This window comes from Megalobrama amblycephala, linkage group LG10 (genome assembly GCF_018812025.1).
Source record: "Megalobrama amblycephala isolate DHTTF-2021 linkage group LG10, ASM1881202v1, whole genome shotgun sequence".
Classification (NCBI taxonomy): Eukaryota; Metazoa; Chordata; class Actinopteri; order Cypriniformes; family Xenocyprididae; genus Megalobrama; species Megalobrama amblycephala.
Window position 1 is genome coordinate 6,774,290 of NC_063053.1, and position 72,089 is coordinate 6,846,378.

At 37.1% G+C, this 72,089-nt stretch overlaps 2 protein-coding genes across 10 annotated transcripts; both read left to right on the forward strand.

Moving 5' to 3' along the window:
- The first annotated feature begins 16,492 nt into the window (after positions 1-16,492).
- noto (notochord homeobox) lies at positions 16,493-18,782 on the forward strand. The gene is made up of 3 exons (XM_048206099.1): positions 16,493-18,069; positions 18,162-18,349; positions 18,438-18,782. Exons 1-3 carry the CDS (start codon positions 17,715-17,717, stop codon positions 18,630-18,632), a joined length of 738 nt encoding a protein of 245 aa, XP_048062056.1. The 5' UTR covers positions 16,493-17,714; the 3' UTR covers positions 18,633-18,782.
- An 803-nt stretch (positions 18,783-19,585) lies between these two features.
- Positions 19,586-39,592, forward strand: LOC125276582. Of its 9 annotated transcripts, XM_048204185.1 has the most exons (7): positions 19,586-19,832; positions 21,097-21,148; positions 25,098-25,186; positions 27,847-28,827; positions 28,920-29,081; positions 34,020-34,112; positions 38,633-39,592. In XM_048204185.1, the coding sequence occupies exons 4-7, from the start codon at positions 27,853-27,855 to the stop codon at positions 38,951-38,953; spliced, it is 1,551 nt and encodes a 516-aa protein (XP_048060142.1). In that variant the 5' UTR covers positions 19,586-19,832; positions 21,097-21,148; positions 25,098-25,186; positions 27,847-27,852; the 3' UTR covers positions 38,954-39,592. The 9 variants fall into 9 exon arrangements, 7 of the variants coding, with proteins under 7 accessions (XP_048060142.1, XP_048060141.1, XP_048060143.1 ...); XR_007186702.1 differs by lacking the exon at positions 27,847-28,827; XR_007186701.1 differs by having other exon boundaries at positions 21,097-21,133; positions 25,098-28,827.
- The last annotated feature ends 32,497 nt before the right edge of the window (positions 39,593-72,089 follow it).

A 72,089-nucleotide genomic window follows, 5' to 3' on the forward strand; every position in this document is an offset into this window, starting at 1 on the left:
AGGAGTGTAAACACAAAACAATTCAGCAAGTGGTAAATGTAAAGTAGCTGAGGGATAGATGGAGAATGATATACTTTCAAGAGCTCAAACCTCAGTCCAGAGTGGAGAAGAGGACCGTATTTTTTTTTTATGATATGAATCATAGGCTAAAGATATGCTTGCAGTGAAGGTTGGGTGTGAAAACATACTGAAGTTGAGGAACTTCATTAGAGATGGTGTGAAATGCAATGTGTGTGTGTGTGTGTGTGTCTGGGTGTGAGTGAGTAAAAGAGGTGAAGTGAAAGAGGCGTTTTCACCTATGCTCATTGGTGCATCTCCTGAATTTTCCATTTTCACACAAAAACATATACTTTCACTGACCGGACAACACAACAAGACACTTCTGGAGGTAACGAAACACTTTGAGGACAGACTTTGGCTAAGGCATTTCAGAATGACCAAAACAACATTTTAGATGCTGTGCAATGAGATCAGTCCACTGGTTAGTCCAGTTATGCGCATCAATGCGATATCCCAATATGTGCATAAAAATAGGTTGATGGAAATATTTTAAATAGCCATATAGATTGAAACTACAGATGATTTTCAGCTCCATTTATTGAATATATTAATAGCTGACAAAAAAACCTTGTAAACTAAAATGTAAACTTTTTTTAAGTTTTCATAATTATCTGGTATAGTGTTGACAAAAGTAGAATCATTTTTTACTATATAAAAATTAATTGAATCCCTTTCTGTAGAACTTTCGATTAAATTAAATATTTGAAATCACCAATGAAATCTGAAACAACTGCCTCATAAATTTTGTTTCTAAATGATCGAATCATGACAAAAAAACTGGCTGGATCAAGCTAATGCGCATGCGCAGTCCTAAATGCGCGTCTCTTGTGTTTAATTTTGGAGGAGTGCGTCTGACTGTAAAATTAAATTTAATCGAAAGCTTGGCAAACAGCTTTGGAGAATTTGATGTTTTCCCATTCAAAGAGATAGGAGCTGCACTTGCATGCCTGAGAGGCATTTTAAAGATGGCCGTCGAGTGAAATAACTTGTCTTAAAGGGACTTTGGTGTCAGAGAGCGAAATTATAGAGATCTCAAACTTGGCACCCCCCACACATTCATTAGGCACTAGGTGGTGCTATAATACACATTTGCTTTTTACTTCATAATTGACCCTTCGCAAAGACCCGCCCCGTTACTGTTGCTTTGTCCGACAACCCATGGTGCTGTCATGCCACACAGAGGGAAAAAAACATCACGGAGCAAAGACGACACTGACAACATGTCGACAGACAAGACAGAGCAGATTACTTATGATATTAAACAAAGTCCCAGCTTTCAAATTGTGTAATTTTTAAAGAAATTCGAACAATAAAAACCATTTTATGACTCTTTAATGTGTCGTGAAAGATCGCTGTAGTGCCTCAGCTCAAGCGGCTGGTGAACCGATCATCTCTTCCTACTAGTTCATTTATAGCGTCAAATAAACATGAATGAACATCAGAAGGAAAGTTATTTCAAATGTGGAAAGACCTCAATACACACCATTTTTCAAGTTCCACCGAGGTTAATTTTCTAACTTCTGACTGCTTTGTCGGACAAAATGGCGGATTCAGCGTTATGATTGGTTAGATCGCTTGTCAATCAAACTCCCTGCGAAAGGTCAATTCTGGAACCACAAGGCTAACTTTTTTCTTCCAACTTCTAGGCCGTTGATTTTATGTGCATGAAAACTATATTTGATGAGAATTGGTCTATAAAAAACTAATTTACAAATTTTCTAATAACTCTGGAATAGAATAAAAATTAATCTTTCCTCTGAATCTTTTAGTGCCCCCAAATCATGTTCATATGCTTATCCATTTGTCCACAAAATTTGGTATATGCACCATCTTGAGACACTCCTGACAAAAAGTTATCAAAAGAATAGATTGAATTAATCATTTAGCAGATATGGGCCAATATATTTTTGGGTGTGGCCTATATAGCTAATTGCTAACATTGTAAACACAACTTTGAGGCTAAGTAGGCTACACATTAAAAACAGGAAGGTTGCAATACTAACTCTGTCCACTAGAGAAAAGGGATAATAAATAATTGTCTCTTTGTTTTCTTGGTCTCATAGTCAGGTTTCAGGTCTGATAGCTTCACATAGGCTCCATTACAAGATGCAAAGAAATTTCCAACAATGGTACACTACCTGTATCACTTGAGTTTAATTAGTTTACAAAGAACATGCTTTAGGATCATTACATAATAGTCAATGAAATTTCAACATCATTTATGAATAATGGCATTATTGCTGAATTTGGCATTCATGACTATTTACATAAACACTAACAATAAAAAAAAAGTCTTTTTAATAAACCATAATATTATTATGCATTACATTTTACACAAATATTTCAGATTTAATGTCAAAGACAATGGTCATTTATTGTTTCAATTTTTTTTTTAGAAATATACATCTTTATAAGACAAAATTCTTGCGCTAATGAACCAGCCAGTGAAAATACATTTTCCAAACATGGGAACAGCGCCATCTACCGGTTGTAAGTTCATATAACACTAGCTAATAGGCCTACTGGAGTTTACAACTACTTGACAAACCATGACAAACACTAATGACCGGTTTCACAGACAATGCTTAAGATAGTCCCAGACTAAATGCATGTTTGAGCTGTTTTAACTGAAAACAACTTGCACTGGCATATCTTAAAATATCTTAATATATGTCAGTGCCATTTTTTTGTCTCAAGACTCACACCGGTAATGTTTTCTTTATTCTAAGGCACATTTATAAAAGCTACTTAAATGTCCCAATTGAACTAAGGTGTAATCCTGGTTTAAACTAAGCCCTGTCTGTGAAACTGGGCCTAAATGTGATTATACTATGTAGGAACACATTAAACACGACTGTAATAGTAGCATCTAATATATAATATATAGAGATTTAAATCTTAAAATATTCAAAAGATTCAGCACCTCTATTTCGTTTCTTAAACTGAAGAGTTTAAGAAGTAAATAAATGTGCATGAGTGCATGTGACATAGGCCTACCCTCTAAATGTGCCAGGTTAACAAGCACTGATGTCAGTACTTATTACAGTGAACCATCACGACACCTGGTGTTTGTAAAAGATATTACAACAGTTTTGCCAATTCTTTTATACAAGCCTGAGACTGGCTGAAAGATGGCTGCGATGAATTCAAATCTGCTTAAAATCTGGTTATGTGCATCAGCCAGTGTTGACCAATATTAGAGTTGTTCAAAATTGCGAATTTAATTCAAACAGAGCAATAACATCTTAAAATGTAGAATTTCTGGGCTACATAGTGGTATCTTCACATAAATATGACCTACATCTCAAATTTACGTGGTTGGAGCTACAGCTTTCTAGCTGTGGTTAGAAGCATTTCTTGTTGATGACATGTGGACTAGAATCATGTAACAATAAGCGGACTAATATATTCTATATCCTTATATATATGCAACCATGTTACTACAGTTTCGGGAAACATTCGTGACTATAGTTAAATAATTGGCTAGACCAAGCTGTCCAGTTTGAGGGTAAGGAAATGCTGTATCAGCCTCATGGGAAAAGGTTAATGAAACTTAGAGGATCTAGAAGATCTACACTCGCCATATTGATTAGTTTGTGGTTAAACATTAAATGAAAATAGCTGTAAATTGAAAAGCGAAGGGGCTAAAAGCTAGAAAGGGTGAAAGAAAAACAACTAAGAAAAAGTTTAATTGCATCCATAGGACCCCAAAATGAACCCTCATTAGTTACTTGCCCTTGAGCCCGTTCTGCCCCCTCTCTGGTCTGATGGAATTTTGGTCTGTAATGTGTGCTGCCAGCAAGTGGGAAAATACATGGCAGAATCAGCAACAAATGGACCTATAGCAGCATCTAAACTTTATTGAAGATATTATTGAATGTAACTCTTTATTACCATGCATTTTCAAATAGTTCAAATAAATGAGGTTTGTGTCAACATTTATGCGTCACATGCATTGATGCAAAATTTTAGATATTAAAATTGACTAGGCTATGCGGGATTTTTCAGTGACTCTTTCTGCAGGTTACATCATTACGCCAGTAGGTGGCGGCAAGTGACTGTCTTTATTAATTATTTTTCGAATTACTCGTTTAACGATTTGTCCTTACAGTTCAGGGATTGTAAGGGTTCTTAAAGTTTTCAGGAGGCATTCATAGAAGCTTCAAAATTCTCATTTTATTTACTGCAATACTCATGTACTGGTCACACAGGTACAAAAGAAAAGGGGAAAAACAAAAGGAAAGAAAGAAAGAAAACTAGATAATAACTTCATAGCACGCTGAGTTCTGTGCCTCAGATGTTTCTCAAGAACTAACAGAAAATTCAAACCTTTTAACAAGACAGACTAATTACAGGGGGTCTCCATTCAGTAAATCAAACCTCGAAACATATAGCCTAGGCCTGCCTAATAGATAAACTCCATAAACATGAAATTACATTCACTATAAAGCAATGATGAAAATAAACACAAAAATAAACTTTACAAAAAGACATTTAAATGAACAAACAGGCCAAACCCATATGGTAACAAAAAAAACTACATTTCCCATAATTCCCAGCAAAGGATATATAAAGGACATAAGGGAATGCCGCTTTCTTTTTAATAATAGGCCTTTGTGCTGCAGTCACGGATCCAGGCGGAACCACGGGTAAGACACAATTATCCAAAACAATTAAATAAATAAAGAAACAATATTAAACCCATATCTTTATCTTGGTTTTATTCGATCACTAGCGGGCACTCTAGCAACAAATTCTCGCTCTTTAATATTATATGCGCGCACAAAGAGCATGCACCTTTAACAAAATGGTTTGGGTAAATAATATTAAAGAAACAAAGTAAATGCATAGAAATTTATAAACAACCAGAAAAACAATGAATCCATCAAACAAAACGAAATCAATTACAAAAAAAAAAAAAAAAAAAATTAAATTATCAAAAAATTATCAAAAAAAAAAAGAGAGAAAGCTAAAACCATTGAAATAAAGTAGCCTATTATTTGGTAAGTGTGGCCTTAGCTCAGATCACAGGGATGAAATCGCTGACTCGCTCTTTTTTTCTTCTTCTTTTTTCTTTTTTAAATGTTTTTATGAGTGAGTAACTGAATCATTCACACAAACGATTTGTTTAAAAAATGTATTCATTCAGGAACAAAACGCTTTGTGTTAACTTTTTGTGGATTGATCTAAAGCATTACTACACTCACAACTCTGTTGTGGCATATAGGTTACAGAAAATGTCCATGACATATTCTGCAAAGAGAAGCAAGACTGCTGTCACTGATTTCCCAAATAATGAATGATCACGTGGATAAAAATGGTCTAAAAGATCAAAATCCAGACATGACCATCAAAAAAAAAAAAAAAAGATCAGAAACTGGATAAGCTGAACTCAATACTGTACCAAATATAGACAAAAAGAAACCAAAGTAGGCCTAAATAATAAAGGATTTTCCACACAAATGTGTGCATTGATGAAGCCACCTTTGCATCACAAAGCTGAGAAAAATGCAAACTTAATGGTTGGAATGTTGGCACAAGTTTGTTCAGTTCAACTTTCTTTTGTCGTTCTATTAAGAATGACATTTTTTGATATAGGTCTAGTGTCCCGGTAGCTTAAAATCTAATAATCTGCTGAGTGTCTTCTTTAAAAAAATAAAAAGACCAGCCTTAGGTCTGTATTCCAAAGCATTCTTGAATTGCAAACATTTAAAGGTAGGGTAGGCAATTTCAGAGAGCTAGTAATAGCAGGCTAGCTTTGAAAGCATGATCCCACCCTCCCTTCAGAGCACATGAACGCACACAGAAGATTCTGCAAAGTGTCACGAGAGTTAAATTACCTCATGTCTCAAAGCACATAACATTACGATAATAATGAATGTAAAAAGCTTACAGAGCTCTGACTTGTACCATCTGACTGCTGCAGATTCATTTTTGGTATTGATAGCGTTGACATAGAAAAGCATAAATCTGAGTCAGAGGACATGAACAGCTCCAGCTAGAACGTCACGGGTTGCCATCTCGTAATTGTGGTTACGATGGCGTAAACACAGAACAAGCTCGCTGTTTTGGTTCAGGAGGAACTGTAAAAGGCGGCTGGTGTTTGTTTGTGGCACTCTGCGACTGTCTGTCTACAACTCTGCATAGACTTACTGGACGCGCTGATGACGTGTGATGTCTGTGCGAGCAGCTGCATAATACATATGCTGACAGGCAGGTAGAACGTCGACTGGACAAAAATTTTTCGTCCTGCACCCTACCCTAACCCTTTGGGTCAAATATGGACAAACCCAACCTTTTGATTTAAAATTTATTTAAAAAATTTAAACCAATGGTTGGGTTTGTCCATTTTTGACCCAAACAACCCGGCATTTTTAGAATGTGAGACTTCCACAGAAGATATGTACATGTTTTAATATTCAGACCACTTCTATTGATTGCTATCAGGGTGTGAAGAGAGTATAACAAAACGTGTTTATTAAAAATATTGATACCCTACCTTTAAGTTCAGAGCTCAAAAAGGAGGATGACTGACAGGTTCAAAAAGAAGACTTCAGAATGAGTTAGATTTAACATTATTATTGTTGTTGTTGTTGTTATTATTAGTAGTATTATTTGTATAAACTAAAGTATTTTTTCATATTTTTATTTGAAAAGGTAAATTGTTCATGCATGATGCTTCATAATGATCGTACAGGTTTAAAATGTGCCCCATGTTTTTACATAATGCAGTAAGTTTGATAAAAAATATTGCTATGTAAAATTATCTTGAAATGTATTCTACTATAATTGTCTGCATTAGTTTGAACACAATCAGGACAACTTAAATAGAAAATGACAAATCCTTCCGCACTCTCCTCTGCTAAAGGAAGGACTCATCAGCACCACTAGAGGTCAGTATAGAGGCGTGGGTTATTTTAGTTTGCCTGAAGACCATCACAATGAGCTCTGAGGAACACAGTCAGCTATTATACAATAAGCTGTAACACAGAAAACTACTCCACTTTCCCAGGACCACATGTGTGTCTTTGTGTGGGTGATCTCCATGGTTACAGTCCTTTGATCTTGTCCTCTTATGAGGGACACTAGTAAAAAACAGCATTCACATATAGTGGCTTTGTTCTCTACAGAAGGTTGCATTGCATCAAGTACAGGTTGGCTGCAAATAGAGGCTAAACAAGACTGATTTAATCTGTGTGTTGAAGTGTGTTTGATAGCAACCAAACAAGACTGTGGATACAGACTGCCAGGGATTTTACAAGGCAAACGTGAGCAATGATGGAAAACATTTTCACCTTAGATGACCTGGTGGAGTTTTTAAAAAAAAATAAAAACATTTACACATTCACTCAAAAAAGATACTTTATTTCAGTATAAAAATAACAATTGGATACATGGGCTATATCATATCTGCAAATCTGAAATAAATATTAAATGTACTATCAATCGTTTTCAAAGATTAAAATAAACCAGAAAAAAATTCCAAATGATTAAAAAATGCAAATTTTTATTCTATTTTAATATAAAACATATATATGTTAATAACATATATAAGTTAACAATTTTAAAGTGAATTCAAAAACCAGGTTACTTTGTTTGCTGTCAGTAGGATTATTTTTATTTAATTTTAATGTTTTTATTTATTTTTATTTTTATTTATTTTTGAAATAAATTAATACTTTTATCAAGGATGCATTAAATTGATCAAAAGTGGCAGTAAAGACATTTATAATGTTACAAAATAATTATTTTTCAAATAAAAACTGTTCTTTTGATCTTTCTATTAATCTTTCTATTTCTATTCAATTAAAAAAAATGCATTACTGTTCACACAAAAATATTAAGCAGCATTTTCAACATTGATAATAATAATAAATATTTCTTGAGCAGCAAATCAGCATATTAGAATGATTTCTGAAGGATCATGTGACACTGAAGACTGGAGTAATGATGCTGAAAATTTTGATGATTTTTTTTTTTTTTTTTTTACAATATATTAAAACAGAAAACAGTTATTTTAAATTGAAGTAACATTTCACAATATTACTGTTTTTATTGTATTTTTAATCAAATAAGCCTTAGTGAGTATATGAGACATATAGCCTGTACTTATTGTGTGTAATAAGAGCACAGTCTGTAGTTTAAGCAGGGTTGTCTGAGTCTTTTTATAGGTTGTTTACAAAATACATCCATGACCTTCCTTAGTCCAGGGTTGATCTCAGATATTCTTACACCATTTACTCTCTTTTCTCTGTCTCCCTCTCACTCTCTGTGACAGGAAGTGTAAACACTGATCAAGTGTCGAAGTCCAACCCACCAATTCTCACCTCCATTAAAGAGTGTCACCTTGCATAACTTTCCCAAATACCCCCCTAAAATGCCCCATATAATTCCACTACCCCCTCTAAACCAGCACCGTAAACCGGCCGCTGCTGCTCAAGACCACCTGCGTGGTTCTTGGAAACAGGCTATCGATAGATCACACATTCCATTATTGATTTATTGAGATTACACCAAACATCACATTCTGTTGCCACAATGTTCACCTCAAGTGAAAATTTCACACCGTCTTACACCGCTGTGTAAAAAGACATGTAGCCAAGTGTGACAGAGGCTGTAACATATGACAACATTAACTCTTGTATTCAAGGCTGTAATGGCAATAAACCAACAAACATTATAAGATCAGACTAGCATAGGAATAAATTATTTCATGTTAAAAAATATATACATATCAGAAAACATGAAATAACGCATAAAAATATACACAGTTTTTCACATTTAGTATAAATAGTTTTTGCCTTTGTAGAGTACAGATAGATTTTGTTGATTATAAATGCTATAAGTGTAATTCATTTTTGTGGTTGATTGTGAATAGAGGATGAGAATGTTTCTATAAACAATCAATCATGGTTTCATATTAATGTAATAAATCTGTTGAGATATAAACTGTCTGCTAAATTAAATATATTTCAAAGTAATCAATTATACAGTAGTGGCCAAAAGTGATGTCCGGCCCAGGAAAATTGACATCTTCACCCTTTAGTAAAGATTTTGTAAGCATATTGTGTAGATGTGAGTTGTTTCGAAATTATGTGGACATAATTTTGCAAAACAAGAGAGAAACAATGAAATATTAATAACTGATATTGTAGTCAATGTATGCTTTTTCCTCTGAGCTTTTTATTTTTCTGTGCTTTTTTTTTTTTTTTTTTTTTTTTTGCTTAGTAAAATAAAACCTGTAGCTGTAGCTTTTCTTTTTGTGAAATAATTTTGTCAGATACCTTAAGTTTAGTGTTTTGTTCTTCCCTCATGTTTAAAATATATAAATATTTTCCTCAGAATTTTGATGGTTTAATTGAACTTGTAGGGTCATTAGAAACAAAAATCCACTCTGGACATCACTTTTGGCCACTACTGTATATTATTATATTTAAAGGGATAGTTCACCCAAAAATGGAAATTATCCCATGATTTACTCATCCTCAAGCCATCAAAAGTGTATCTTCTTTCAGTCGAAAAAATAAACTGGCTCTTCCATGCTTATTAATGTTAGTGAATGGGACCCAGTATTTTGAAGCCCAAAAAAAGCACATCCATCCATCCGTCATAAAAAGTAATCCACACGGCTCCAGGGGGTGAATAAAGGCCTTCTGAAGTAAAGTGATGGATTCTTGTAAGAAAAATGTACATATTTAGAACTTTATGAACTATTTCGGCAACAACCGTACACAAGTTCTCGAGAGAAAGCGTGAGCTCCGGTGAGAAGTGACGAATGTGGAAGCGCAAAGGAGAGAGCAAAACACAATTCTGGTCACGAATTTGAAGTCCAAAACAAGGATTTTTTTTTTTTTTTAGAAAATGTCGGAGGATTCTGATATGAAACAAGAGGACCTTGAGTTTTTTGCCCAGCCTTTTTTATTTGATAAATCTCCATCTCCCGTTGATGACAGCGCACATAATTTTACATTTTTAAGTTGAAGCATCCCGGATAGACGCACAAACACACCCTTTTAAGACAATTACAAATCTACAGTAGAGTTGAAACAACTCACTTCTTTTCACAGTTTTCCATAGCTGTAAACAACACGTGGTTCTCTTGACAGTCCCCTATTCTCACCAGAGCTTACGCTAAGCCGACGTCTTGCGTCACCCCAGAACGCCACTCTCGAGAGAATGTGTGTATGACTATTACCGGAAATCAGTTATTATATTCCATAAAGTTCTAAATAGGTTCATTTTTCTTACAAAAACCCATCACTTTGCTTCAGAAAGCCTTTATTCACCCCCGGAGCTGTATGGATTACTTTTATGATGGATTGATGCATTTTTTGTTGGCTTCAAAATATTGGGTCCCATTCACTACCATTATAAAGCTTGGAAGAGCCAGAATATTTTTAATATAACTCTGATTGTGTTTGACTGAAAGAAGATTTCATATACATGTAGGATGGCTTGAGGGTGAGTAAATCATGGGATAATTTTCATTTTTGTGTGAACTATCCCTTTAAGTCAATACATTAAAGCTGCACTATTAAGTCTGGTTCTACTGATATATAAATCAGACCAATGATCAATTAAAAAAAACAAGGAAAATAGGAAATAAGAAAATTCATATTTTCTCTACATGTATATCAACATCTTTTACCCAAGGATCTGATTTTGGTTTCTAAGCAATCACTCTTCCAAAAAAAAGCAATCAAGTAACCTCATTAGTCTTCATTTCCATCCACATACTATTGTTGCTCCTGATGAGCAGACAAGAATCAGACAAAGAGCTGGAAGGATAATGGGACATTAGTTGCATGGCCAGAACAATTGTGACAACGGCCCGGTGTTTTCTAAACCCTGCAGCACTAGAGAGAGAAATCAAGCTTCTGAAATGGCAATTGGTCCCACTGAAAATGCTGGACCATCAAGTCAAGGTGGGGTCAAACAGTGCCAGACAGCCTGAATACACACACAAAATATCACTCTCTCCAGGGACAAGACCTTCACTCGCTGCCCCATGTCATGCTAACCTTTCTGCAGTTTTTACACTACAAAAATGTTATGGGAAATATAAAAATGTGGTCTCAATCTTGTTGATGCTATATCATCTAAAAGACATTGGAGAGAAATGACAATAAACCATCATGACTTTGGTGTCACTCTCAGTTTAAATTGCATAATAATATGTGTTGTCTAAGGTTATAAATCCTCAAAAAGTGTCTGGTAAAAGACGAAAGGTACGATCAAAGGAGCATCAAGATTAATCACTGTAAAAAAAAAAGTGGCAACCTGTAATTGTTACCTTAAGGAGATATTTCTTTATGTTATGTGTGACCTAAAGTATTTGGATTGATTCAGTGATGTTAAATAATATGCTTGAATACTTGAATTCAAAAACATCATTTGACTGAAAAAAAAAATGACTGGATAAAATTCAAATGAAGCACATTTTAAGATTAACATACATCATGACGGGGTGAAATGTGTATTGAAGCTAGACGTAGGTTACCTGGTCGTCCAGTCAAACTGCTGGAAACAGTAAAGGTGAGATAGATCGTCCAATTTGCCTTGTTTCTCCTTGATGACCCTTGACGACCAGAGTAAAAGAAAAGAAATGGGATGGTCCATTCTGCAGCATTATGCAACTCCTGTGTACAGAAGTTATCTTGATGCCTATTGACTGAGGTGAGATAATCAGGTGAGATAATTGGTCAGTTTTCACCTCTGAGGTAATAATCGTAATGTCACTTGCCTCTGTTACGGAGCTAAATAAAACACTAAGCATTATATCCCAACAATAGGCCTTTTTAGTAATACAGAAACATAATGACAGAAACATAATGGTATGTTGAGCTCATAATGCAGATGCACAACCTGGTGATATTTCAGAAGTCGAAAGAAAAGGAAGAAACTAAAAGCCTAATAGTCTTCTAAAATAGGATGTTTTGTCTTAACTGACATGTATTCAAAATAGATGTACTTTTTGCTAGAATCATTCGCATTTTAGATCAATCCGAATAATAAAACAGAGCTAAGATTCAGAGAAAATAGTCTTATTCTGCTCATCGGTGTTTTGTTTGTCAGATAATGATTTTAATTAAAGGTTTGATGACAGCTTTGGGTGGTGCGTGGAGTTTCAGTTTTACAGAAAAAGGATGTTGTTGAAGGAGGGGCAGACACTGTACTTCACTATGACTATGAAAAGAAGCTCCAACACAAAAAAAAGCCCATCAGTGTATTCTCTGTCTGGCTCCAATACACAAACCAAAACTCGTCCTTGATTTTAGTTGATGTCTGAGCATAGTCATTATATGCCTTTATTATAAATGATGCATTATAAAACCATGTTTATCACAATTAAGAAAGGAACCTTGCTCACAGTTGATACAGTCACATATGCAATGTTTTTTAACCCTAATCAGAGTAAACATTTAAAAATAGGCCCCAAAAGGTGTTTTTCACAGTGATGCCTTAGAAGAACCATTTTTGGGTTCCCAACAAACAGTTAAGAACAATTTTTTTTTTTTTTAATTATAGAACAATTTTTATTAGAAAGAGCCTTTAGTGCAATGGAAATGTTGTCGCTCTCAGTTGAAATTGTGTAATAACGTGACGTCTACGTTTATAAATCTCTCGAAAAGTGTCTAATAAAAGAGGAAAGGTACGATCAGAGGAGCAAAGGGAAGAAATATATAATCTAAAATTACGCATCAAGAAATAAAGTTCAATTCCACTTTAGGCAAACAAAGATTCATCACTGTAAAAAAAAGTGGCAACCTGCAATCATTACCTTAAGGAGCTATTCTGAATCTAAGTTACAACTATTTTTGCTGGTGTAATGTATTTGGGTTGATTCAGTGATGTTAAATAATATGTTTAAATTAGTACTGTCAAATCGATTAATCACATCAAACATAAAAGTTTGTGTTTACATAATATGTATTTGTGTGTGTATATATATTGTATATTTACTCACACACATATTATATGATATACGCACACACAGACATATTTATGACCCTGGACCACAAAACCAGTCATAATGGGTGTATTTGTAGCAATAGCCAACAATACGTTGTATGGGTCAAAATTATTGATTTTTCTTTTATGCCAAAAATCATTAGGATATTAAGTAAAGATCATGGTCCATTTTGTAAATTTCCTACCATAAATATATAAAAAATGTATTTTTGTGAGTGGATATGCATTGCTAAAGGACTTCATTTAGACAACTTTAAAGGCGATTTTCTCAATATTTAGATTTTTTTGCACCCTCAGATTCCAGATTTTCAAATATATATATATTGTCCTATCCTAACAAACAAAGGAAAGCTTATTTATTCAGCTTTCAGATTATCTTAATTTAAAAAAATGACTGGTTTTGTGGTCCAGGGTATATACACATATATTATGTAAACTCAAACTTTTATGTTAGATGTGATTAATGGCGGTTAATCGATTTGACAATACTAGTTTGAATACTTGAATTCGCTGTGAAAACCCCCTTTTGGAGCCTTTATTTTTAAAAGTGTTTGAACATTGTTTTTAATGTTTTTTCTGATTAGGGTTGAAAATACATTGCACATCTGACTGTATCAACTTTGAGCAATGTTCATTTATTAATTGTGAGAAACATGGTTTTCTAATGCATCATTTATAATAAAGGCATATAGGACGGAATGTGTGGCTATGCTCAGACATCAACCAAAATTAAGGATGAGTTTTGCTTTGTTTATTGTTAAAGGTTCTTCAAGGAACCATCGATGCCAATAATAAACCTGTATTAAGAGTGAACAAGAAGTTAAGAAGTGAACTTAAGAAGACTTTTAGAAAACGGTAGACTTAAGAAAACGGTAAATGGAGACCCAAAAAATAAGTAATTCATTCAAGACCCGTAATTGTACATAATGCGCAGGCGCGCAAGCACTGCTGTCCAGATGTGCTTGCTGAGGATTCAGACGCGAGGACTAAACGGTGATATGTAAACACCGCCTCGCACGACGTGATTCCTTTCTTTCAAGCCTGTTCAGAGAAACATGTTAACAAACAAGGGAAATTCGTTCTAGGTGGTCAGACGCTGAGCTTCTACGGAGGCAGAAGCGCGCTGTTTGCGCTGTTCATTAGACGCGTTGGTGTCAGGTGCGCTGCTGTAATTAGAAAACGCGCGGGTCAAAGGAAGAACTGTTTAACTGTGCTTTAGCAGGTCCTCTACACTGGACTTGTCTTTTAGCAATGAGCACATAGAGTTTGCAGAGCTGACCATAATCCTCCCTTGAAAGAGCGCGTCTTTGTTCTAAAGCAGCAAATCACTTCCTTTAGTGAAGCCGCTGCTTTTCATCTGTGGCGTTTCAAGTCCTAATTGAGAGCCAGTAATGGGGACTCCCTCTTTACATAAGTGATTTCCTCCCATCACTGGTCCACAACATCAGTCTTTGTTCAGACATGAATTATGTTCCAGGCACAAAAAATATGACCATGCTTCATTTCCACTCTAAGTGCAAGTGATAATGAATAAAAAAAAAAAAAAAAAAAAATCAGCTTATTTCTAATGGACAATAGTTATGAATGGTTCGTTTCAATGGTTCATTCAGATAATATATATAGCCTATAAAAGTTGCATGCAAGAGTATGGGAACCACTTGCAGAATCTGTGAAAATGTGAGTAATTTTAACAAAATAAGAGAGATCATACAAAATGCATGTTGTTTTTTATTTAGCACTGTCCTGAGTAAGATATTTTACATAAAATATGTTTTTATATAGTCCACACACACACAAAAAAAGCTGAATTTATTAAAATAACCCCGTTCAAAAGTTGTGAACCATTGATTCTTAATACAGTGTGTGGTTACCTGGATGATCTACGACTTTTTTTGTTTTGTGATGGTTGTTCATGAGTCTCTTGTTTGTCCTGAGCAGTTAAACTGAGCTCTGTTCTTCAGAAAAATCCTCCAGCTCCTGCAGATTCATCAGTTTTCAAGGATTTTTTTGCATATTTGAACCCTTTCCAGCAGTGGCTGTATGATTTTGAGATTCATCTTTTCACACTGAGAACAACTGAGGGACTCAAACACAACTATTAAAAAAGGTTCAAACATTCACTGATGCTCCAGAAGGAAACACGATGCATTAAGAGTCGGGGGGGTGAAAACTTTTGGAATTTGAAGATCAAGGTAAATTGTACTTAATTTGTCTTCCGGGAAACATGCAAGTATCTTCTGTTGCTTCCGAAGGGCAGTACTACATTAAAAAAAAAAAGATATTCGAGTGAAATAAGAAAAATTTGGACCTCTTCATCTTATTCAAAAGTTTTCACCCCCCGACTCTTAATGCATCGTGTTTCCTTCTGGAGCATCAGTGAATGTTTGAACCCTTTTTAATAGTTGTGCTTGAGTCCCTCAGTTGTCCTCAGTGTGAAAAGATGGATCTCAAAATCATTCAGTCACTGCTGTAAAGGGTTCAAATATGCAAAAAAATCATTGAAAACTGAAGAATCTGCAGGACTTGAAGAATTTTTCTGAAGAACCATCACAAAACAAAAAAACAGTTGTGGATCATCCAGGCAACCACACACAGTATTAAGAACCAATGGTTCCCAAACTTTTGAACGGGGTTATTTTAATAAATGCAGCTATTTATTTATTTATTTATTTTTTATTTTTTTTGTCTTGTGGACTATATGTAAACATCTGTTATGTAAAATTTCTTAAACAGGACAGTGCTAAATAAAAAATAACATGCATTTTGTATGATCTCTCTTATTTTGTTAAAATTATTCTCATTTTTCAGATTCTGCAAGTGGTTACCATACTTTTGCATGCAACTGTATATATATATATATATATATATATATATATATATATATATATATATATATATATATAAGATTTGTGCAATTTAATTAATAGTAAAATTCCATCAAATTGAATTAAATAATCCTTACATAGCCTATTTTAATTGAACAATTTATTTAGGATTTTTCAATTATTCAATCAAAATACTTAAGGATTATTCAATACAATTTGATGGAATTTTACTAATTAAATTGTATAAATCTTTTCAAAAAAAGTCTTTAAATGTTTTTGAGTGTAGCTGGAATTCAATATTGTTGGAAGTGGAAAAAGGCTAAAATATTAAAAAAAAAAATGTATATATATATATATATATATATATATATATATATATATATATATATAGCCTACCTATCACTGCAAGCAACTGCAGTCTCTTGGTTACAATTTGTGTTTTTTTTTTACATATATAAAATATATAAAAGTTGCATGTCAGTGCATTAGCAATTCAATGCTGTTTTGTTGTTGTTGTTGTTGTTGTTTTTGTGACAGGCTGCCACGCTTCAATTTAAAAACTTCATCTGTCAAAAAGCAACAGTGATATAGGCATTTCCGTCCTAGTAATTATTCCTTGACCGATATCAAAAAGTAAAAAGGGCTGAAGGAGTTAAAATATTAAGAGAAGCTTAGAGGTCACGTATCATCACTATCTTATTAAGTGGACTTCTGTAGCGGAAATTTACAATAGATTATCTGCTCATCGGAGTTACTCACCCGACACTAACTCAAATCAGCGGGCTTCGCACTCGGAGTGACAAAACTGAAGCCCAAGTGCGGCAAATCTCCTCTCCAATTTTCGGCCAACACCAAAACTGACAAAAACACAATTGTCACAAGGTGCAATACACGCCAGAGCCTGATTGAGGGAGGAGAACTGATTAATGTGTTTACATGAACCAGAGTGGAAGAGATTTCACTATTATACCTACTTTCATTTGACACCTCGAGACTGAAACTGGAAGTGAATTCTAACATTATCCACAACACGTAGGTGTGATGCTACCGTAGTCTGCGCTGTAAAACATCTTTTCATCATTATGCCATAACAACATCTTAGTTTCAATCCAATTACCTTATCACAATCATTTCTGATTTAATGAGTTTCAACTAGTCTGGTTTTCTTCATCAGTAAATAACTTCAAAGTGGTCCACGACACCACTTTCAGCCAAAAGTTTTCATTGTTGAAATTTGTTACTAAATTATGAATTAGTTCACTAACCATGAATCAAATATTTGGGTGACAATCTGGAGTCTTAAAGACTGGCAACGGGCTTTCATAGAGATGTATACTAATGTGATTAGTAGTTTTTGCCCCCCTTTTCTTTGACCTCTGAACGTGAGAGTATTTGTTCCGCTGTGTGTCGCATTCGGCGGTACCCTTTGAATACATGAAATAAGATGATTTGGGGAACATCAATGCGCTCTCACACAGGACGTTTCTGTGGCGCACAGCCATGTAGGAATTTGTAGTAAATCTGGACCTCCTGGCTCTCGGCTCTTGACCCCCTCTCTGTGTTTCTGGGCTACCTCCGGGGGCATGTAGTGCAGAGGGCCATTAGGATATTTGACAATCTCAGCTTGTTACAACTCCATCAGTTAATTGGATCCCTTGTAGAGCCGCTCGTTTGACTCATCTGCCACTTAAAAAGACAAAGGCTCGCTGGGGGTCGTTCACACCTCGCGCCCCTGAGCAGGTATAAAAGAGCCGCAGACACTCCAAGCTTCATTCCACTCCGCTCTTCACAAGCTCGAGAACTTCTCTACAGCGGATAACTTTTAAGCAGGACTTTTTACCGACCTAAACAGAAGCCATGCAGATGCCTGGAAGAGCTTACGAAAACTATGGACAATCAATTCGCCCTCACGCGGCTTTCAATCCGGACTATGCCACTTCATCAAAACCGAGCGCAGGGAAATCCTTCACAATCGACGCTCTGCTCGCGAGACCTGACCATACGGAGAGAGACAGGACAAGTGTGTATCGGAACATAGCCAATCAAGCGCCAGTCTCGAGCTCTGCGGTCCCATTAGCTGCACAAATGTACTCGCAAATCCCACACTTTGCGTACAACCAGAGCATTATGCACACGCAAACTGGGTATCCCGTCTTTTGCTACCCGCCTTACAGCTACCAAACAACATGTCGTGGAGCTATGTACTCACAAGGTATGTATGGTTGACAGATGCTACTGTTAAGAATCATTTGTAAAGATTTTTAGGAACAATGTTATAATGCCCCAACTTATCTCCACGCACAGATGCTGTACTGACCAAAGCAGCTGTTCACTCTCACTATAAACACAAAGCCGGGAAATCAAAGCGAATGCGCACAAGTTTCACCAACGAGCAGCTGTCCAGACTGGAGAAAGAATTCGCGCGGCAGCAGTATATGGTGGGATCAGAGCGCTTCCTCCTGGCATCTGCTCTCCAGCTCACTGAAGCACAGGTAAATAAACATCAGTTTTGAAATGAGCTCCAGGTTTTAAACATCTAGTCCACATAGATCAAACTCTAAACGTCCTTTTCTTCTCCAGGTTAAAGTGTGGTTCCAGAACAGACGCATCAAGTGGAGAAAGCAGAGTCTTGAGCAACAACAAGCCAAACTTGCCAAACTTGGTCTCGCCGTGCAACCAAAGAGCCCGGGATCTCAGGGCAGAGAGGATGAGGAGAGAGACTTCACAGAAGAGTCTGATGTGGACATTGACATCGACGATTCACTTCAAGACTGAGAAAATCACTTTTATACAGGATAATTTTGTACATATTCGATTTTCTCTAGATGACACAGTACTCTATTTGTACAAATATTTAATTAATAGATATATATTTAAGGTGTTTCTATTACACACCATTGCTCTTATGAGGGTAGCCTATCTTTGTTTTCGTTAAAACGTTTGTATATGAAAGAAATAAAGGAAATATATTTTTAAAATTGAATTCATGTTCTTTGATGTGTCTCTAATTAGGCTAGTGTCCATCAAGACCAATTCGTACGTATTTTACGAGGTGACTAATTCGTACGATTTGTCTAAACTCCAGTCACGTGTATGTTTAGGGGCAGGGTTAGGTCATTCGTACGAATTCATACGAATTTGGCAACTCGAAAAATCATACAGCCACATCGTAAAATATGTATGCCGTGAGATCGGGTTGGTCCATCACAAAACAAAACTACAGATTGTATCTCAAATGTGAAAAATTGTTTGCATTTTGGTTGCATAAAAGAATGTTATGTAAACTATATAATGCAATACCCAGTATAATGTGATCAATCACAATATAGTAATCAGTAATAAGCTGTCTAACTAACTGTAGAAGGCTACAATGCATACAATTCAGTTCAATTTGATAGAGTGGATTATTTTACATGTTTAGGAATTTATATTGATATACTTGCATACCAAAATATCCAAAATACCTTATCTCAGCAGTAATATTCCAAAATTGTATTGATAATATGAATGATAACATGATAGCATACTGTAAAGATAATATATCCAAATTCATATGCACACACTGTAAAAAAATTTTTTTTTGAAAAATTTTGGAAACTGACAATTAAATATTGACTCAACAAATTGCTTTCAAATAATTATCCCCAAACAAAAAGATGCGTTGGGGTAATGGTAGCTTATGGTCTAAAGGTAAAATAAAAAAAAATAGATTCACTGAACATATTAAATTGTGTTCAGCCAATTCATCAAGTAAAAGTGAAATATCTGTGTTTGCCGAACAAGCCTTGCGGAGGAAAAAACGCATGCGCATGCCAGACAGGCGCATGCACCTGAGAGAAACCGTTGGTATAGTGGATTCAAATGTATCTGCGCGGGAGAGTGAGGAGACTGAGGAGACTGAGGAGTCGATGCTGAAGTACGACGACAGAAGTTCAGACATCATTTGCAAAAAGATTTTTCTTCATTTAAGTTATGGTGAGTACTGAAATATGTATTTATTAAGTCTTGTTTACGTTAAACCGAGTGCAGGTCTCAATGTTTCAGCATAAAACCGTAAAACATGGGCATTAATGTTACACTACCGCGGCCATTACACTAGCATTGGGTAAGGTTAAACGAATTAACGACTCTCCGAATGTTTTACTTGAGGACATAGTATATTGTAATGTCTGAAAAATGACAGACAAGGGAAGCTCTATTTCCGAACTTTTAATCAGAACGAAGACAGTCTATGAGATGAACACTGTTCCGGACCTCCGAACTATGCTCCGAACTTTGTTAAAGGATTAGTTCACTTTTAAATATGCTTTTCCTGATAAATTTACTCACCCCCATGTCATCCAAGATGTTCATGTCTTTCTTTCGTCAGTCGAAAAGAAATGAAGGTTTTTGAGGAAAACATTCCAGGATTTTTCTCCATATAGTGCATTTCAGTGGCTACCAACAGGTTGAAGGTCAAAATTACAGTTTCAGTGCAGCTTCAAGAGCTTTAAACGATACCAGATGAGTAATAAGGGTCTAATCTAGTGAATCGATCGGTCATTTTCGAAAAAAATACAACCGTTTATGCTTTATAAACAAAATATTCCCTTGAACGTACTTTCCGCTTCCGCATTCTTCATAACGCTTACGCTGAATGTCCTACGCCTTCCCTATTCAACTTACGGAAAAAAACTAAACTGGCGCCGCATTCGTTCAGAATGATTAGACCCTTATTACTCATCTGGTATCGTTTAAAGCCCTTGAAGCTGCACTGAAACTGCAGTTTGGACCTTCAATCTCTTGGTAGCCATTGAAATGCACTATATGGAGAAAAATCCTGGAATGTTTTCCTCAAAAACCTTCATTTCTTTTCGACTGACGAAAGAAAGACATGAACATCTTGGATGACATGGGGGTGAGTAAATTTATCAGGAAAAGTGTATTTAAAAGTGGACTTATCCTTTAACCCCATCACTGCCGGTGCAAAACAAACAGCAGTTTCACAACTATGAAGAGTCTGTGCGCTACAATATTTTCCATAGCCTACATAACATTGTATTTTGTAGAATAACAGTGAATTCACGCCTTGGTTTCATGATAGCCTTTTATAAACTAATTTAGCCCGATACTAATATCTCATTTTCTATTTATTGAACTAAATAATTTTGTCAAACTACATTGTGATTATGTTAAATGTATGAGACACTAGGTATTAGTTATATGTTTCTGTTATAACTTTTTTTTTCTCTCAATGTAGCCAAACATCGTAGGTCTGACTCAACGGAACGACTAACGTTACGACTTTCACAGTGAGTATTTAAAAGTTTTTATTGCATATTTGTTCATACCATATTCGTGTCAAATACCCTTAGCTCTTATGATATTTAAATTGTGTTAAACTGCTTTATTGAGAGCCGCCATGAGACGCTTCTAAAATTTGTGACACTGTAATTCAGGCTGCATAATTTACAAAGTGGTTGGCCATTTTGTGTTACACCCGTTTGACACATAGGGCTGTGACGATAACCGCATTACCGCATAACCGCGGTGATAAGATGTCGACCGCGGTGTTTAGGTCATCACCGCACTCTTTTTTTTTTTTCTTTTTATTATTTGCTAGTGAAAGTTACAGGAATGCATATGGTGTGTTATATGAAGTACAAACAATTTGTCATTGTTTGCCAATTTACTGTCTTCTGTCCCGGCAGCATCTGCAGTATTTCCTCTGTGTTTTTTTTTTTTTGCAAGGTGGTGGGGGGTGTCTGCCGAACGAACAGCAATAGCAGAACGAATTTGTCAAACGTTTTAAACTCAACAAAATTCTGAAATGCATATAGCATGCTCACAGATGAAAATAACAGAGAACAAAACAGCGTTGAATGAAGTAGATTAGCGCCCTGCACAGTCCTCAAATATAGGCCCTCTCCAGTCTTTTTTTCCCCTTCTCCCAAAACAGCTTATATACTACTGTTTCAGCTATTAAAATAGTTCAGTTTTGTATGTAATGTAAAAATGGTTATATTTCGTTTCTTTTCTTTATAAAATTAATTTACAAAAACGTTTTGAGCATTTTTTTGTTAGTTAAATGTAAGTTGTTGTTTTTTTTTTTAAGTAGGCTAATGGCCAAGCGGCCAGCGGCAGACAATGAGTTGATCATAGCCTATGTTTTAATAAATTTAGCCTTCTCAAATCATAAGGACTTGTCTAAAATATAATCTATAGATATAAAACAGTTCAAGCATATCACAATGTTAGTTTAAATGTTTAACCTAAATAAATGTGCGCTCTTAGACGCATATCCAGTCGTTTGTACGGAGTGAAGCTGAAGCGGGCTCTGCAGGACATGGAGGCGTTAGCGAGATCTCTTGCATTTTTTTTTAACAGTGGAAACATCTTAAAATAGGCATTCATTTTTGCTCATAAAGGTAAGAGTAATATGTCATTCCAAACTGTAAAGGTCTACTTTTGTTCGTGTACACTCACAATATCAACAAAAAGTTGTGCTTACACAGGCATGACGAATATATATAGAAATCTTTAAATTACTACTTTAAAACGAAAATAGAAACTCTTTCATGTAATCCGTGCATTTCTCTCTAAAGGCACATTCAATGAGGAGATGGCTAGTCATTTTTTTTCATAACCATAATTGATGGATGTCTAAAATATAAAAATAAGGAAAGGCCTAAAACAGGCCCGATTAAAATTTGCGTTTTATTTTATAATTCGATACAATTAAAAAAAAAAAAAACACACAAATTATAATGGCATATATGTAAAACTTTGTCCTATAATCGTATAGCTGCTTATATATTCAGATTTTTATGTTGCTCTGTTCTGAATAGGCCTACCTTAAAATTTAAAGGATTTGCTGCAACGCAATTTTGTCTGATATATGAATATATTTACTAGCCTATTTTTTAATCCATACAGCAAATGCTTTAAAACAGCTTTCATATATAGCCTACATCTCAGGGCCGGATTTCCCGATAATGATTGATCTTAGCGCTTAAGAGCGTTTTCTACGAGGCATTTTGCTCAATGCATAACGGATGAGTTTGTTCATTCGTTGCAACACATTTTTTTTTGTGTTATCTCTTCAATGAATGAGGAATTCGTTGGGTCTTCTATGCAAGGAAACAATGCTAATACTTACAATGTTAGTTGTTAGTTCTTGTATGACATGGCTGTCTTTTCATACAGATTACATAAACAGAGAATGTTTGTTTTTGATTTGACTTGCACGATTTAAAACCTGACATTTCAACGTTTCTTTTTTTTTTTTTTTTTTTTTTTTTTAAGATTTATTTTTGGCGTTTTTGCCTTTATTATGATAGGACAGTGATCAGACAGGAAGCGAAGTGGGAGAGAGAGAGGGGGACGGGATCGGGAAAGGACCACGAGCCGGGACTCGAACTCGGGTCGCCCGAAGCGCATTAGCGCTACATGTCGGCGCACTACCCATGAGGCCACCGGCGCTGACCATTTCAACGTTTCTTTAGACATAAGTGTAATTTTTTTTTTCATTAGTATCCACTAAGTTACAGTTCATTTTCTGAGAACTATCAGATTGGAGTTCGTTCAGAGGGAGACGAGAGATCACGCATCATGTTAGTTTTCTTTATTTTACAAAAAGCACAACATTTTGTTTTTACTCTGAGTGTACACAAATGAAAGAAGATATTCCACAGATTAAAATGGTGTATAACTCTTAATTGTATGTGCAACATTGACGGAGTATTTTGAGTCTCTTTCACACTGGTAAGAAAAAAAAAAAAAACGCGGTGGTATCGCCGGCAATACCTCAGACCTCAGAGTGTTAAATAATAAAGAAGACCGACTGCTTTATTTCCATGTTCATTTACAAGCTGCATGCGTTCTTAAGTCATTATATTTCCACGGAGGTCGGGGGAGGGGGGTTGCGATTAACCGCCAAACCGCGGTGATATGTTGCGTCTTCACCGCGGTAAGAAAAATCCCATACCGTCACAGCCCTATTGACACATACTCCGTCTGCAGTACTTATGTGCGTGTTGCAGTACATGTATGGCAAGCTATAAGGCTCAGAATTACGTAATGTTAATTAAATCACTATTTATTAATAGCAATCTGTTAATTAATAATTAAATACTGTTGGGTTTCTCACACAAACCGATCATTTCATGTCAGACATCAATGTGTCAGTGACAGTATTTATACCTCAAATCAGCCGTCCCCACACCATCACTTCTGGTAAGTGAGGTCAAATTACACGATATGGCATAGAGATACGCACGAGAGATCACTTCTGCCGCTTGCATCCCATTGAGATACGCCATATTGTGTACATGACTTTGGAACAGAGTAGAGTTATAAATTATATTCAAATTAAATGCACATGTGTTAAAATTACTAGATTTACTAGAAATCAGATACATTTTAAATTAAAACTTACAACAGGCTTGACAAAAACAGCCGATTCTCATCTTTTCTTTTGTTTTAAAATCTTTTTTACAAGAAATTCTGCAGGTCATAAAGAAATTCGTTTTTCCACCTCCAAGAAAGGATGAGTGCTAACCATTATGTCACTAATGCCAGGTATAGTGTCATTTTCCTTGCTTTATCCAAGGAAAAAAGCCATGTGTTGACTTTGAAACAGTAGACTTTAAATTATGTGCATCTGTGGTGAAATTACTAGATTTTCACGTCAATACATGTTTATTTTAATGCGAACAATGTGCTGTCACTTTAATTCAGTGGGTCCAGCACAGCAAAAAATAGACTCAATGTGGAAACGCCGCACTGCTGCAGACATACCGCACCTGGAACACACTGCCGGACCGCATCCGCTTGCAGTGTGAAAGCTCTAACCGGTTAACATACGCACTGCAAATGGAGTATGTGTGAAACGGGCATTAGTCTGGGAACCAGTTTTGCCAAACCCCTCCCTCAGAAAATCTCTACAAACTTGAACAAATTTTATTTTATATAATTTTACATCTAATTAATTTTTTCTAAAGATTTCTAACTCTTTTTTTTTTTTTTAGATGTAACAGTAATTGATCAATATTACTCTGGGTCTTTTGCCCTTTCAGCAGTGTGGACTTGACTATCACCAGCATGCTGGTCACACAGTCCACAGTTTGCTATATTTTCCATTAGTTGCTGTACAGACTGCCTGACAACTTTTCCCCATTTAGCTCTATCTTTAGAAAGCCTTTTTTATGCAAAAGTATCAGCTATTAAATATTTCAGCTTTGTCATTTATTTATTTTGCAGGTTTAGAAAAAGTCCATGCAGTGCCGCTTCTGCAAGTTTTCATCACCTCACCAAGACCTAATTTTCAAGCACTACAGAACTTGCCATTGGTCAGTTAATGCAACTTCCTTTCCATGTTTACACCTAGAATGTGTTTGCATTTTCAAGACAATTGGAGCTTTAAAAACACATTTGTGGAGGGTACATCCAAAGACTGGCAACAAGGGGAATACCACATTTTCTTGTGACAACTGCGATTTTAGGGACATCTGCTCTCAATCAACATTTCTTCACCATTTAAGAGGACATCTTAAAAACCACGAGAGGGTTCATTGTCCATTTTTAAATTGTAATTTTATTAGCAACAGTTACCGTACATTCACATCTCATAAGAACAGGAAGCACAAATCCCATGGATTAAATGACTTCCGGACATCAGTTTGTCCTGAGAACAGGTGCAATGATGCGAGTCCATCTTCTTCCTTAGGATGTGCACCAAATTTAGACGAAGAAGTACAAGTGCATTTAGACGAAGAAGTACAAGTGCATACTACTGATACTCCTGATGATAACCCTGCAGAAACTAAGCAAGCACTTGAACATAAACTTGCAGCCTTGTTTTTGTGTATGCAAACACAACTACATGTGTCCAAAAGGGCCTCTCAGCATATCAGCAGTGCTGTAACTGATATTCTAACTATCTCCAAATCAAATACTTTGGCTGCAATCAAAGACATTCTGCAGTCACATAATTGTGATGTTGATCAGTCAGTTTTTACTGATATTGCACATGTTTTACATGAAACTGACCCATTTTTGACTGCTTGCTCTCACAACGGTATTCTTTCAACTGAATATAAACGAACCAACTACTTTAAACAAAAATTCCAAGTAACTGAACCAATTGAATATGTGTTCAGCAGGGCAGACAAACAAACATTTTTTTATGTTCCCCTTCTGAAAGTCCTGCAGACATTGCTTGATCAACCGGAGGTATTTGAGAAGACATTTACCACCAATGAAAGTGCCCACGGTGTTTATCAGTCTTGTTTTGATGGAAAATATTTCAAAGAAAATCGCCTTTTCAGTAGTCAGGATTTTTCACTTGTACTTGGGTTGTACGTTGACGACTTTGAAGTTGTCAACCCCTTGGGCACATCCCGCAAAAAATATAAACTAACTGCAGTTTATTGGGTCATCTTGAACTGGCCATCCCATAATCAATCAAGTCTCAATTCAATTCAGTTGGCACTGCTTGGGAAAAGTTCAGAAGTGAATGCAAATGGATATGAAGCCTTTTTTGACCCTTTGATAAAAGATTTAAAGTGTCTTGAGCAGGATGGCATCTTTGTTCAAAGGCTTGGAAAGAACGTTAGGGGAACAGTGTTCACTGTTTCTGCGGATAATCTTGGAGCACATGGACTTGCAGGGTTTCAAGAGAGTTTCAGGGTGGAGAAGTTCTGTCGCTTTTGTTTGGCATCTTTAAACGACATTCAAAACACAGAGGTGAAAGAAGGTATTTTTCAGCTAAGAAGTCCAGGACAACATGATTGCTGCATAACAGAGTTGAACAGCAGTGAGACTTTATCATCTGTGGATGGTGTGAAATCTGAATGTGTTCTCCAGAAACATCTTAAATTCTTCCACACCATTACTGGCTTCCCTCCAGATCTAATGCACGACCTTTTTGAGGGAATAGTGCCTTTTGAGATAAGTTTATGTCTGAAGAAATGGATTGAGTCTAAATATTTTACTCTTGAAGAGCTAAACAACAAAATCCACTCATTTCAATACTGCTTTTCTGACCAGGTCAACAGACCTCAAAAAATTCCAAAGACTTTTTCTTCAAAGAAAACAATTGGAGGAAACGCTCACGAAAACTGGACCTTACTAAGACTGATATCTCTGATGATTGGTGGTTTGGTGCCTGAGAGTGACAAGACATGGGATCTCATCATGGATTTGAAAGATATTGTCGAGCTTGTGGTAAGCCAAAAACTAACAGTGGAGGCTGTCTGGTATCTGGAAAGCAAGATTTCCTGCCATCGTGAGTTGTTTAAAGAGGTCTTTCCTGATGCATACTTGCGTCCAAAACATCACTTTCTTGAACACTATCCTCACCTGATCTGTTGCTTTGGTCCTCTAGTGGATCTGTGGACAATGCGCTTTGAGGCAAAGCACAGTTTTTTCAAGAAGGTTGTTCATGAAACACAGAATTTCAGAAACCTTCTCAAGACGTTATCCAACAAGCATCAACTCATGATGGCATGCACAATTGACTCGCATAGCTTTTTTAAAGCACCTCTACATGTCGAAAATGTTAAGGTACTTAAAATATCCTCTCTTGATGCAAGGCTGAGATTGGCAGTTGAGAACAAGTATGCAAACCAAACTTCCTTTTCTTTAACCACAAAGGCAACTGTACATGGAACCCAGTACAGTCGAGGAATGATTCTGTGTATTGGAAATGGAAATGGATTTCCAGAGTTTGGTCAGATTGATCATATCCTAATTTGTGGCACAGAGGTTGCATTCATTGTGCACAGACTTACCTCATGGTACATTGAACATTTCCGGGCATATGAGATAAATCAAAGTACGCACTGTGATGTTGCAATTGTGACTCCACAAGAGCTTGTTGATTTTTATCCTCTGGCTGCTTACAATGTTGGCGGAAGACGCATGGTTGTACCAAAGAGATTTTTACTTGGTTGATTACTTGGTTGTTCTAAACTTACCAATTCTGCTTATACTGTCCCCTGTCCTCCAGGTTGCAATGTTGCTGCGAGTCATTCTTTCACCTGACAACGTTAGAAAAATATCTGTGCCTACCCCATCCTCAGTAGAAGAACTTTGCACGTGTCTGTGTGAAAAATTGCAAATAGAGAAAGGCTTTACCATTCAGTATGAAGATCCAGATTTCAATAATCAACTTTGTAATCTGCATGACATCTCCGAGCTTCCACCAGAAAAAGCTACTTTGAGACTTCATTGGGAATTATTTTTAACCCCAATTTCAGTGCATTCTGAATTGACAGATCCCCTTGCAGATGCAGAAAGCACATTATCCGTCCAACCATCTACATCAGCAACTTCCTCAGATTCAACACAGGTCGCTTCTCTATTAAGGTCAGAACATTGGCCAAGCAAGTTTCCAATACCCTGCTTCTCCTATGATGTGGAACTAAAGCTTCAGAAAGCCAATGAGGAATACGAGAAAAATGGAAAGTCCTTAACTGTCTCAAGAGACATCTTGATGGAAGTGTTGGGCAAGTTGGCAGAAGCCATATACATATTTAAGGCATACCCAAAGGACACTGATTTGAAGAAGGTTGTATCTGCATTGATAGAGAAGCATCCCTGCCTTAAACGTCCTGGATCTGAAACTGGATGTGAAGGATGGACATTAAGTTTGAAGAACAAAATGCAGAATTACCGTCAAAAACTTCGTGAGCTTGGTTGTGCAGAATTGATACTGAATAGACGAGATGCATCCAAACAAACACTGAAAAGACCACGAAGATCTGAACTGAACTTTCTTCCTGACATTCCAACTGGTTCTGATGAAGAAGCTTTGGAGAATGAACGCAAATGGATGGAAGAAGAGGTGAAGAAGAAAGATGTGAACATGCGTGCTTTGAACACAAAGATGGATTTCACCTTCTCTCTTAGAAGACGTGAGGTTGTTGAAGATCAGCCTCTTGTATCAACACTCAAACAACGATGGCCAGCACTCTTTAATGAGGAACAGGTATGTTTTCTAAGGTCATATTGTACAGACAGTTGTTTTGTTTATTTGCTTGAACTCTCTCCTTTTTTCTTTCTCTTATGTTTCTCACATAGGTTTATGCAGAATTTAGAAGGATCAACCATTTAGACCTTAAATCCACATTCCTTACATCATTGGATAACAACTCCAGAGGCTTGCTGAAACTCTTCAGGGCAAAAGTAATACAGAGAGGCGATTGTGACTTGGAGACTTTGCTGGACAATCTAGATGAACAGGTAGGTCTTAATTTTTATTTAAAGGGATTGTTCACCCCAAAACGAAGATTATGTTGTCATTTACTCACCTTCATTTTGTTCCAAACTCATAAGAATTTTTTTTATCTTCAGAACACAGATGAAGATTTTTAATCAAATCTGAGAGATATGCCCCTTCATTGAAAGTCTGTTCACCCAAAGCTTTGACACTTCAAAGATACATTGATCAAAAATAAATCATTATGAGCCATTTAATCTGTGTTGTCGAAAGAGATTTGTTGCTTGATGCATGAGAACATTGGTTCTTGCAGAAGCTCAAACCAGAGCCATATTCAAGGGCTCTGGTTCAAATGTGCTGGCCTGGCATGCGAGAACCTTGTTGGTTCTAATATTTCGAGCAAGCATACTTCAGCTTCCTTGATCAAATTCCTTCCTTGTGTCACAGACACGTCAGGCTCCACCGTGCACCAACCACAACGCTCCCAATCACCGGAATACTAATCACCATCACCTGCACATCATTATCCCCTTCATCACCATCAGTATTTAAGAGCACTCACACCCTGCACTCACTGTCCGGTCTCGTTGAGCTATACTTACCTGTATGCTTACCTCAAGGACTCCCACGATCGCTACTTACCTGTCTCCTGTGCTACCTGATCTCCTAGTGTGTTCCTCGTCTGCGTGTGAGTGCTCCTCCATCTCCTGTGGTCTCCTGCTCCATCCAGTTCTGAGTCTCCACCATCTGCAATCACAAAAGGACAGTAACTATCACCAGACTTTACCATTGCTCACCTGCTTCACTCTGCTTACCATATCTGCTCACTGGTTATCAATAAAGACTACTTACCTTTTGTACATCTGTGTCCGACCCCTCTGTATCATAACAGAAGACCGGACCCAAACCGCTAAACCAGTATGAGCCAACAGGATCCCTTCCAAGCACTTGTGGATGCGCTACGCCGCACTCTGACCATCAATCCACCAACGCCATCCACAATCCCCTCTCCTTCACCGGCACCTGCAGTCACCACCGTCAACACAGCCCTATCTCCTTCTCCACCTGTGTACGCCAGTCCCATGGCCAAACCAGCGCCCTACTCAGGATCAGCGGAGGACTGCAGCGGTTTCCTGCTGCAGTGTGAACTGGTCCTGGAGATGCAGCCGCACCTATACCCGAACGACACAGCCAAAATTGCGTTCCTCATCTCTCAACTCAGCGGCAAAGCATTAAAATGGGCTGATTCTATCTGGTCACAACATGGCGCGGTAACTCAGTCATATTCAGCCTTCATTTCCCACTTCCGGGAGGTTTTCGGAAAACCCATCTCAGATTCGACTGCTGGTGAGAAACTTTACAATTTAAAACAAGGTTCCATGTCAATTTATGATTATGCTTTGCAATTCAGAACGCTGGCTGCCGTAAGTGGATGGAATGAACAAGCTTTGATCACGACTTACCGCCAAGGATTGGAGCCTCGGGTGTGACTGCATCTCGCTGCATACGAGGATTCCATCGGCCTAGAAAAGTTCATCCAGTTCTCCATCCGCTGCGCCACTCGTATGCAAGCGTGTCTTCAAGAACACCAGGACCAGTCATTCTCCGACTCTCTCCTCTGCCGGTCCGAACCCGTCAGCTCTCCAGAACCAGCCAATGAACCCATGGATATCGAGAACTCTCGTCTCACCCCCTCAGAACGAAGACGTCGGCTGACCCTGAACCTCTGTTTGTACTGCGGTATGCCGGGGCATGTCATCTCAGCATGCCCCACACGACCTCCTCGCCCAATGGTGAGTGCCATTCTTCCCTCTACTCATAAAATGAAACCACTCACCACTGTTGGCAACTTCATCTCCGGCGCCCTCTGCTGGCACCTCAACCTCAAGACCTCTCCGTCTCCGGTTGTCTACCAGATCAGTTCCATAACGGGAAAACCTCTCAGCCGAAAACATGTGCGCCGTGTGGTGGGACCCCTTCAACTGCAAGTCGGACTTCTTCACGTGGAGACCATTCATCTGCTGGTTCTGGAGGAATCCACCGCTGACGTGGTTCTATGGTTGGAGCAGCACAACCCGACCATCTCCTGGAAGACCGGCGAAATCCTGAAGTGGGGCGAGGCCTGTTTCTCTCACTGCATCTCTACGCTTCCTGTTCCACGAGCTCTTTCCAACGAACTTCCAATCTGTACAACCTCCATCGAAAGTCCAGTCGAGAAACATTCCATCGACATCCCTGAGTGCTACGCCCCCTTCAGCGACGTCTTCTGCCCCAGAGAGCCTCTAAGCTGCCTCCACACCGGCCATGGGACTGTGCCATCAATCTGCTTCCGGGTGAACCAGTGCCAAAGGGTAAGATATACCCACTTTCCATCCCGGAGGAGTACATCAAGGAGGCCCTCGACCAAGGTTACATTCGTCCATCAACGTCCCCTGCTGCATCCAGCTTCTTTTTCGTGGCCAAAAAGGACGGAGGCTTGAGGCCCTGCATAGACTACAGAGCCCTCAATAAGATCACCATCAAGTTCCGTTACCCCCTTCCTCTCGTCCCAGCGGCCCTGGAACATCTCCGTGGTGCCACTGTGTTCACGAAGCTGGACCTCCGCAATGCGTACAACCTCATCCGGATACGTGAGGGGGACGAGTGGAAGACCGCCTTCATCACGCCCACCGGCCACTACGAGTACCATACTACAGTACGAGTCATGCCGTATGGTCTGGTCAACGCCCCCTCCGTATTCCAGGACTTCATTCATGAGGTGCTCCGGGAGTTCCTCAACCGATTCGTTCTGGTGTACATCGACGACATCCGAAAAACCTGAACCGATCATTCCAAGTTCCCTCATCGTAAGCCCCATCACATGGTCGGAGGAGACCATACCCTCCACGAACCCTCCGCCGGGTTGCCCACCAGGCTTGCTCTTCATCACCGGGTCACGACGCACTCAAATCATCCACTCAGCCCACACGTCACTTGGCACTGGTCAATGGAACCCTCTCGTTGCTTAAACAACGCTTCTGGTGGCCCAACATGGCGGCAGACGTCAGAAGGTACGTGCAGGGCTGCAGGGAGTGCGCCACCTCCACCAGGTTCACGTCACCTACCAGCCGGCAAGCTCCTTCCTCTGCCCGTTCCAACCCGGCCCTGGTCACACCTAGGAGTGGACTTCATCACCGACCTTCCAGCCTCCGATGGATTCACCTGCATTCTGGTTATCATCGACTGCTTCTCCAAGTTATGTCGTCTTATCCCTCTGAAAGGACTAACTACTGCTATGGAAACAGCTGAACTGTTATTCAACCATGTGTTCCGGTACTTCGGAATTCCAGAAGACATTGTGTCCGATAGAGGACCACAGTTTATTTACCGTGTCTGGAAGGCCTTCCACTCACTCCTAGGTGTGGCCGTCAGCTTAACATCTGGATACCACCCACAGTCGAACGGGCAGACAGAAAGGAAAATCCAGGAGATCGGCCGCTTCCTCCGTACCTTCTGTCAAGACCACCAGAACTCCTGGAACCAGTACTTGGGTTGGGCCGAGTACGCGCAGAACTCCCTACGTCAACCCACTACAGGACTTACACCATTCCAATGCGTACTCGGGTACCAACCCCCACTGTTCCCCTGGGATGGGGAACCCTCCAACGTGCTAGCAGTGGATTACTGGTTCCGGGAGAGCGAGAGGGTATGGGATTCAGCACACCATCAACTGCAAAGAGCCCTGCGCAGACGCAGAATGACAGCCGACCTTCGCCGTTCCGACACTCCAGTCTACCAGCCGGACAGAAGGTCTGGCTGTCTACAAGGGACATCAGGCTGCGTCTGCCCTGCAGAAAGCTGAGTCCCAGATTCATTGGCCCCTTCAAGATCATCAAGCAGATCAATCCAGTCACTTACCAGCTCCAGCTCCCACCAGGTTACCGCATTCACCCCACATTCCACGTGTCCTTATTCAAACCTCACCATCCTTCTGTTTCCTCCTCCACAGGGCCTGACGTGGCAGCCGCCGAGCCTCCCCCTCCACTCATCCTAGAGGACGGAACAGCCTACGAAGTACACGAGATCTTGGACTTCCAACGCCGTGGTGGTCCAATACCACCACTTCCAATACCTCGTAGACTGGGAAGGTTATGGCCCTGAGGAACGCTCCTGGGTTCTAAGAAATGACATCCTCGATCCCAACCTACTCCAAGACTTCCACAGTAACCACCCTGACAGACCTGCCCCGCGTGGAAGAGGACGGCCACCACGACGTCGGGGCCTCAGGAGCGGGCCGTGGAGGGGGGGGTACTGTCACAGACACGTCAGGCTCCACCGTGCACCAACCACAACGCTCCCAATCACCGGAATATTAATCACCGTCACCTGCACATCATTATCACCTTCATCACCATCAGTATTTAAGAGCACTCACACCCTGCACTCACTGTCTGGTCTCGTTGAGCTATACTTACCTGTATGCTTACCTCAAGGACTCCCACGATCGCTACTTACCTGTCTCCTGTGCTACCTGATCTCCTAGTGTGTTCCTCGTCTGCGTGTGAGTGCTCCTCCGTCTCCTGTGTTCTCCTGCTCTATCCAGTTCCGAGTCTCCACCATCTGCAATCACAAAAGGACAGTAACTATCACCAGACTTTACCATTGCTCACCTGCTTCACTCTGCTTTCCATATCTGCTCACTGGTTATCAATAAAGACTACTTACCTTTTGTACATCTGTGTCCGACCCCTCTGTATCATAACACCTTGTTAGCTGACCAGTAGGGGTGTGACAATACAGGGTTAGTTCACCCCAAAATGAAAATTATGTCATTAATTACACACCCTCATGCCATTCCAGACTTGTTAGATTTTCATTTGTCTTCAGAACACAAATTAAATGAAATCTGAGAGAATGTCTGTTTGTTTATACATTTACAAATGTTATTAATCAGATGTTATTATTTTCATTTCCTTGTACAGATGGCAGACTTAACTGTGCAGAGAAGGGCTACTGCTCTTCGGGGTCTTCCTTTTTATTTCAAGGAACATGGAACCATATGCAAGACTATTCTGGTAATTTTTTTTATATTCTCTACTGTTCTTTGAAAATTAATGGGATCATGTTGTTTTGTCACTGCGTGTCGCTGGCAGTGTGAATGGGACTAACCTCCCTCAAAAGGCATTTTCTCCACCTAGTCACCCATAAATCTTGTACCCTCTAGTCACCTATCTAGTCACCCTAGCAAATCTCCTCCATTAAATCAGGTGCTTATGACTTAAGTATAAATAAATTAATAAATACATAAATGCATAATTTAATAAATAAATAAATGTAGAAATGCATAAATAAATGAATAATTAAATAATAAAATTCTAAAATAGATAAATGCAGCTATGCATAAATGAATGAATACATGAATAATTTTGTCCAAAGAATATTTTTTTAAATTGCGCTATGTTTGTACCATTTGTGTTATACTACATTTATGTATTTCTACATTTATTTATTTTACCAGTCAGAACAACCGTTTCTGTTAGGACCACTGGCTCAGCTGTTGCTGGATGTAGCTGACCAGCTTGAAAACAGTATGTTTCTCCAGTTTATATCTGATAGGTTGGTAAAATAATAAGTAGCTAAATGAATAGCTGATATACAGTACTGTGCAAAAGTCTTAGGCATGTTGGTATTTTCATACAAAAAGTTTTTAAGCCAGTTATTTATATCTTTTACTGTAGTGTGTCATTTCCAAACATTCATTTTGCAATTAATTGTAATAATCCAGTGAGATTTTTGTATGCATAAAGAGTCTGACAATAGTCTCTATGCTCCACATGGAGATCTGATCTCATCTTCATTGAGTCTGTCTGTGATTACATACAAAACTGAGATGGACTAAATCCAGAAGAACTGTGACACTTGAGGAAACCTTCCTGCAAAACTACATGAATAGGTGTAAGAATAGTTGCAGGTGACAAAAGCAGTGTTTCCCACAGGATTTTGTGAGACTGTGGTGGGTGGACACCAGTCCCTCTATGGGGGTCTGGGGGCATGCCCCCCCTGGAGGAAAATTTTGTACATTTTAAATTTAAATGCATAAATCTGGTGCATTCTGAGACCAAAATTTAAGTGATTAGATCAATGAAGAAATTTGTTATCTTGTAAACAATTTTGTGCTCTAATAGTAATTTATTTATTGGTGATGGCAGGGCACATTAGTCACGTACACAACATATAGTAGGCTAAATGATAGGTAATATGTGGTCAAACATGTAGAGTATACATTTAATCCATTAAAAAATATGTAGCAAAAGAGGTTACCTTTGTTGAATTAATTTATTTATAGAATAATTAGTGGAGGGATGTATCTACAGATCTGTATTTGTAAAACTAATGGCCACTCTTTGATTTGTTAAACACAATCCAGAATGCACTAAACACACTACTTCATTATAGAAAAAAATAACAAATGAATAAAAATATATAATCATAAGCTGACCAATAAATAAATAAATAATCTAGGTGACTATATAATTCAGCAGCAAAAAGTATGCTAGCCTAATTCTTGAAAAAAAACTTTGCACAGTAATTTTATAAAATCTGAATGTTAATAAAGTTTAAAATTACTATATGCATTCTTATGAAAGGAAAAAAAAAAAACATTTACATTTGATTTATATATTAATGTAAAGACATATGTATTTATAATAATCTAAGATTAAAATACATTTAAAAATTTATTTTAAATGTATTGAGCAGCTGTTTAATGAGAACAAAATAGGCTATTGATAAGAACGAAAGAACAAAATAGGCTATTAATAATCTTTCAGTGTGCAAAACCATGATAATATGAAACGCTTCAAAACAGCAGCAAAAAAAAACGCTAATGCACATCCCGGGTGCATAATGATGTGCTTGAAGCAATATCGAGTCAGAGCACGCAGTTGCGCAGCGCATTGAAAAGTTCACGGCACAAAGATAACCCCTGTGTATATCTGCAACTAAGACTTTATTGATCGTATGTTTCTTTTCAGTTTTAAATACCAGTTATTGTGCTTGTGACACCAATTCATAGTCCTTGTGTTGTGCGATCTAACTGTAGCCAGTATGACATCGTTCAGAAACAGCAATAAACTCCAGCAAGATTGTCATTTTATGCAAATCCACAGCCCTTTATCTACATATCAAGTATTATAATGGGAATATATCATATTGGAGAGTTTTACCGTGCAGACTGTCGTTACCGAACGCGATGCGCTGTTTGAGTGCTGAACAGAGAATGATTGACAGCTGCAGCGGAGAGAAGACGAGTTTCTTTGAACTTAAATTTAACAATGTACATATTCTTCCGTCCTCACATGAAGCTATGGAATGGCTTCAGATGAGTTTGAATATAGTGCACAAAAACTTAATTGGTGCAAGTCTATTTCTGTTGCCCTATGACTCAATTATCAGTCGATTATTTAAATATCGCGACAGGCGTACTTTGAGACTGTGGCGGGACAAATTAGAATGTGGCGGGCCGCCACAGTCTAGTCAATGTATCGGAAACACTGCAAAAGCCATTTCAAACGCAAAGGGTGCTCACTACAAATATCGTTTTGATTTAGTTAATAAAAGTTAATTCATAAATAAAAGCTATTTATGTTATTATTTTTGACAGCATTCTCACTTTAAAGCATTCTGATAAGTGCCCAAACTTCACAGTACTATAGTTTTGCAGGTAGGTTTCCTCAAGTGTCTGGGAGACGCTGCCTTAGTTTTTCTGGATTTAATCTGTCTCAGTTTTTTTCTGTTTCTTCATGTAATCACAGACAGACTCGATGATGGTGAGATCAGATCATACCGGCTGCTATCAGACTTCTTGTGCATAAAAAAATACACAATTAATTGAAAAATGAATGTTTGGAAATGTAAACTGATATTTCCTACTGACACACTACAGTAAAAGATATAAATAACTGGCTTAAAAACATTTTCCGTGTGAAAATATCAATGTGTCTAAGACTTTTGCACAGTACTGTACATCAGATATACTAATCAGACCGTTTTTGTGTAGAATTATTGGCAAATTTGCCTCCTACGTCACTTGCTTCCAGACATCCAGTGGACAGTAGATTTCTACAGCAAGATTTTAAAATGCTAAATTACTGAGCTACGCTATAACTAGGGATTGATGGTTTTTAGTCGAAAGAAAAATGGAAAATTTTAGTGGCAGAAAAATAAATGCACAAAATATCTTAAGCCCCCCCTTCCATCAGTGCTTGCACAGTTTCACTGTAACTGTTATCAAAGGACAATTGTATCAGCCCATCATAACAACGAATAAACCAATAAATATAATAAGAAAAGCTCAAAAGAAGCAGACAGAAAATGACAAGCGGTTAAATAATAATAGTTGTATAACATCAGTGCTTGCACACACTTTCACCTCAGCCATTATCCAACCCTTATGGTTGACTATAAAACAACATAAAGCGCAGTCCCATGTATCAATCAGGTTTTGTCATTTACTGCTTATGGCACCTAATTCTACACAAAAACGGTCTGAATAATATATCTGCTAGTTATTATTTTATGAACCTATCAGATATAAACTTTGTAATTCTTTGTTAAAATTTGTAATACATGCATGGCCAAATTAAACCAGGGGGAACCACCATGAAATCTTTCAGAACAACAATCCTAATTAGACACTAGTGTTGTCAAAAAAAATATTACTTCGATACATATTGATACTAAAAATATCTGAAATGGTTCCAATACACTTTCTCTGCAGTATTGATACACCTGTTTCAGCTGCACGTTCTCACTCTTTCTTCTCTCCGATGGTGAAGTGACATTCACTCTTCTCATTTGCTCTGAATAGTTGAAATAGTGCTTGTATTGTGAATCCTTTTAGTCATTCCTACAAGTTTCATGCTCACACCAAAAGCATGTGCACCACTGATCTATATAAGTGGCATGCACAAAGCCTTCTGTCAGGTAGCTTTTGAGTTGCAAGTACCAAAATGAGTGGTTTGCTCCGCTTAAACAGTCAAATACACACAAAATTGTAAACGCCTGTATTGGTGAGTGGTCAGTTAAGCCATCAGTTTTGGAATGTAAATGGTTGTGAAAGATAATGCATGTTGTGTAACTGTATATTGGATCCGTGCATAAGCTCTTAAAGAGACAGCAGTCTAATAAGCCTGCTGCTGTCTGTCATGTTAATCAAAGAGAAAAAGACAAATCAAATCACTCTACTCTTGACTGAATAAATTTTGTAAGTGTAAGCATTCATCTGTATTTAATTTTTACAATGAAGACTAACCAGGGTTATTTTACATCTGATTACTTTGATTTATGTAGTATTTCTTAGTTCTCATCTTATTATTGACTTTTTTTATGAAAATGAAATTTTGCAATTTTTTTTTGTACATTCTGTCAATTATATTTCTTAGAAGTCTGTATCAGCCGGTCACACTATATATTTTAAAGTGGGAACTTTTTAATATTTTATTAAATAGCGAGAATATGGGGAATGAAGATGTTTTGTATTGTTCTGGATTTATTCACTATCAGTATTAATATTGCTATTTTATACTTTTTACAGAGTTCAGAGGCATTGGAGCATCACAAAGTTGGAATGAAAATGGGAATTCTTGAAGTGGTGAGCAGCAACAGTTCCACTTCAAGATCCCTCTCCGATGTGGTAAATGTTGCAATTGTCCTTGAAGAGGAAGTTGTCCTGGAAAACATGGGAGACTTTGTGAGTGCGTTCATTGTCCTCTTTGGCATGCTCTACGCACTTAACATGGAGTACAACAAGGACTTAAGATATACTTTTGAATTCATTCAGAAGGTCTTTTTGAACATGGGAACTGAGTGCAGCAAAAAAGTGCAAACTCTGATGAGCAAATTATTGGAAAACTAAGTGAAATTTCACTTAACCCTCACGGGAGAAGTACCCTTAAGCTCAAAGTACCTTTTGTGAGAATGTTTTTTGCTGCTTTCTATATATCTGTAAATGTGTTTACATGCTTAATATTTGATGAGTAAGATGCAGTTTCATGAGCTCATATTAAGATGAAATTAACTATAATAAACTAAACACAACCCTGAAGTAATTTTTTACTTCAGACTTTTGCAGCGTTTCAAATATTTGTAAATGTTTTACAAAAATTCAAGTAAATTTACACTGAATATTTAAAGTAACCCTCTCCTGTTACTTGCATTTTATGTTGTGTTGACGTTTTTGCACTTTAGCAAATATTAACATAATATTTTAAATTATTTAAATGTTTAATATTGTTAGTGCAGTTTCATAAATGTAGTACCTAAATACCAAAATGTCAGTGAAATTTCTCTAAACACTGATAATACATGTTTTTTAAATAATTGTTTTGTTAATGTAAGATCTAAGGTCTAATGAGTTTTGTGTATCTTGGAATCCTGAATTGAAATGCATGATTTTTATCTACTAAGGTCTACTGTGCAGAAATGTTCAATGTATTTACCATTTAAGGTATTTTCACAATACTGTTGTAGATTTAATAAAATGTATTAAATAAAATGTGGCAGTATGGCTTGAGTGTTTAATATATATATATATATATTTTTTTTTTTTTCTTTTGGGGCAACGGGGAATAAACAATACAGTGAAGTTGCTTTACTAATATAAATTTACCAAAATACATTTTTAGTTTAGGTAAAACTAAAAAGGAATGCTACTACAATTTAAAATGTATAATTGGGCCAATAACATGGGTTGGTAAACTAATTTCTTTTCAATTGTTTTAACGAATTATTTCTCATTGAGCCAATGTTAACAGACTATTGCTACAATTGATAAAATTACATTTACAGAATTTCACTTGGGCCAATTGAAAATTTTAGATGTGACCAGTCACTAGAAAATTTTGAGTTGGGAAGATTATAAATTTTTTACAGTGCAGCTAATTTAATTGAAAGCATATGTTTTTATCAGGAGGATAATTAAAGTTGAGATTGCAACAAATTAATTCTATTTCAATTGACAATAAGATAGTGAACTTCACAATCACAATTGCAATAAAAAAAGAGCATTTCAAACACAAAATAAGCTCTATAAAAAAACTATAATGCTATAAGGAGAACTCCAAGGGTTAAAGGAGGAACACAATTCGACTCATTTGGAACTGTTGAATTTGCTGATGTGACAAAGTTGGATGAGAAGACAAAAAAGAGCTTATCTGAGATCCAAGGGCAGCTGCTGGAGCCAGGTAGTGTGTCTCTCCATTGTAGACAGAGCTTTTTAGACATGGTTGTGTCTTCTTGTTGTCTCTGCTCTGCAGCAGACTAAGACATGCTAAAGCCCGTTAGCATGGCGGCTTTGTGCAGTGGCTGGCCTAATAGTCTTGATAAGGATGGATTAGTAATCCTGCTCTAAGAACACACTGATTACTAGTTAACAAACTCGTCACAATGTTTCTGTTCCACTCTCTTAATCCAGTTAAGCCCTAAAGGCAAGAATACAGAAAGGCTAAAGGAATCTGTTCAATGAATAATGTTTCATCATTAAAATAACACTGAATTAAATTATCAAAGATAAGAGTGAAACTGTGATATGACCTTTCTGGCTGTTTCACCCTGTATATGAAAATTCAGTCTGAAACAGGAAGACATGGACTGTTGTTGATTTTTATTTAACACTGCATGCCCTGAAAGTATACACTCTTAGAAAAAAAAGTGTGGTTTTATAGGGTTCTTGACTCAATTTTAAATAACTTTTTATGCCAAAAAGGTTCTAAATATGGAGAAATGATTGTATAATACGTGTTATTTAATATTTTTCTAGCGATATAAGAAGTCGGCTGTGCTAGTAGATTATTAGGGCCCAAGCGAAAATTCGCGCAGGGCCCTCTTGTTCTTCTAAGGATTATTATTAGGGCCCAAGCGAAAATTCGCGCAGGGCCCTCTTGTTCTTCTAAGGATTATTATTAGGGCCCAAGCGAAAATTCGCGCAGGGCCCTCTTGTTCTTCTAAGGATTATTATTATTTTTTTTTTTTTTTTTTTTTTTTTTTTTTTTCCGTCTTCCGGGGCTTTTTGGGGGCCTTAACATGCTCAAAAACTCTTGAAAATTGGCACACACATTGGAATCCGCGGCCATTAGGACGCCGGAGAGGCTGGTACCCGGGCGTGGCAGGGGGGCTCGACAGCGCCCCCTTGAAAAAAGTCTGAAAATTTGGTCCATATATTAAACACGCTTGCACGTATTAGTATGAAACTCAGTACACATATAGACCTCATCGGGCCGAACAACTTTCGTGCTCTAAGTTAAACACCACGCCAACAGGAAGTCAGCTATTAAGGGTTGTTTGAAAAACGCATGCTCTGGAATTTGATATACTCCTCCTAGACGATTAATCCGATCGCCACCAAACTCGGTCAGCATGAAGTCAAGACACTGATGATTAAAAATTGCCAGGGGATTTTTGATATCTCGAACGGTTTGGCCGTGGCGAGGCAACGAATTTATGGCGAGAAAAAGGAAACAGGAAATGTGTTATAACGTCTGCATACATATATTGATCTTTATGAAACTTCACGAGTGTGTTCGTTATAGGAGTCTGATCACATGGATGTGACTATTGTGAGTCAAAGTTATAGCGCCACCAACTGGCAGCAGGAAGTGTATCACTTTTTGAAATGTTTTGAGATCACCCTCTTATTTTTACCTGATTTGCTTCAAACTTCATCAGTGTAATGTCAATACACAGCAGATGTAGACCTATGACAGGATTTTTGATATTTGAAATATTGTTGCCATGGCAACAGGTCAAACTGTAATAATATTCTTGAGTGTTTTTGAGGCTCTTAACATGCTTCAAATTGCATGAAACTCGACACACACATCAATATTGTCAACCAGTAGACATGGACAAAGCCATAGAAATGGGCGTGGTGGAGGGGCTCAGTAGCGCCACCTTTTGACAAAAGTGGGGGGTTAGTTTTTCCTACAATCACCAAACTCGGTACACATATTGTTCTCATCAAGCCGGACAATTTTCTAATTTACATTCATTAGCTCCGACCAACAGGAAGTCAGCTATTTTGGTTTGAATGTTAATTTTTTGAAAAAAACAGGCTATGAATTTTATACTACTGCTCCTACAGGGTTTATCCAATTTACACCAAACTTTTTTTAACTTGTTGCTAACACATTGAAGTTGTTTAATTGCAAACGGATTTTGGATATCTCAAACGGTTTGGCCGTGGCGAGGCAACGAATTTATGGCAAGAAAAGGGAAACAAAGTGTTATAACTTCTGCATACATTAATTGATTTTGATGAAACTTCGGCTTAGTCTTCGTTGTACAAGGCTGATCACATGGATGTGACTATTGTGATTCAAAGTAATAGCGCCACCAACTGGAAGCAGAAAATGTGTCACTTTCAGCATACATTGAGATCACCCTCTTATTTTTACCTGATTTGCTTCAAAATTCATCAGAATAATGTTAAAACTTGGCACATGTAATCCTTTGAAAATGGGCAGGGAGGAGGGGCTCTATAGTGGCACCTTGTAGTGCAGTAAATGTGGAGTGAATTTGACATAGTCCTTTGATGTTTAACCGTTTTAAGTGCCTATTGCCCGCTGTGCACAGTTGCCCTGAAGCCACCGGGGTGGCGGTGCCACCGGGCTTGGGCCCGCCATCGCTGCTCGTTATTTTTTTTTTTTTTTTTTTTTTTTTTTTTTTTTCCGTCTTCCGGGGCTTTTTGGGGGCCTTAACATGCTCAAAAACTCTTGAAAATTGGCACACACATTGGAATCCGCGGCCATTAGGACGCCGGAGAGGCTGGTACCCGGGCGTGGCAGGGGGGCTCGACAGCGCCCCCTTGAAAAAAGTCTGAAAATTTGGTCCATATATTAAACACGCTTGCACGTATTAGTATGAAACTCAGTACACATATAGACCTCATCGGGCCGAACAACTTTCGTGCTCTAAGTTAAACACCACGCCAACAGGAAGTCAGCTATTAAGGGTTGTTTGAAAAACGCATGCTCTGGAATTTGATATACTCCTCCTAGACGATTAATCCGATCGCCACCAAACTCGGTCAGCATGAAGTCAAGACACTGATGATTAAAAATTGCCAGGGGATTTTTGATATCTCGAACGGTTTGGCCGTGGCGAGGCAACGAATTTATGGCGAGAAAAAGGAAACAGGAAATGTGTTATAACGTCTGCATACATATATTGATCTTTATGAAACTTCACGAGTGTGTTCGTTATAGGAGTCTGATCACATGGATGTGACTATTGTGAGTCAAAGTTATAGCGCCACCAACTGGCAGCAGGAAGTGTATCACTTTTTGAAATGTTTTGAGATCACCCTCTTATTTTTACCTGATTTGCTTCAAACTTCATCAGTGTAATGTCAATACACAGCAGATGTAGACCTATGACAGGATTTTTGATATTTGAAATATTGTTGCCATGGCAACAGGTCAAACTGTAATAATATTCTTGAGTGTTTTTGAGGCTCTTAACATGCTTCAAATTGCATGAAACTCGACACACACATCAATATTGTCAACCAGTAGACATGGACAAAGCCATAGAAATGGGCGTGGTGGAGGGGCTCAGTAGCGCCACCTTTTGACAAAAGTGGGGGGTTAGTTTTTCCTACAATCACCAAACTCGGTACACATATTGTTCTCATCAAGCCGGACAATTTTCTAATTTACATTCATTAGCTCCGACCAACAGGAAGTCAGCTATTTTGGTTTGAATGTTAATTTTTTGAAAAAACAGGCTATGAATTTTATACTACTGCTCCTACAGGGTTTATCCAATTTACACCAAACTTTTTTTAACTTGTTGCTAACACATTGAAGTTGTTTAATTGCAAACGGATTTTGGATATCTCAAACGGTTTGGCCGTGGCGAGGCAACGAATTTATGGCAAGAAAAGGGAAACAAAGTGTTATAACTTCTGCATACATTAATTGATTTTGATGAAACTTCGGCTTAGTCTTCGTTGTACAAGGCTGATCACATGGATGTGACTATTGTGATTCAAAGTAATAGCGCCACCAACTGGAAGCAGAAAATGTGTCACTTTCAGCATACATTGAGATCACCCTCTTATTTTTACCTGATTTGCTTCAAAATTCATCAGAATAATGTTAAAACTTGGCACATGTAATCCTTTGAAAATGGGCAGGGAGGAGGGGCTCTATAGTGGCACCTTGTAGTGCAGTAAATGTGGAGTGAATTTGACATAGTCCTTTGATGTTTAACCGTTTTAAGTGCCTATTGCCCGCTGTGCACAGTTGCCCTGAAGCCACCGGGGTGGCGGTGCCACCGGGCTTGGGCCCGCCATCGCTGCTCGCAGCTATATTTATTATTTTTTTTTTATTTTTTTTTTTTATTTTTTTTCCGTCTTCCGGGGCTTTTTGGGGGCCTTAACATGCTCAAAAACTCTTGAAAATTGGCACACACATTGGAATCCGCGGCCATTAGGACGCCGGAGAGGCTGGTACCCGGGCGTGGCAGGGGGGCTCGACAGCGCCCCCTTGAAAAAAGTCTGAAAATTTGGTCCATATATTAAACACGCTTGCACGTATTAGTATGAAACTCAGTACACATATAGACCTCATCGGGCCGAACAACTTTCGTGCTCTAAGTTAAACACCACGCCAACAGGAAGTCAGCTATTAAGGGTTGTTTGAAAAACGCATGCTCTGGAATTTGATATACTCCTCCTAGACGATTAATCCGATCGCCACCAAACTCGGTCAGCATGAAGTCAAGACACTGATGATTAAAAATTGCCAGGGGATTTTTGATATCTCGAACGGTTTGGCCGTGGCGAGGCAACGAATTTATGGCGAGAAAAAGGAAACAGGAAATGTGTTATAACGTCTGCATACATATATTGATCTTTATGAAACTTCACGAGTGTGTTCGTTATAGGAGTCTGATCACATGGATGTGACTATTGTGAGTCAAAGTTATAGCGCCACCAACTGGCAGCAGGAAGTGTATCACTTTTTGAAATGTTTTGAGATCACCCTCTTATTTTTACCTGATTTGCTTCAAACTTCATCAGTGTAATGTCAATACACAGCAGATGTAGACCTATGACAGGATTTTTGATATTTGAAATATTGTTGCCATGGCAACAGGTCAAACTGTAATAATATTCTTGAGTGTTTTTGAGGCTCTTAACATGCTTCAAATTGCATGAAACTCGACACACACATCAATATTGTCAACCAGTAGACATGGACAAAGCCATAGAAATGGGCGTGGTGGAGGGGCTCAGTAGCGCCACCTTTTGACAAAAGTGGGGGGGTTAGTTTTTCCTACAATCACCAAACTCGGTACACATATTGTTCTCATCAAGCCGGACAATTTTCTAATTTACATTCATTAGCTCCGACCAACAGGAAGTCAGCTATTTTGGTTTGAATGTTAATTTTTTGAAAAAACAGGCTATGAATTTTATACTACTGCTCCTACAGGGTTTATCCAATTTACACCAAACTTTTTTTAACTTGTTGCTAACACATTGAAGTTGTTTAATTGCAAACGGATTTTGGATATCTCAAACGGTTTGGCCGTGGCGAGGCAACGAATTTATGGCAAGAAAAGGGAAACAAAGTGTTATAACTTCTGCATACATTAATTGATTTTGATGAAACTTCGGCTTAGTCTTCGTTGTACAAGGCTGATCACATGGATGTGACTATTGTGATTCAAAGTAATAGCGCCACCAACTGGAAGCAGAAAATGTGTCACTTTCAGCATACATTGAGATCACCCTCTTATTTTTACCTGATTTGCTTCAAAATTCATCAGAATAATGTTAAAACTTGGCACATGTAATCCTTTGAAAATGGGCAGGGAGGAGGGGCTCTATAGTGGCACCTTGTAGTGCAGTAAATGTGGAGTGAATTTGACATAGTCCTTTGATGTTTAACCGTTTTAAGTGCCTATTGCCCGCTGTGCACAGTTGCCCTGAAGCCACCGGGGTGGCGGTGCCACCGGGCTTGGGCCCGCCATCGCTGCTCGCAGCTATATTTATTTTTTTTTTTTTTTTTTTTTTTTTTTTTTTTTTTCCGTCTTCCGGGGCTTTTTGGGGGCCTTAACATGCTCAAAAACTCTTGAAAATTGGCACACACATTGGAATCCGCGGCCATTAGGACGCCGGAGAGGCTGGTACCCGGGCGTGGCAGGGGGGCTCGACAGCGCCCCCTTGAAAAAAGTCTGAAAATTTGGTCCATATATTAAACACGCTTGCACGTATTAGTATGAAACTCAGTACACATATAGACCTCATCGGGCCGAACAACTTTCGTGCTCTAAGTTAAACACCACGCCAACAGGAAGTCAGCTATTAAGGGTTGTTTGAAAAACGCATGCTCTGGAATTTGATATACTCCTCCTAGACGATTAATCCGATCGCCACCAAACTCGGTCAGCATGAAGTCAAGACACTGATGATTAAAAATTGCCAGGGGATTTTTGATATCTCGAACGGTTTGGCCGTGGCGAGGCAACGAATTTATGGCGAGAAAAAGGAAACAGGAAATGTGTTATAACGTCTGCATACATATATTGATCTTTATGAAACTTCACGAGTGTGTTCGTTATAGGAGTCTGATCACATGGATGTGACTATTGTGAGTCAAAGTTATAGCGCCACCAACTGGCAGCAGGAAGTGTATCACTTTTTGAAATGTTTTGAGATCACCCTCTTATTTTTACCTGATTTGCTTCAAACTTCATCAGTGTAATGTCAATACACAGCAGATGTAGACCTATGACAGGATTTTTGATATTTGAAATATTGTTGCCATGGCAACAGGTCAAACTGTAATAATATTCTTGAGTGTTTTTGAGGCTCTTAACATGCTTCAAATTGCATGAAACTCGACACACACATCAATATTGTCAACCAGTAGACATGGACAAAGCCATAGAAATGGGCGTGGTGGAGGGGCTCAGTAGCGCCACCTTTTGACAAAAGTGGGGGGGTTAGTTTTTCCTACAATCACCAAACTCGGTACACATATTGTTCTCATCAAGCCGGACAATTTTCTAATTTACATTCATTAGCTCCGACCAACAGGAAGTCAGCTATTTTGGTTTGAATGTTAATTTTTTGAAAAAACAGGCTATGAATTTTATACTACTGCTCCTACAGGGTTTATCCAATTTACACCAAACTTTTTTTAACTTGTTGCTAACACATTGAAGTTGTTTAATTGCAAACGGATTTTGGATATCTCAAACGGTTTGGCCGTGGCGAGGCAACGAATTTATGGCAAGAAAAGGGAAACAAAGTGTTATAACTTCTGCATACATTAATTGATTTTGATGAAACTTCGGCTTAGTCTTCGTTGTACAAGGCTGATCACATGGATGTGACTATTGTGATTCAAAGTAATAGCGCCACCAACTGGAAGCAGAAAATGTGTCACTTTCAGCATACATTGAGATCACCCTCTTATTTTTACCTGATTTGCTTCAAAATTCATCAGAATAATGTTAAAACTTGGCACATGTAATCCTTTGAAAATGGGCAGGGAGGAGGGGCTCTATAGTGGCACCTTGTAGTGCAGTAAATGTGGAGTGAATTTGACATAGTCCTTTGATGTTTAACCGTTTTAAGTGCCTATTGCCCGCTGTGCACAGTTGCCCTGAAGCCACCGGGGTGGCGGTGCCACCGGGCTTGGGCCCGCCATCGCTGCTCGCAGCTATATTTATTATTTTTTTTTTTTTTTTTTTTTTTTTTTTTTTTTTTCCGTCTTCCGGGGCTTTTTGGGGGCCTTAACATGCTCAAAAACTCTTGAAAATTGGCACACACATTGGAATCCGCGGCCAACAGGGCCGGGCAGAAGCTGGTACCCGGGCGTGGCAGGGGGCTCAACAGCGCCCCCTTGAAAAAGGTCTGAAAATTTGGTCCATATATTAAACACGCTTGCACGTATTAGTCTGAAACTCGGTACACATATAGACCTCATCGGGCCGAACAACTTTCGTGCTCTAAGTTAAACGTCACGCCAACAGGAAGTCAGCTATTAAGGGTTGTTTGAAAAACGCATGCTCTGGAATTTGATATACTCCTCCTAGACGATTAATCCGATCGCCACCAAACTCGGTCAGCATGAAGTCAAGACACTGATGATTAAAAATTGCCAGGGGATTTTTGATATCTCGAACGGTTTGTCCGTGGCGAGGCAACGAATTTATGGCGAGAAAAAGGAAACAGGAAATGTGTTATAACGTCTGCATACATATATTGATCTTTATGAAACTTCACAAGTGTGTTCGTTATAGGAGTCTGATCACATGTATGTGACTATTGTGAGTCAAAGTTATAGCGCCACCAACTGGCAGCAGGAAGTGTATCACTTTTTGAAATGTTTTGAGATCACCCTCTTATTTTTACCTGATTTGCTTCAAACTTCATCAGTGTAATGTCAATACACAGCAGATGTAGACCTATGACAGGATTTTTGATATTTGAAATATTGTTGCCATGGCAACAGGTCAAACTGTAATAATATTCTTGAGTGTTTTTGAGGCTCTTAACATGCTTCAAATTGCATGAAACTCGACACACACATCAATATTGTCAACCAGTAGACATGGACAAAGCCATAGAAATGGGCGTGGTGGAGGGGCTCAGTAGCGCCACCTTTTGACAAAAGTGGGGGGGTTAGTTTTTCCTACAGTCACCAAACTCGGTACACATATTGTTCTCATCAAGCCAGACAATTTTCTAATTTACATTCATTAGCTCCGACCAACAGGAAGTCAGCTATTTTGGTTTGAATGTTAATTTTTTGAAAAAACAGGCTATGAATTTTATACTACTACTCCTACAGAGTTTATCCAATTTACACCAAACTTTTTTTAACTTGTTGCTAACACATTGAAGTTGTTTAATTGCAAACGGATTTTGGATATCTCAAACGGTTTGGCCGTGGCGAGGCAACGAATTTATGGCAAGAAAAGGGAAACAAAGTGTTATAACTTCTGCATACATTAATTGATTTTGATGAAACTTCGGCTTAGTCTTCGTTGTACAAGGCTGATCACATGGATGTGACTATTGTGATTCAAAGTAATAGCGCCACCAACTGGAAGCAGAAAATGTGTCACTTTTAGCATACATTGAGATCACCCTCTTATTTTTACCTGATTTGCTTCAAAATTCATCAGAATAATGTTAAAACTTGGCACATGTAATACTTTGAAAATGGGCAGGGAGGAGGGGCTCTATAGCAGCACCTTGTAGTGCAGTAAATGTGGAGCGAATTTGACATAGTCCTTTGATGTTTAACCGTTTTAAATGCCTATTGCCCGCTGTGCACAGTTGCCCTGAAGCCACCGGGGTGGCGGTGCCACCGGGCTTGGGCCCGCCATCGCTGCTCGCAGCTATATTTTACAAATTATAGTCCATTACTGAATACAAATTACATGATAAAAATTGTAGTTAGTAATATAATCTATTACATTACACATTTTTAGGTATTATAATCTGACTACTTTTGATTACTTTTAGATTACTTTTGATGTAACTTGTTTACAACATTGATTTAAATAGTATAATCTTGTACCATATTAAAAAAAAAAACAAAGCAAAAGAAAAATGATTCTTTCTTTCTTTCTTTTTTGATCAACAAAATGAAGTGCATTAAAACATTACGTCAGGGTTTTTCCTCTCTAGGTTTTGGGAAGGAACTGCAGGGTTCATAAATTTATGAAAAGCTTAATTAAATCATAAAAAGTTACATTATAAAAAATAAATAAAAACCATTTAAAAACACTGAAAAAAAGATGAAATATTTTATTTGTTTATGCTTTGCAGCCTATCAATTGTCCATGTAATTATAGTCACGTGACTAGTAGCCAGTCTGTGTGTGCAATTCCACAAAACTTAAAAGTAATGGAAAACTTAAAAGATCAGAAAAAATAGGGAGAATCGATGAATTCTGAATACAATTCTGCCATTTTGCGAACATTAAGTAATCATGTTATCAATTAAAAAGTAACTGTATTCTGATTATGGGTATTTAACAATGTAATCTAATTACAAGTATTTCATTTTTGGAATCTGATTACTTAATCCAGATTACATAGGCTACATTCACACTGTCAGTTTTAAGGATTGACAACCGCATTCTGTTGCTGTGTGAACGTGGCCATGTAATTACATGGACATTACCTTTTAAGGTTCTATATAGAACCTTTTCTTAAGAGTGTAGAACAAGGTTAACCCTAGGGTTCTTGACTCAATTTTTAAGAACCCCTTATGACAAAAAGGCTCTATATAAGGAGAAATGTCTCACATGATTGCATACTTTCATGTATAATGGGTTATTTAATTATATTTCTTGTGATAAAGTATGTTTATGAACTGTTTAATTCGTAAAATGTAGTTAAAATGAATAAATTAAAATGAATTAACTAAATCCACAAAACAATCCCATGATGGGAACCCCTATATGAAGCACCTGACAGAACCATTTAAGGTTCGATATAGAACTGTGGATTTAATTATTATAGTATATAATTAAAAATCTCTAAAATTAAACATACATTTCCTTGCAGTAAAGAAAAATGCTTTTATGATTTATTTATGAGAGTTTACAGGAAGATTTCTGTGGTGCAACCCTCATTATTGACCCATGGGTTCCATTTCACATGATTACTGGCTTTATAGGAGAATAAAGCCTATTATGAGAGCACTGTCATGGAGACCTCCTTTCCTTAATCCTAAATCCTCTTCAAACAGGTACTTCTGGCAGCCCCTCTATGACATGCAGTACATAGATAAAGAAAGATAAAGAGGGAGAGTGGAAAAGAGAAAGAGCAAGACCCATCTCTCTTCCTCATCAATCTGACAGATTCCAGGCATCATTTGTGGATATCTGTGAGTGCATGTGTTTGTTTGTGTACAGACAGACTTTCTGTGATGTGATCTGATGTAATCTCGCAGTATGCCAAGATGTCCAACAGGGAGGGGGACCCTGGGAAAAGCCACAGGACAGAAGCAGCAGGAAAAGGGGAGGAGAGCTCACCGTTCCAATTAGTCATCTCTCACCCCCACAAACCACATTCAGGGCCCCCGTGTGCCCCCCACTGCTAGTATTAGCACAGTGTCTCACTGTTTCAGGGATGCATCATCCTCTTATCTAACACCCCTTAGCTTACAGCAGCTCCCTTCATCCTCAGAACACGGATTTAAACCCTTGGATCAAGGGATGAAATTGGTTAATAATCAAGCACAAACAAACAGGTGAAATCCTGAACAGACAATAATGCATGTGTCTGTATGTAAGCCTGTTTTTACAGTAATTATGTGTAGAAAAATAACCTAAGATTTTCTTCATATGGTAACGTCTACTCTTATTAGCATCAATGGTTCCATGAAGAACATCCATGCACAAAAGGTTCTTCATAGCCTAAAAGGTTTCTTTGAGTTATTAAAATGTTCACACTAAAATGGTTCTAATAAGAAATGTACACTGAAAAGTTCTTTGGGGAACCAAAAAGTTGCTCTTCATCACTGCGAAAACCCCTTATTAGAACCTTTATTAGCTTTTATTCAAGATAAAATATCGTATAATCAACCTAAATACATTGGGTTAGACCAATGAAGCCAACTTTAAGGGTTTTAGAGAAACTTTTAGTGTACAGTTTGTTTCAAAATGACAAAAATGGCAAACCAAGGATAATAACGCGATTCTCACCTTCCATGTAGAGAAAACACCTTCTCTTGCCACTAAACAGTTAGGAAAGGACATAAGATTTGAGTATTTTAGCGTGGAAACGGTAAAACGTTCAATTTTGCATTTTATTTGCAGCGAAATGTGCGTCCACTCCATCTAATGGTCATTAACATTAATCACTCGCGTTTGAAGTACACGCACGCTATTGTGTCTTTGTGAAAGGTTTAGTATGTGAACACAATGACTTCTAACGCGTTGACTGAAAGATGGACTGAAAGGAGCACAAGGCGAGGCCCTACTTAAAACGAGCACTTTATGCTAATGCGACGCTCTGTGCAACATTTCAATGAGGCTTTTTACTCAGGAAATTGAGCCGTTCCTGTTTTCCCAAGCTTTCAACGACAACAACGACCATTAAGACCGACGCAAGTGCCATTTCAAATCAAAGACAGTTTCGCGGGCAGAATATGCGCAGCAGGAGATTCCCAGAGTAAACACAGAGAGAAGAGATACATTTAAATTGATTTAGTTGAACTGTTTATATCAGTGAGCTTAATGTAATAGTCAGAGATAGCAGTAAATGAGTGCAGGTGGCGAACTGCTTGACTTGTCACGCAGGTGGCAGTAGCGCATATGTTTGTGACTTTTCCCAGCTCGTTCAGATCGAGTGAAAATCTGCAGCTACTTAATGAGAACAGATTAGCTAAACACACGAAGGTCGTATGAGACAAAATGGGCAATTCGTTTTTTTTTTTTTTTTTTTTTTTTTAATCGGAGGAAGTGTGAGGCCGACCGAACACAGCTTGACAATGTTCATAAATCAATCATAATACCTTTCTACAAAAACTTCGGCCATTCAACCACTAGCGGTTCTAGGGGGGGCCAGTGCCCCTGTGACAACAAGCTTGGCCCCCCTTGTGGCCCCCCTAAATTTGGAGTGTGAAAATATTTACAAAACTGTTTTTTGGGCGATCGTTGTATCATCTGATCGTTGGATCGTTTTACATCTGTTATTAGACGGTGGCAACGTGGAACCGAAATGTAACTAGGGATGGGTACCGAAACCCGGTATTATATATTGGCCCCGGGGGTAAAATGAAAGACCGGTGTATCGATAAGCTCTGACGTTAACGGTTCTGCTATCGGTAGGCTACTGGAGAAATTATGAAGAAAATACACGTTAATCTGTTATTGCTATATAGATATTATCTTGAAAATTCTATCTCGCCAGAGTTGCCAGCTGAGTCTGTATGCAATAATATTAGGACATTTCATTTGTCTATTATGCATTTTTGCTTGTGCAATCCAGTGTTGAGAAGAGAGGAGCCACAGCTCGCGCAGCCGCTCACATGAAAGCCCTGTTTAATGGTGACGATGAAGGAGAGAACTAAACAACTGGACGTCTGCTTACACTTTAGGCCTGTGATATTAAGGTAATTTTATTTTTGATTTCGATTTTGCCTTCCAAGGATCAGACAGAAGATATCTGAGGTAAAACTATTAAAAACTAGTTTCGTCTCTTCACAGCTGTGCGCTTTCCTTCCTCCCTAAACCCAAACTTAACGTCAGAATCAGCACAATCGGTGATTGTTGTAAAATACAGTCTATACTGTTGCTAAATTGTAGTAAATGTTTGATAATTATTATCAACAGTTTAAAACGTTGAAAGCACAATAATCCGCGCAAGAGACGCTGCTCCTCGGGCTGAATTGTGTGCGCGCGCTCCAAAACGGATCGCAAATAGACAAACAAATTACACTTTGGGCTTCAGGTGCACGTCCAAGCGATCAAATACACACAAAAATGTGTTAAAATGACCGGATTGGAGCGTGTTTAACTACTTAAACGCAGTTTATATCGTAAGTGTACATGAACAGCTGGGAGAAAATCCGATGTGTGTTAATATCTATTGTCTTAAAGTGATAGCAGTCACCTTCTGACGATTGCCATCAATGATAATGAATGCAAAAAGAAAATCACTTACAGCTCTTCATCTGAATATAGTTAGCTTTAATAGGCATTAATCTATTAATTTTTACTGTGAAAACCATGCTATTTTACAATTGGTTACTTTACTTAGATTTCTTTTATAGGCTAGGCCTATATTACTTACCTGAACACATGAACAAATAAAAGCACATTATTTCATTTGTATCTTTGTTTTATTGTATTTGTCAGTTTGTTTTACTTTGTTTCTTTGTTCTTACTGTATCTTAAATAAAAGACCAAAAATGCAGGACACTATAAAGCAAAGTTAATTCAGCTCTTTTTATATATTATATTATATTATATTATATTATATTATATTATATTATATTATGTTATATTATATTATATTATATTATATTATATTATATTATATTATATATAAACAAAAAGTACTGATAAGAATACCGTTAAAATACCGGATCGATAAGCAGTATTGGTAAGAGTAGTAATACCATTAAAACCTTAAGGATACCCAGTTGAAATGGTCTAGAACCGCCACTGCATTCAGCTATTTTTGAAGTATTTTCACTCATGTTGGATTTTATAAACTTTCAGCATTCAAAATCTAGCATGCTTGCTGCATAGCCTGCTTGTCTGATGAGGCATATTGTCACAATGGAACATGCAATTAAACAGCCTAGGCTATAATATATTATAGACTTTCAGAAAAGTTAAAGAGTAAAACAATTATTACAGTTTTAATATGAAACAGCAAAAATGGAAAAACCTTTCAGTTCAAAATGTGGTTTTATTGGGTGTTTCCTAACAGCTAGGCTATAGCAAAAATATGATTATTGCAATTTACATAGGCCTATTATTCTAATTCCATGTATTCTAATTTATAAAACGGGTAGTTTGATTCTGATTGGTCAATATCTGTGTTTTATCCATGATAAAAACATGGCTATGACCGATTCACCCAACGGTTCTGTGTATCACTACACAACATCCTTACACTCTTAGCACCATAAACTATATGTTCTCAATTGATATTGTTCATTGAAGCTTACTGTATTATGTAGAAGAGTATTGTGAGAAAGAGTGAGCGAGTTTATTACCTGCATTCAGATTTAGCATTTTCCTTCAGGTCAGTCCTATGTTCATAATAAAAAATCTGTTTAAATGTCCGATGTATTATCCTGTCCTTTTAACATTAAGGGGTTTTCCTGTGACTGACAGCGCTAGTCAAAGCATTTGTCAGTTGCGTCTTGTTCCGTGTTCACAACCATTCAGTCTTTTCAATATAAAAGTCTTCGCTACTGACTGACACACTCATAAAGACAGTCTTTGCCGCCATCTAATGGCATAATAATGTAACTTCTGTTGCTGTTCACAGTCAGGGACTATTTTTTCCAGCGGAAGGAAGGCTTTAGTGAAAGTTTACTTCATGAAAGTTGCATTGATACATATTTTTGGCTTTACTGTTTGTATTGTGTGGTAACCGTTTTATAAAAGAATAAGTTTAGAGTGATAGCGGCTAGTGCTGTATTGTGAATAAGTCACGGCTGAAGGGTATGACTTATTCATGATACAGCACAGCCTCTCGTACCTTATTGCTTACTTGTGCAATTGGACTCTTGACTTGAAACATTGCAGTTACTGAGATATAGTGTGACCAGTGCTGGACAGTAACTGATTACATGTAATCTGGATTATGTAATCAGATTCCAAAAATTAAGTACTTGTTATCAGATTATATTATGTATTAAAATACTTGTAATCAGACTACAGTTACTTTTTTATTGATTACAAACATATTATTTACACAATGGCAGTGAATCATTCATGTCCCTTAATTCTTCTTTTTCTGAACATTGCAAATCATATCAAATCAACTCCTGATGAACACATAAAGCAATAAGCCCCAAGAAGCCGTGGTTTACAGTGAATTTATAACAGCTAAGAGGCATTGTTAAAACCCCCTTAGCTGTTTTAAATTCACTGTAAACCACGGCTTCACATTTTTGAACAAAATCAATAGAGAACAAACATGTTTACGTTGCTAAGAGTGGTTGCTAAGACAGACACAGCAACATACACATTCAGTGGCGCAGCGATACTTATGTAATGTGGTCAGCTGTATGTTTTCTGGTTTTTTTTACAATGGCTTTGAACGTGGCTCAACCAATCAGAATCAAGGGACAGTGTTCTGCCAAATTTCGACCCCATGCAAGATTATTACCCCCTAGTATTGGTAGATTTAGGAGTAGGTGTGGGGGAGGGGTTAGGATTAGGGGTGGGGTTAAGATTAGGCAATCAGGTAGCGACTTCAATGAGGGGGGTAATAATTTGGCAGGGGTTTGAAATGCGGCACAACACTTGAACTATCCGTTTAATAATTATTATTTGAATTATCACACAGTAAGCCTATGTAGTTCCTTCATGAACCCCACTTTGGGAAACCCTGATGTGATGTAATGTTTAATGCACTTCATGTTGTTCATAACAAAAAATGGAATATATTTACTTTCTCTTTGTGTTTTTATATCAATATGGTACAATATTATCCTATTCAATTACATGTGATAAACGAATTAGGTCAAAAGTAATCAAAAAATAGTCAGAATATATTACAAAATGTGTAACGTTACTAACTATTGCTTACTATTTGCTGTTATAAAAGGCCAAGTGCACAGAAGCCTCCAACCACTTGAGGGCCCCATACTGCAGCATGTATTATGCACATAATAATAAAGAGAAAAAATGTATTTTACTTCCATTGCGTTAAAATCCTCCCTTATAAAAATGTAAAACCTATTATCTGCTTTTTAAAGGATTAGTTCACTTTAAAATGAAAACTACCCCAAGCTTTACTCACCTTCAAGCCATCCTAAATGAATGTGATTTTAACGATAAAATATTGTAAAAACGCTACAGAAAAAAACTGTAAATAGGTTAACAGTAAGTTCCAGGACAGGGAAAAACTGTAAAAGCTATTACCAGACATTATATGTAATTTTCACAGTAAAATGCTGTACATTTTAACATTTTTAGAAGTAAAAAATAACAAATCAATGTATAATTTATAGTAAAAAACGTAAACGAATATTCCCACAATTCCCTGTATGACACTCCACATTTGAAAGTATTGTTTAAATAATCACGTTCCTTAATAGTTTTTGTTATCAGTTATGTACATTAGGGTTTTATGTTACATCTTCTGTTGTTTAATGAATGTTTATTGCATTGTGTAAGTGTTGTGGGTTACCATGGTGGTGTTTTGCATTTGCGTGAATGACTCTGTACACCTTCTTTATATTAGTATATACTTCAGCTTGTGGGAAAGCTACTTGTGATAAACTCTTCATGTGGCTTTCTCTTTTACCACCTGCATTATAATGGTGGCTGTCTGTATATGTTAAAGATATAAAACAGATTTTAGTAGTTGTGTGCATTGTTGAATTTACTGGTTTACATTAAAATTTTCTCATTTATAAATTACAGTTTTATACTGTAAAATTTACAGTTTGTTCTGTAAATGTGTTTACAGTTTTATGTATTTTTTACAAAATTATTCTGGCAACCACAGCTGCCACATTATATTTTTTACAGTGTGTATATGACTTTCTTTTTTCTGATGAACACAATTGGAGTTATATTAATAAATATCCTGATGCAACCAAGCTTTTTAATGGTAGTGAAATGAACCAACGAGTTCAAAGCTGAAAAAAGTGCATCCATCTATCATAAACGTACTCCACACGGCTCTGCTGGGTTAATTAAGGCCTTCTGAAGTGAAGTGAAGCTATGTGTTTGTGTAAAAAAAATTTCCATATTTATCAAGATATATAGTAAAATATCTAGCTTCCGCCAGGAACTTATGAAGAGAGCGTAATTGACGCAACATTTTTTCTGTAATTTGAATACGGAAGGCAGTCTGGCGGAAGCTAGATATTTTATTTCATAACTTATTAAAGGGATAGTTCATCCAAAAATTAAAATTTGATGTTTATCTGCTTACCCCCAGGGCATCCAAGATGTAGGTGACTTTGTTTCTTCAGTAGAACACAAATGATGATTGTTAACTCCAACCGTTGCGGTCTGTCAGTTGTATAATGCATGTCAATGGGAACTTCGTCTATACGACACATTGATGTCCTAAGACACGAAACGATCAGTTTATCCAAGAAACCAAACAGTATATATATCATTTTTTACCTCTAAAACACCACTATGTCCAACTGCCCTGCGCATCTGGTTTGTGAGGTCTGAATGCGCTCTGACAACGGAAGTGATGTCTCACACTCACTGAAGCAAAGCACGAGAGATCACTTCCGTCATCAAAATGCGTTTTCTGACCTCACCAACCGCATGTGCAGGGCAGCTGGACATAGTGGTGTTTTAGAGGTAAAAAATGATATAAATACTGTTCGGTTTCTTGCACAAATCGATCGTTTCGTGTCTTAGGACATCAATGTGTCGTCACGAGCCGCAGGGTTTAATTTGGATTTGTCAGTGCATGTTTTTATGACTCTTATAGATCTTGGATGCCCTGGGGGTAAGCAGATAAACATCAAATTTTCATTTTTGGGTGAACTATCCCTTTACATATGGATATTTTTCTTACACAAATGCATCACTTTGCTTCAGAAGTCCTTTATTAACCCCTCAGAGCCATGTGGAGTATGTTTATGATGGACGGATGTGGATGGAGACACTTTCTTCAGTTCGCTCACTGCCTTTATAAAGCCCGGATGCATCCGGATATTTATTAATTTTTTTTCCGATTGTGTTCATCAGAATAAAGTCATATACACCTGGTGGCTTGAGGGTGAGTAAAGCTTGGGGTAATTTTCATTTTAAAGTGAACTAATCCTTTAAGTTACTTTGTAATAAAAAGAAAACATTTAAGGAAATCTAGGACATTTTCATGTAAGGAAGTCAAATCCATGGTTATAAGAAGCACAAACATGTATCTGTCATCACAAAAGCATGTTTCAATTTATTTTTGTCTTCATTAAAATAGTGAGTTATAGACAAGTATAACACATTTGCTTTTCTCTCATTCAGTGTACCTTGATCTCTGACTGAAATCTATATTGTAATTTTAAGGACATCTACAATCTAGTTTATAATATTATTTCTGCATTAACTTACTTTCTTTCAGGGTTGTTATTTCAGTTTGCCCAAAATGCTTCAAAATGCTTTGAAATGTCATGATTGAGAGAGAAATCCCATGGAGAATATGCAGGTATAGGTTCATAAATGCCACCAGTGGGTTTCCCCTGCTTTCGAAGAAAAAATCTAATCAGATCGTTGTTGCAAAAAAGGAAACTCTGTTATCTTTGGCAAAACAACTCTTGTGATTCATTCATTCTGCCATTATTCAACCAAAATGTTTAGCTATTTTCAGAAATAATCTTAGAGGATCTAAACAAACCATACTCATATGAGTAATCGTAACCTGGCCGTATCTCCCACAAACTGTGAATAACTATGGGAAGAAAAGAAAACCCGCATTATGTGACAAATGAGCTGACTTTGGTGGAACTTTCCTTCTCATCATTATTATTTGTCACTAAACCTGAAACAGCTCTTAGTCAAGAGAAACTGGTTCTGCTTATTTAAACAAATATAAGATAAAAAAAGAAAAGTATTCAACTTAATTTAGTATTAATTATTTATAATATAGGCATGACAGAAACAGAAAAGTGATTTTTACAAATGATATGAAGTTTGTACAAGAATTATACTGAATAATACTCAAGAGTTTTAAGGTTATGTCTGAAATATATTTCAAACCACATCTTGTAGATCCACAAAACAAAGACTGTGATGAGCTCTTTGCAAGAGACGTTTCTCGATACATCTTCTTCAGCGACTCCATCTTTACAGACTCTGTTTTTTGTCTTATAGTGCATATTAATACTCATATTAATGAAACTCAGTCCAGGTACTGACTCCTCAGGCTTCCTTCACTGTCAGAGACATTCAGCAGTTCCACCACTTCATCTCCATCGGTGTCCTCCTCTTCCTCTGCATCCCTGGATGTCTGCAGCTCCCCTTCACCCTTCCCTCCCAGCTCCAGGTAGCTTTTGGCGGGTGGGTTGACACCCCTGCTCCACACCCCAGAGTCAGTCCTATTCTTGGCAGCCTGGGCCGTAGAGGTTCGTTCATCCCAAATTGAAGTTTGCATGGTGCTGTCCGCTTGGTTTCCTGATTCAGCACTTTGAATCCCAGGGTAAGGAGCCACCGCAACTGTAGACTTACTGGAGCATAACCCCATGTGTTCTTGCTCGGTGTCGCTTTCTTTACGAAACTACTCCTTCTGCATTAAGACTCCTGTTTGGATATGAAAGCAGCTAATCTTGCACTCACTTCTCATAGTAATCCTGAAAAAAAGGTTATTGGGAACCTATTTTAGTATTTGCGTCCCTCAGCTGGTTTGAACAGAAATCTTTGTCTCACCACTTCAACAGGATCTGGAGAGCTCTTAACTTCACATGTTCCAACAGCCTGCCACATCTCTCTGGCAGACACATATTAAGAATGGCTAAAAACAGTCTAAATCGTATATTATGTTATAAACAATAATTCAATTAGATAGACAAAACACACAGAGCAGATCTAGGCTTGTTAAAGTGTTAGTTTACCCAGAAATGAAAATTCTTTCATTTACTCACCCTCGTGTTGATCCAAACCCATAAGACTTTAGTTTATCTTCCCAACAAAAATGAAGATATTTTTAATAAAATCTGAGTTCTGTACTCTCCATTGACAGCTATGCAACTACCACTTTGATGCTTCAAAATTTTCTTAAAGAGATTGTAAAACTCATCCATATGAATTGAGCAGTTTAGTCCAAATTTTCTGAAGAGACTCGATCACTTTATATGATGAACAGATTTAATTTAGATTTTATTCACATATAAACATCAGCAAACATAAACAAAAGCTCAAACATACTTGTTTGAAGTGCAAGAATGAACCTCATTGGTTCTTGCAGAATCTCAAACATGATGCGTAACTAAAGAATGAACCTCATTGGTTCTTGCAGAAGCTCAAATGTGATGCGTAACTTGAGAATGAACCTCATTGGTTCTTGGGAAAGCTCAAATGTGATGCGTAACATGAGAATGAACCTCATTGGTTTTTGGGAAAGCTCAAATGTGATGCGTAACACGAGAATGAACCTCATTGGTTCTTGCAGAATCTCAAACATGATGCGTAACTAAAGAATGAACCTCATTGGTTCTTGCAGAAGCTCAAACGTGATGCGTAACACGAGAATGAACCTCATTGGTTCTTGTGGAAGCTCAAATGTGATGCGTAACATGAGAATGAACCTCATTGGTTTTTGGGAAAGCTCAAATGTGATGCGTAACATGAGAATGAACCCCATTGGTTCTTGCGGAAGCTCAAATGTGATGCGTAACATGAGAATGAACCTCATTGGTTCTTGTGGAAGCTCAAACATGATGCGTAACATGAGAATGAACCTCATTGGTTCATGCAAAAGCTCAGACGTGATTCGTAACACGAGAATGAACCTCACTAGTTCTCGCATATCAAGCGAATATGCTTCAGCTTCTGTTTACCACAACTGATGTGTGAGTTGAACTCTTATATGTTAATAAAAGCCTAAATTCAGTCTTTTCATCATATAAAGCGATCAAGTCTCTTAAGAAATTTGGACTAAATTGCTCAATTCATATGTATTAGTTTTATGATCTCTTTATGAACTTTTTGAAGCATCAAAGTGGTAGTTGTGTAGCTGTCAGTGGAGGGACAGAAATCAGTCAGATTACATTAAAAATATCTTCATTTCTGTTCTGAAGATAAACGTAAGTGTTATGGATTTGGAAAGACATAAGGGTGAGTAATTAATGACAGAATTTTCATTTTTGGGTGAACTATTTCTTTAATAGTAACATTCTGTCTTCATCCATTCATACACAATAGTCAAAACAGAAAACAGTCAGCACAACTGTAGATTAAAAGTCTATTTTCTTTCACGTATACAAGATTCTAATAGTTTTGCCATTTTAATCTCACTGGATATTAGTGTTACTCACTCCTGAAGGATGTTTATTGTTGAAGAACTGCTCTGATAAGGGAGAATAAGATAAGATTTTCTCAAGTTGTAAATAAAACAAAGATTATTAGAGTATGTTTTACAAATACTATTTAGTCTTTCTTTGTAAATTTCATGTTAAGTCCAATGTCTCACTTGTCATTTCTTAGTAATTATTTGTGTAATTAACTAGCAATTTCTGAGTGGGAATTTGTTTTAAAGTAAACTCGACTTTTTTTAGTGCACATGCTCATGCCAAAACCTGTGTGTTATCTTTTCCTGGTTACAGTGATTAAAGGGTTAGTTCACCCAAAAAATTCTGTCATTAATCATGTCGTTCTACACCCGTAAGACCTTCATTTATCTTCAGAACACAAATTAAGATATTTTTGATAAAATCTGATGGCTCAGTGAGGCCTGCATTGACAGCAAGTCAATTTAGACTTTCAAACGCCCAGAAAGCTACTAAAGACATATTTAAAACAGATCATGTGACTACAGTGGTTCAACTTTAATGTTATGAAGCAACAAGTATACTTTTTGTGCACCAAAAAAACAAAATAACGACTTTATTCAACAATATCTAGTGATGGGCGATTTCAATGCACTGCTTCATGAAGCTTCGAAGCTTTACGAATCTTTTGTTTCGAATCAGTGGTTCGGAGCGTGTATCAAACTTCCAAAATCACGTGAACCATTGAAATTTTGAAACACTCATATGATGTAACAAAGCCTTGTTTACTGAAATCGTGTGACTTTCAGGCTCAGAACCACTAATTCAAAACAAACGATTTATAAATCTTTGAAGCTTCATGAAGAAGTGTTTTGAAATCGCCCATCACTAGATATTGTTGAATAAAGTTGTTTAGTTTTTTTGGTGCAAAAAAAGTATTCTCGTCACTTCATAACATTAAGGTTGAACCACTGTAGATACATGAACTGTTTTAAATTAAACTTTAGTACCTTTCTGGGCGTTTGAAAGAGTAAATTATCTTGCTGTCAATGCAGGCCTCGGATTTCATCAAAAATATCTTAAATTTGTGTTTTGAAGATGAACAAAGGTCTTAAAGGTTTGGAATGACATGAGGGTAATTAATGATTAAATTTTCATTTTTGGGTAAACTAACCCTTTAATTCATTAATTAATCCACTTGTAAAAAAGCTTTTTCATGTGTATTACTATTGCCTTCTATTGTTCATTTCTTCCTGGAATGAATATTCAAATTAATCTAGCAAGACAATAAAGTGTGTTGCTGTATGGATTTTATCAGGACTTTCTGTTTCTCCAAACCAATGGCAGACGGGGGATGAAACCTGTTTGAAAACAGTCATTATTTGTCATTTTTTCTAACAATCATAAGTTACACAATTCCCCTCTTACAGCCCATTCATATTGTTTTCTGTGTACGGGCTGTTGGAGGTTATTGTGTGATTGGTCTCTGTGCAACACTTTTTGTTTAACAGTGTATAAATAAAGCTGACATTACATGATCGGTGAGCTGCCAAGACAGCATTGCAGGCATAACATAGTTGTGGTTTTATATTTTTGGCAGCTGCCTAAAACACCTCAGGATATTAAGCATTACGCAAATTCTTATCAGTGTCATACACTAATTGCTAGGCTTTTTGTTCATTTGATTTATGACTTTTTTGATTTATCAGTCCACAAGTGGTCAGGTTTTGGAGGCAGACTGTTTGATTATTAGACTCTCTTACAATTACAAATGTATGCATTTTAAGTTTAAGTTGTCTGTTGGACTACAGAATTTAAATTCTGAATAAATAGAATAAAACTCCATTACTGTTTTTAAAGGGTTTTTTTCTTTTCTTTTTGGGGGGGGGGGGGGGGGGTATAATTTTATTATATATAATTTTATATTTTATATATAAAATTACATAATAAAACAACTAGAAAAAGGTCTCCTCAATTTGTGCATATATTTAGCTATCAGAATAAGCTGTCAGTGAGTCACTCATGCTGGTCATTTGAGGGCCAATATTTTTGTGACGCATTAACTATCACAATAATATAACACGCTACAGACATAATCATAAAAGTGTAATTCATAGAGACCTTATATGCAGTCTATAGATAAATCTATTAGTAGGAGCTTTTGAATTTACATGTTCACATGCAAATAAAGAGAAAAGCTGCAAAGTAGCTAAAAGTAAATTTGTTCAGAAAGTCCCTTTTTGAGGGACAAAACTCCAAAACATGGATGGACATTCATATTATGACAGTCTCATAATGATGCTGATAAAATTATCGAGAGATTCAGAAGATAACGTGTTAAGGAACGGTAGGTATGTGGTATATTGCCATTACGTTCGTGGACACCCCATCACCGCAGGGATTTCCCTTCCTACATTGGAAGTTTTACTAGATCAGGAGTTTAAAAGCTGAAGCACTGAAAACACATCAATCAGATCAATTTACAACTTATTCGTGACAACTCAAGGTGGAGAAATGAATACTAACGTGTGCTTCGTATTTCTGCTGGCCATTGGTCTTTCTGCTCAGATGGAGTTCCTGGTAGACTTCAATAAAATAATAAAACTGAAGGACGGTAAAACATATCTGGTAAGTAGTACCATTCATGCTACAGACCTGACTCTTTTGATTTAAAAATCACACATTTCTAAATATTCAAACATCTGACATTCTTCCTTTAATTTACAGGACTGCTCAGAAAATTGCGATGAGGTAAAGGTAAGTACTCACAAACCGTTTTTTCGATTTCGTACTTGATTCAGAGCTCTTGGGCTGAGTGCTGGGCTCCAGAATGTGTACAACCTGAAACATATAGACGTTAATACGCTGGGTCTCATACTTGCTGTTGAACCACAGACTAATGCTTATCGGCACAACATGAGATAGTATCACATTTGTGCATTGCTCTGACTTCCTTTCCATTTGCATGATCGTTATTTCTGTATACGGGCAAATCTTTTTGCCACCAAAGAAGAAGTTTTGTTTTGACACAGCAGATCTGATCCTGATCCTGCTGCTGCTAGACTTAGAATGATTTTGCCTCTGACAGACAATACTTTAGACAACAGTTCTCCTTTAGTACAGCATTAACAGTGGATTATTTTTCTTGTCCAGGAAACAGCATGCAAATGTGTCCACCTCGACCATTGTGTGGTAAGAGATGTTTATTTTATATCAACCACAATCAGTTAGGTGATGTGTGTTGTTTAATAATTATTCGATTTCCTTGTGCTTTATTCAAACTGCCTCATTACTAAATTGTGCTAAAACTGTCTTTCCATTTTGTAGAGCAGCACAGTTTCAGACTGCATCAAAACTGGCCTTCGCAAGTTCAACGTGAACTCACCTGTATTCAACTATAGGGTAGATCACATGCTGAAGGTATGTTAGCCTTACATTACTCAACAGGAAATTAATCTTAAGGGAGGAAAAGCCATTATGATTTACATTGGTGCACAGAATTTATAGCCATGTTAACTTTAACACTCCAAAAAGTTTAACTTAAGGTCAAGTAACAATTTGTGAACATTTTGTCCCAACTTAATTTCATTGTGTTCAATTCAACTAAAATTGATTTAAAGTTTACTTAATTCATCTGTGTTGGGACTACGTGAATCACTTTTGTTGACAACTAACTGGACAGTGGATCTGCAGTTCCCAGCATGCTTTTCAAGGGACTGCGCTAGAGTAAATGTAGGGATTACGTGGGTTGTTTTTTTTGTTTGTTTGTTTTTTCATTAAAGGGAAAGATATGTTAGTGTTCAATGTTGTTATTTTATCAAAAATAGTTGTGAGAATTTCGTGGGCAGTTGTGTGAAAGATATGCTGTGAGTTTAGTTGCTCACCCTAGTGAGTAATAACAATACTATTGTCAGCGCCAGTCTTCAAATTAATTAAAGGTACACTATGCAACTTTTGGCCCTCTAGCAGTTAAAAAACGACATTAATCATGCGGAAGAACATTGTTTCGGTTGTGATTCCTCTCTGTGTGACTGTTCGGATGAATATGGTTCGTTCTCATAACTAAAAAAATTGGAGAGAGAGAGAGATTATCTAACATAACATTCTCTGTAAGCTAGCTGAATACCTTACTGTTGTCCTCAGACCGCTCCTGTGGTTCTGCAGTTGGTTATTATTGGTTAATAGACGGTACTTCCTTAAAAATAGATTTCAGCACAACCATAGTGAAATGACCCTTCATAATAGATCAGACTTTACAATAAATTCTGTTCGAGAGCTACATATGGCAATTTATCTGTTCAATAAAATACCTTACTCATCTGTTGAGTAATAAACACCATCTCCACGTCGCTTTTACATTGCAAATCCCTCAGTTCTCACCATCTCCAAAGCTAATGTAAATTCTCATTTTATTACAAACTTCTTTTTTTTTTTGCTAGAAGACTCTCCCCTATTCAGCATTTTAAACGGGTGATTCCCCGGAGGTTCGAGATTTAACTTATTTCATGTCATTCTCGCTTGTTATGACAACTAACCAAAGCCACTATTACACTCCTCAAAGTAGCTGGAACAATTTTTCTCCATTTACAGATATGATGAGACATGCACACAATTTCCCACGAAAACACTTATACAAATACAAAACAAAATATAAACACTTATCATAGAGTTGCCATAGTGAATCAGGGTAAGACATAAACACATTTTAGAAGAAGGATTGATGATGTAAATCTGTCATCTAAAAATTGTTTACAGTGTACCTTCAGTAAGATATTTTTAACATACTACATACTTTACATACTACAGTAAATTAACCAAACTTAATTTAGTTAATTAATCCAACTAAATAGTGTTGACCCAAATGAACTAATTTCATTTAAATAAAGTAAATTAAATTGTGTGTAAAATCTTTCTCAGTTAAATTAAGGATAATGATTTTTTTTTTATTATTAACTTTTATTTTATATTTTATTTTTTTAATGAGGAATGACAATGAAAAAAATAAAGTCTGTTTTTATCATCTGCATTTTTGGTTGCATTTTGATTGTAACTTGTACATAATTCATTTGACATGATCTTTTTTCCTTTTTCCTACAACAGAATTTAACAAATGAAGTCACCCCACAATGGCCCACACTGGTGTCTCCTAAAATATTCCTCGAGTACATCCGAACTCTACATCAAAAATCAAATTCATCTCCAAGGGTCCGGAGGGAACTATCAAAGAAAAAGGGACGAAAAGAAAAGGCGAGAACACACTTCAATCGTCTGTCCCAGAGAAAAGATGGCACCAGATAATATATTAAAGAAGAGATTTTATTTACAAAACAGGCATAATGGGGAGATAACCAAAACAATCCACTAACAATCCAACTAACTTTCAATTTGAAGTAAGATTTCTGAACGCTTTCGGTTTGCACAGGGCAATGCACCTGCTAACACACAATTAATGTTTCACAATGTCATAGTTGATATGTATAATTCTCTTTTTGTTTGATTTGTAACAATTTATAATTATGTCTGTTTAATTTATTTTATTTATGGGTTTATTTAATGTAATTTATGACTTATTTATATATTTATTCATTTATTTATTTTTATCTGTATGAATGTTTCTAACTGTCAAATATAGAAATTACACAATAAAGCCCACTTTACAAAAAATCCTCAGATGTTTGTGTTATAATTTAGCAAATAGCCGAATTCACATTAGACCGGGGTGATAAAAGCTCTTAGATTATTAGTAATAATAGTAGTAGTAGTATTATATAGACATTCAAGTATATATATATGTCCAAAAAAATGACTATAGTCCCACTGGCTTCACCTTGTCACATTGATATTGTTATATTAAGCAAGTAGCATGACATAGGCCTATTAAGAAAGATACTTGATATGTAGTCCATATGACAAATTGTGCTGGAATTAAAGAATATTATCATATTCATATAGAAAAATTTATCTTCTACAGTGGTGGTCAGAATTATTGACACCCTTGGTAAATATGATCAAAGTTGACTATAAAAATAAATCTGCATTGTTTAACCTTTTGATCTTTAATTTATAAAATTAGCAAAAATCTAACCTTTCATTGAAGGAAAGGAATTGAAAGTGGGGGGGAAATCATATTATGAAATACATTTTTCTCCAAAACACGTTGGCCACAATTATTGGCACCCTTAGAATTTTTTATGAGTAAAATATCTCTGAAATATATTCCCATTCATATTTTTTTTTTTTTTTTTTTTTTTTTTAAGCACACAAGGGCAATGTTCCCTCTAATTTTTTTTCTCGCTGAGCAAAACTTTTCTCTGTTGAGCGCACATTTTGGCCACCTGAGCAAAAACATACTTTATATCAGACCTGTACAATGTACATAAACACACCCCAAAAAAATGGTTTTATCATGCAACTGTAACATTTAACTTTAATGTGCCATTTCTATTTTATTTGACCCTTGATGTAACTTAGTGATTTATTAAATAATATGTTTGAAAACAAGCAGTTCAGTCACTAAATTAAGCACATTTTAGGTTACTTGCGATTTTTTCACATTGCTGTATTAACTGTACCAGTCTTTACCAAGAAATTCTATTAAAAAATAATTTCTGTCCTCCTGCAGGACAGTTCAATTCTTTATAATAACATAAGATGAGCAGTTACAATGATGGTTTGGGACAACCATAATGTTTTTTTGTACAGTCAATTATTAGCAACAGACAGTGTTAAACCATCAAAATTACATGTTTATTGCTTATGAATTTCCCAGATATTATATACCAGGAGGATTTTTCGTGGCAAGGAGCCCTAAACAATCCCCTTGTGAGATCAATTTTTTATTAGGCTTACATTATAATATAATAAAATATAATATAATATTTAAGTATTTAAACTGATATACAGTATCAGTTTAAATGCTTCCATTTGTTTTAATATATTATATAGTGAAAACAAACTGAAGCATTTAAACTGATAGCTAAATATTTTTAAGAAAAGTGAACGTTAACTCGGTTTATAGTTATCTAAACAGCCCTGAAACCCACACCACCACCACACACAATAATTGATTTAAACGGAGGTATATAACTGATGTATTTTGAGTTTGCAAGCTACATCTGTGGTGGGTGTGTGATTGTAAATGTCTCAGAGTTTTGTTAGCATTCTGTGCCCATCATCCGTTATTTCCACCAATTTTCATTAAAACATGATGTTTTATTTCACATTTCTTCTCGTTTCGCGTTGCCTCTCGTATTGATGTATTTAGTCCGCAAACATGACAGTATTCTTACCGCAACTGTTTTGGCCCAGGGCCAGCCAGCTCACACGCGCTCAATCGTTCTCTTTCTATGGAACCTGTAAACCGGTTCACCGGTTCTAACTCTATAGCGACAATAACTCTATAGCGGTTGTCCAGAGCACTGCAATTATTTCTCAGTTAAACTACTCCAATCATTTTCACGCCTGTTCTCTGCGCGGCCGCGCACGCGCGCAGCTTAGAGGGAACATTGCACAAGGGTGTTCATGAACATGAAATTGTCCAGCCATGACCTCCTGTTCCACAGGAGTACAAATATGTGTAAACACAAAGGCCAAATTCCCTTAATCATTCATCACAATGAGTAAAACCAAAGAATATAGTTCTGATGTGTAGCAAAAGATTGTTGAGCTTCACAAAATAGAAAGTGGCTGTAAGAAAATAGCTGAAAATCTCCATTTCCACCATCAGGGCAATAATTAAAAAGTTACAATCAACTAAAGATGTTAAAAATTTGCCTGGAAGAGGACGTGTGTCTAAATCGTCCTAATATGTGGTGAGGAGGAGAGTTTGAGTGGCCAAAGACTTGCCAAGGATCACAGCCACAGTTAAATATACTGCTGGATCTTTAATGTTGTGGGCCTATTTTTCTGCTGGAGGTCCTGGACATCTTGTTCACATGGCATCATGGATTCTATCAAATACCAACAAATTAAAAAAAAAAAAATCAAAACCTGACCACTTCTGCTAGAAATCCAATAATGGGCCATGGTTGGATCTTCCATCAGGACAATGATTCAAAACAAACATCAAAACCAACACAAAATTGTGTCTCTCAGCACAAAATGAAGCTTCTGCCATGGTCGTCCCAGTTCCCTGACCTGAACCCTAAAGAAAATGAGTGGAGTGAACTGAAGAGAAGAAGCACCAACATGGAGCTGGAATCTGAAGGATCTGGAGAGATTCTATATGAAGGAATGGTCTCTGATCTCTTCTCAGGTGTTCTCCAATCCCACCAGGCATTATAGAAGAAGAGTCAGAGCTGTTATCTTGGCAAAAGGAGGTTGCAAAAAGTATTGAATAAAAGTGCCAATAATTGTAGCCAACGTGTTTTGGAGAAAAACATTTATTTCATAATGTGACTTTCCCCCCACTTTCATTTATTTTCCTTCAATGAAAGGATAGATTTTTGCTAATTTTAGGAATTAAAGATCAAAATGATAAACAATGCAGATTTATTTTAACAGCCATCTTAGTTCATATTTACTACGGGTGCCAATAATTCTGACCACCACTGTAAATAAAGACAAACTTTTTCCTCTTCAAGCACTAATTCAAATACATGTGATATGACCATAATTCCAAATACACATTTTCCACACTAGAGGGCAGCAGCGGACAGCAGGACAGAAATTTCTTCAGGGACACATGAAACTCCAATCGTTTGACAAGTAATGTATTTTTATTTTATATACACTCTAAAAAATGCTGGGTTAAATATGGACAAACCCAGGGATTGGGTTGTTTTCACCTAGCCATTTTTTCAACCAATTTTGGATTTATTTTTTTAGCCAGCAATATAGTAAAAGGCATGTTTTTGCTCACCCCAAATAGGGGCAAATTTGTGGGGTAATTTAAGCTGAAACTTGACCAGACCAGAGACTTATATTATATCTTGTGAAAGAGGGCATAATAGGTGCCCTTTAACCCAACCTGCTGGGTTTGTCCATATTTAACCCAACTTGGGTTGTTTTTAACCCAGCATTTTATTATATATGTGTGTGTGTGTGTGTGTGTGTGTGTGTGTGTGTGTGTGTGTGTGTGTGTGTGTGTGTGTGTGTGTGTGTGTGTGTTTTACAAAATAACAGAAACTGCTAGTTATTTGTGATAAGAACCCTTGCTATATATCTATGTACAGAACAATGATGAATGTGAGAGTTTGGAAATTGCAACAGAACATAGCTACATATATTTAAATGATATTGCTTATATGTTTAAGTTATATATTTAAATATGTATTTATATATAATTTACATTTGAATATAATTGCATAAAAATAATATAAATGTAATATATTACTATAAATAAAATATATTTAAATATTCAAATAATATATATGGCTAAAATATATAATCAAATTATTTAAAAAACAATAATATAATATAAATAGGCTATTTAAATATAAATAAATAGGTTATTTTAGTCAACATGCATTTTGGATGGCAAACAAGCTCTTTAACGTGAAATCTTTGAAAATCTCTCTTAGGGTTGCTTGTTTGTGTTAAGTTCTTTTGGTTTTTAGAGATGCTGTAAAACTATGAGTATCTTGATTCATCTGACAAATCCCAGGTAACAAATCAGAGGATAGGAGAGAGAAAGTGAGAGCTGTCTTGTCGCATTATACAGCTCCTTTTGGTGAAAGGTTTAAGTCTGTCTCCCGTCCTCCCATCTCTCTCTCTCTCTCTCAGCATGGTAGTTTTTAATTCTGTGTTTGTGCAGATGGCTGGTTGCCCCATTAGCATTCATTACAGATTCCTTGAGCGCTTAATTATGGAACAAGAGAGAAGAGTGGCAGACGGAAACATTGAGGAGTCTCTCTCTCTCTTTCCCTGTCACTTCATTGCACCTTTAGGTCCGTGTATGGCACAGACAAGATCCATGAAAATATTTTCAGAATGCCTGCATGAACAAACATACTATATCCTTGATGTGCATTGGGAATTATAAAGGATAAATATGAAATATGAACATATAATTTGTGTGACATAGTGCAAAGTATGATTCACTGCTCATTTTATGCAACGCCATGGTCAGCATATAAAATGCTGAGTTTCTGTAACTGATGGTACATTAAAAAATCAGCATTGCACATCTCAAGGATAATAAACACACATTCACTAACGCTTAAGTAATTACAGGGATGTGAATACCACCTCAATTTCAGATACTGAGAACATCTTAAGTTATTATTACTAATATTGTACACCACATGATCATTTTTATGGCTAGCTCCAGGATACAAGGTTTACAACAGAGTTCCATCGCCACTCATCCAATCAAAACACTAAATGCCAAGAACAGTGAAAGTACTGGACACTTTAATTAAGTGTAATTTAATGTAGG

What these genes read in the sequence shown, in the direction of transcription:
- noto (XM_048206099.1), top strand. Translation starts at nt 17,715, where the DNA reads ATGCAGATGCCTGGAAGAGCTTACGAAAACTATGGACAATCAATTCGC. An exon ending in TGGAGCTATGTACTCACAAG is followed by an intron (nt 18,070 to 18,161) that starts GTATGTATGGTT and finishes CTCCACGCACAG; the next exon opens with ATGCTGTACTGACCAAAGCA. An exon ending in TCCAGCTCACTGAAGCACAG is followed by an intron (nt 18,350 to 18,437) that starts GTAAATAAACAT and finishes TTTCTTCTCCAG; the next exon opens with GTTAAAGTGTGGTTCCAGAA.
- LOC125276582 (XM_048204184.1), top strand. Translation starts at nt 27,742, where the DNA reads ATGTTGGCGGAAGACGCATGGTTGTACCAAAGAGATTTTTACTTGGTT. An exon ending in CACTCTTTAATGAGGAACAG is followed by an intron (nt 28,828 to 28,919) that starts GTATGTTTTCTA and finishes TTTCTCACATAG; the next exon opens with GTTTATGCAGAATTTAGAAG. An exon ending in CCATATGCAAGACTATTCTG is followed by an intron (nt 34,113 to 38,632) that starts GTAATTTTTTTT and finishes TACTTTTTACAG; the next exon opens with AGTTCAGAGGCATTGGAGCA.